The 70,959-nt window shown below is 43.4% G+C and overlaps 5 protein-coding genes across 10 annotated transcripts; 4 read left to right on the top strand and 1 right to left on the bottom strand.

Moving 5' to 3' along the window:
• Nucleotides 1-29,213: 29,213 nt before the first annotated feature.
• Nucleotides 29,214-41,698, top strand: VPS54. Its single transcript, XM_087542991.1, has 19 exons — nt 29,214-30,132; nt 31,007-31,069; nt 31,251-31,330; nt 33,012-33,129; nt 34,364-34,438; nt 34,934-35,090; nt 35,182-35,270; nt 35,362-35,612; nt 35,779-35,950; nt 36,046-36,129; nt 36,641-36,990; nt 37,283-37,436; nt 37,998-38,079; nt 38,795-38,874; nt 38,994-39,155; nt 39,755-39,822; nt 40,524-40,604; nt 40,745-40,992; nt 41,267-41,698. Exons 1-18 carry the CDS (start codon nt 29,356-29,358, stop codon nt 40,881-40,883), a joined length of 2,982 nt encoding a protein of 993 aa, XP_087399117.1. The 5' UTR covers nt 29,214-29,355; the 3' UTR covers nt 40,884-40,992; nt 41,267-41,698.
• An 877-nt stretch (nt 41,699-42,575) lies between these two features.
• On the top strand, nt 42,576-46,020 carry LOC125528658 (thylakoid lumen 15.0 kDa protein). The gene is made up of 6 exons (XM_048693100.2): nt 42,576-42,875; nt 43,579-43,682; nt 44,122-44,212; nt 44,957-45,025; nt 45,599-45,708; nt 45,794-46,020. Exons 1-6 carry the CDS (start codon nt 42,608-42,610, stop codon nt 45,884-45,886), a joined length of 735 nt encoding a protein of 244 aa, XP_048549057.2. The 5' UTR covers nt 42,576-42,607; the 3' UTR covers nt 45,887-46,020.
• Nucleotides 46,021-50,257: 4,237 nt separating this feature from the next.
• On the top strand, nt 50,258-56,690 carry LOC147983497 (protein FAR1-RELATED SEQUENCE 5-like). The gene is made up of 10 exons (XM_087540751.1): nt 50,258-50,284; nt 50,378-51,068; nt 51,170-51,627; nt 51,711-51,998; nt 52,087-52,839; nt 53,586-53,822; nt 54,257-54,537; nt 55,362-55,452; nt 55,549-56,056; nt 56,277-56,690. The coding sequence occupies exons 1-9, from the start codon at nt 50,258-50,260 to the stop codon at nt 55,954-55,956; spliced, it is 3,234 nt and encodes a 1,077-aa protein (XP_087396877.1). The 3' UTR covers nt 55,957-56,056; nt 56,277-56,690.
• Nucleotides 56,691-58,700: 2,010 nt separating this feature from the next.
• LOC125540834 (uncharacterized) lies at nt 58,701-62,700 on the top strand. 6 transcript variants are annotated; one of them, XM_087539518.1, is made up of 13 exons: nt 58,701-58,808; nt 59,594-59,620; nt 59,699-59,782; nt 59,901-60,032; nt 60,124-60,508; nt 60,611-60,745; nt 60,833-60,922; nt 61,019-61,177; nt 61,267-61,524; nt 61,608-61,790; nt 61,860-61,958; nt 62,052-62,120; nt 62,278-62,596. In XM_087539518.1, the coding sequence occupies exons 3-13, from the start codon at nt 59,756-59,758 to the stop codon at nt 62,565-62,567; spliced, it is 1,827 nt and encodes a 608-aa protein (XP_087395644.1). In that variant the 5' UTR covers nt 58,701-58,808; nt 59,594-59,620; nt 59,699-59,755; the 3' UTR covers nt 62,568-62,596. The 6 variants fall into 6 exon arrangements, with proteins under 6 accessions (XP_087395644.1, XP_087395645.1, XP_087395642.1 ...); XM_087539519.1 differs by lacking the exon at nt 59,594-59,620; XM_087539516.1 differs by having other exon boundaries at nt 59,594-59,782.
• Nucleotides 62,701-67,466: 4,766 nt separating this feature from the next.
• Nucleotides 67,467-69,638, bottom strand: LOC125540833 (uncharacterized). Its single transcript, XM_087540750.1, has 5 exons — nt 68,892-69,638; nt 67,964-68,168; nt 67,798-67,875; nt 67,660-67,734; nt 67,467-67,540 (listed from the first exon to the last, which is right to left on the bottom strand). Exons 1-5 carry the CDS (start codon nt 69,636-69,638, stop codon nt 67,467-67,469), a joined length of 1,179 nt encoding a protein of 392 aa, XP_087396876.1.
• Between the last annotated feature and the right edge of the window lie 1,321 nt (nt 69,639-70,959).

Here is a 70,959-nt window from a genome sequence, read left to right as displayed (position 1 = left end):
TAAGCTAATGGAATGGGTCATGTCAATCACATCATTCTCCTAATGATGTGATCCCGTTAATCAAATGACAACACATGTCTATGGTTAGGAAACATAACCATCTTTGATTAATGAGCTAGTCAAGTAGAGGCATACTAGTGACGTTTAGTTTGTCTATGTATTCACACAAGTATTATGTTTTCGGATAATGCAATTCTAGCATGAATAATAAACATTTATCGTGATATAAGGAAATAAAATAATAACATTATTATTGCCTCTAGGGCATATTTCCTTCACCACCACCATCGCGCGGCAGGAGGTTGCCACAGGATGCACGGCCGCGCCGGAGACGCGGCAGAGGGGGTCGGCGTCGCCGCCGTCCAGCCCAACGTGCGTGAGCACACATCCAGGAGGCGGAGAGGGCGCGATTGGGTGCGCTGTACGATGGAGAGGAGCCGCTGGAGACGCGCCAGCGATGGACGCGATGCCGCAGCCGAAACCCTAGCCACGGGCTAGAGGTCGTGGGCGAGCGCTAGAGACCGGGAATGGCAGATCCAGTCGGACTGGAGGACGGAGGGGTCGGAGACTAGCTTGTCGGTGCGCTACGCGGTGGCAGACGTCGCCGGAATCGGCGTGCACTGGTCACGGCGCGAGGGGTCGCAAGGGAGAGAGAGAGTGAGTTGGGTTGCGAGAGGGGGCGTATGACTGGGGAATCAGGCGGATCTGACACCTGCCGGAGCTGCGAGGTGAGGGGACGGTAGGGGGAGGGCCAGCGGCGAGCAGTGGGGGAGGGATGGGAAGAGGTGGGTGGCGGCGATGGGAAATCGGGAGGGGATGTGTGGAGGAGGGAGATAGGAGGGGGCCGAGGAGTGTGTGTGTGTTAGTGCTAGCCTTTTATATGGGGAACGGTTGGGCGGGCTCTAGCGGGCTTAGGCAGGCTTGCAAGGCTGTACCAGATTGTCCATGACATTTTTTGAAATTGTCACAGTAAATCCATCATGAATTAACAAGTTTCTTGTAGTGGTAGGAGTAGGATTGCCCCCCTTGGGTGCGCCCTATAGGGCCGGCCGGCCTCCCCCTTGCTGCTTTATATACGGTGGCAGGGGGCATCCTAGAACACACAAGTTGACAATTGTTTTAGCCGTGTGCGGTGCCCCCCTCCACAGAAACACACCTTGGTCATATTGTCGTAGTGCTAGGGCGAAGACCTGCGTCGGTGACTTCATCATCACCGTCACCACGCCGTTGTGCTGGCGAAACTCTCCCTCGACCTCAGCTGGATCTAGAGTTCGAGGGACGTCACCGAGATGAACGTGTGCAAATCGCGGAGGTGTCGTGCGTTCGGTACTTGATCAGTTGGGTCGCGAAGACATTCGACTATATCAACCATGTTACTTAACGCTTCCGCTTTCGGTCTACGAGGGTACGTAGACACACTCTCCCCACTCGTTGCTATGCATCTCCTAGATAGATCTTGCGTGATCGTAGATTTTTTTTGAAATACTGCGTTCCCCAACAGTGGCATCCGAGCCAGGTCTATGCGTAGATGTTATATGCACGAGTAGAACACAAAGGAGTTGTGGGCGTGGGTATATACATATTGCTTGCCGTCACTAGTTGTTTCTTGATTCGGCGGTATTGTTGGATGAAGCGGCCCGAACCGACATCACATGACCGCGTTCATGAGACTGGTTCTACCGACGTGCTTTGCACACAGCTAGCTGGCGGGTGTCAGTTTCTCCAACTTTAGTTGAATTGGATACAATGAACATGGTTCTTTCTGAAGATCAAAAAGCAATCACTATACCGCATTGTGGTTTTTGATGCGTAGGTAAGAACGGTTCTTGCTAAGCCCGTAGTAGCCACGTAAAACTTGCAACAACAAAGTAGAGGATGTCTAACTTGTTTTTGCAGGGCATGTTGTGATGTGATATGGTCAAGATGTGATTATATAAATTGTTGTATGAGATGATCATGTTCTATAACACAGTTATCGGCAACTGGCAGGAGCCATATGATTGTCGCTTTATTGTATGAAATGCAATCGCCATGTAATTGCTTTACTTTATCACTAAGCGGTAGCGATAGTCGTGGAAGCAATAGTTGGCGAGACGACAACGATGCTACGATGGAGATCAAGGTGTCAAGCTGGTGACGATGGTGATCATGACAGTGCTTTGGAGATGGATATCAAAGGCACAAGATGATGATGGCCATATCATATCACTTATATTGATTGCATGTGATGTTTATCCTTATGCATATTATTTTGCTTAGTACGACGGTAGCATTATAAGATGATCTCTCACTAAATTTCAAGGTATAAGTGTTCTCCCTGAGTATGCAACGTTGCTACAGTTCGTCGTGCCGAGACACCACGTGATGATCGGGTGTGATAAACTCTACGTTCACATACAATGGATGCAAGCCAGTTTTGCACACGCAGAATACTCGGGTTAAACTTGACGAGCCTAGCATATGCAGATATGGCCTCGGAACACTGAGACCGAAAGATCGAGCGTGAATCATATAGTAGATATGATCAACATAGTGATGTTCACCATTGAAAACTACTCCATCTCACATGATGATCAGACATGGTTTAGTTGATATGGATCACGTGATCACTTAGATGATTAGAGGGATGTCTATCTAAGTGGGAGTTCTTAAGTAATATGATTAATTGAACTTTAATTTATCATGAACTTAGTACCTGATAGTATTTTGCATGTCTATGTTATTGTAGATAAATGGCCCGTGTTGTTGTTCCGTTGAATTTTAATGCGTTCCTAGAGAAAGCTAAGTTGAAAGATGATGGTAGCAACTACGCGGACTGGGTCCGTAACTTGAGGATTATCCTCATTGCTGCACAGAAGAATTATGTCCTGGAAGCACCGCTAGGTGCCAAATCCGCTGCAGGAGCAACTCCAGATGTTATGAACACATGGCAAAGCAAAGCTGATGACTACTCGATAGTTCAATGTGCCATGCTTTACGGCTTAGAACCAGGACTTCAACGACGTTTTGAACGTCATGGAGCATATGAGATGTTTCAGGAGTTGAAGTTAATATTTCAAGTAAATGCCCGGATTGAGAGATATGAAGTCTCCAATAAGTTCTACGGCTGCAAAATGGAGGAGAACAGTTCTATCAGTGAGCACATACTCAGAATGTCGGGGTACACGACTCAGTTGGGAGTTAATCTTCCGGTTGATAGTGTCATTGACAGAGTTCTTCAATCACTGCCACCAAGCTACAAAAGCTTTGTGATGAACTATAATATGCAAGGGGTGGATACGACAATTCCCGAGCTCTTCGCGATGCTAAAGGCTGCAGAGGTAGAAATCAAGAAGGAGCATCAAGTGTTGATGGTCAACAAGACCACCAGTTTCAAGAAGAAGGGTAAAGGGAAGAAGGGGAACTTCAAGAAGAACGGCAAACAAGTTGCTGCTCAAGTGAAGAAGCCCAAGTCTGGACCTAAGCCTGATACTCGGTGCTTCTACTGCAAAGGGACTGGTCACTGGAAGCGGAACTGCCCCAAATATTTGGCGGATAAGAAGGATGGCAAAGTGAAAGGTATATTTGATATGCATGTTATTGATGTGTACCTTACTAATGCTCGCAGTACCGCTTGGGTATTTGATACTGGTTCTGTTGCTAATATTTGCAACCCGAAACAGGGGCTACGGATTAAGCGAAGATTGGCTAAGGACAAGGTGACGATGCGCGTGGGAAATGGTTCCAAAGTCAATGTAATCACCGTTGGCACGCTACCTCTACATCTACCTTCGGGATTAGTTTTAGACCTAAATAATTGTTATTTGATGCCAGCGTTAAGCATGAACATTATATCTGAATCTTGTTTGATGCTAGAAGGTTATTCATTTAAATCGGAGAATAATGGTTGTTCTATTTATATGAGTAATATCTTTTATGGTCATGCATCCTTGATGAGTGGTCTATTTTTACTAAATCTTGATAGTAGTGATACACATATTCATATTATTGAAGCCAAAAGATATAAGTTTAATAATGATAGTGCAACTTATTTGTGGCACTGCCGTTTAGGTCATATTGGTGTAAAGCGCATGAAGAAACTCCTTGCTGATGGGCTTTTGGAATCACTTGATTATGAATCATTTGATGCTTGCGAACCATGCCTCATGGGCAATATGACTAAAACTCCATTCTCCGGAACAATGGAACGAGCAACAGACTTATTGGAAATAATACATACTGATGTATGCGGTCCGGTGAGTGTTGATGCTCGTGGCGGGTATCGTTATTTTCTGACCTTCACAGATGATTTGAGCAGATATGAGTATGTCTACTTGATGAAACATAAGTTTGAAACATTTGAAAACTTCAAAGAATTTCAGAGTGAAGTGGAAAATCATCGTAACAAGAAAATAAAGTTTCTACGATCTGATCATGGAGGAGAATATTTGAGTTATGAGTTTGGTCTTCATTTGAAACAATGCGGAATAGTTTTGCAACTCACGCCACCTGGAACACCACAACGTAATGGTATGTCCGAACATCGTAACCGCACTTTATTAGATATGGTGCGATCTATGATGTCTCTTACTGATTTACTGCTGTCGTTTTGGGGTTATGCTTTAGAGACGGCTGCATTCACGTTAAATAGGGCACCATCGAAATCCGTTGAGATGACACCATATAAACCGTGGTTTGGCAAGAAATGCAAGTTGTCGTTTCTTAAAGTTTGGGGCTGCGATACTTATGTGAAAAAGCTTCAACCTGATAAGCTCGAACCCAAATCAGAGAAATGTGTCTTCATAGGATACCCAAAGGAGACTGTTGGGTACACCTTCTATCACAAAGCAAGATATTCATTGCTAAGAATGGATCCTTTATAGAGAAGGAATTTCTCTCGAAAGAAATGAGTGGGAGTGAGGGAGTCCTGGATTAGGGGGTGTCCGGATGGCTGGACTATACCTTCAGTCGGACTCCTGGACTATGAAGATACAAGATTGAAGACTTCGTCCCGTGTCCGGAAGGGACTTTCCTTGGTGTGGAAGGCAAGCTTGGCGATACGGATATGTAGATCTCCTACCATTGTAACCGACTTTGTGTAACCCTAACCCTCTCCGGTGTCTATATAAACCGGAGGGTTTTAGTCCGTAGGACAATGTACACATCAACAATCATACCATAGGCTAGCTTCTAGGGTTTAACCTCCTCGATCTCGTGGTAGATCTACTCTTGTACTACCCATATCATCAATATTAATCAAGCAGGACGTAGGGTTTTACCTCCATCGAGAGGGCCCGAACCTGGGTAAAACTTCGTGTCCCTTGTCTCCTGTTACCATCCGGCCTAGACGCACAGTTCGGGACCCCCTACCCGAGATCCGCCAGTTTTGACACCGACATTGGTGCTTTCATTGAGAGTTCCTCTGTGTCGTCGCCGTCAGGTTCGATGGCTCCAACGATCATTGATAGCGATGCAGTCCAGGGTGAGACCTTCCTCCCCGGACAGATCTTCGTCTTCGGCGGCTTCGCACTGCGGGCCAATTCGCTTGGCCGTCTGGAGCAGATCGAAAGCTACGCCCCTGGCCGTCAGGTCAGATTTGGAAGTTTTAACTACACGGCTGACATCCGCGGGGACTTGATCTTCGACGGATTCGAGCCACTGCCGAGCGCGCCGCACTGTCACGACGAGCATGATCTAGCTCTGCCGCCGAACAGTGCCCTGGAGGCCGCACCCGCATCGGCTCCGACTCTTAATTCGGAGCCAACTACGCCGATCGAGGATGGGCGGTTGGACGCCACCTCGGGGGCTGCGACCCCAACGACGATTGAGCCAAGCACCAGCCCCGTACTCTGCGAGACTCGTGACTCCAAGGAGCCGGACTCCTCTCCGGACTCCGAACCCTCCGTGCCCCTGCCGATCGAATCCGATTGGGCACCGATCATGGAGTTCACTGCCGCGGACATCTTTCAGCACTCGCCTTTCGGCGATATCCTGAAGTCACTGAAGTCTCTCTCTTTATCAGGAGAGCCCTGGCCGGACTACGGTCAGCAAGGTTGGGGTACGGACGATGAAGAAATTCAAATCCCACCCACCACCCACTTTGTAGCCACTGTCGACGACTTAACCGACATGCTCGACTTCGACTCCGAAGATATCGACGGTATGGACGCCGATGAAGGAGATGATGAAGAACCAGCGCCTACTAGGCCCTGGAAAGCCACCTCGTCATATGACATATACATGGTGGACACCCCAAAAGAGGGAGATGGCGATGGAACAGCGGAGGATGACCCCTCCAAGAAACAGCCTAAGCGCCGGCGTCAGCGGCGCCGCTCAAAATCCTGCCAAAACAAACAAGGTGATTCCAGCACGGGAGATAATAATACTCCGGAAAGCGCCGAAGAAAACCCCCTCCAGCAAGATTTAGCACAGGAGGATCGAGAAACCAACCCTCATGAGAGAGCGGCAGACAGAGAGGTCGAGGACGATAATTATATGCCTCCCTCCGAAGACGAGGCAAGCCTCGACGACGACGAATTCGTCGTGCCAGAGGATCCCGCCGAGCAAAAGCGTTTTCAACGCAGGCTTATGGCCACGGCAAGAAGCCTCAAGAAAAAACAGCAACAGCTTAGAGCTGATCAAGATTTACTAGTCGACAGATGGACTGAAGTCCTCGCGGCCGAAGAGCATAAACTCGAACGCCCCTCCAAGAGCTACCCAAAGCGCAGGTTGCTACCCCGATTAGAGGAGGAAGCACTTGATGCGGCCGACTGGCCACCTCGTGGTCGCGACAGAGAGGCCTCTCGGCCCTCCACTCAAGCCGCACCCCGTACCAAGGCACGGGAATATGCGCCGGACTTACGAGACATGTTGGAGGACAAGGCAAGGCAAACAAGATCGATCTACGGATCGCGTGGGCGCCCCACGGCTCGAGACGGTAACCGTCACGCCGGCCACAAATGCGGCGGGGCCGAACACAGTAGACAAGGCTCATTGGAGCTACGTCACGATATAGCCCAGTACAGAGGCGCCGCACACCCACTCTGCTTTACAAACGAAATAATGGATCATCAAATCCCCGAGGGTTTCAAACCCGTAAACATCGAATCATATGATGGCAGAACAGATCCTGTGGTATGGATCGAGGATTATCTCCTTCATATCCACATGGCCCGCGGCGATGATTTCCACACCATCAAATACCTCCCACTCAAGCTTAAAGGACCAGCTCGGCATTGGCTTAACATCTTGCCAACAGGATCAATCAGTTGTTGGGAGGACCTGGAAGCCGCATTCCTCGACAATTTCCAGGGCACTTATGTGCGACCCCCAGACACCGATGACCTAAGTCACGTAATTCAGCAGCCAGAGGAATCGGCCAGGCAATTCTGGACACGGTTCCTAACAAAGAAAAATCAAATAGTCGACCACCCGGACGCTGAGGCCCTAGCAGCCTTCAAACACAATATCCGTGACGAGTGGCTGGCGCGGCACCTTGGACAGGAAAAGCCAAAATCTATGGCAGCACTCACGACACTCATGACCCGCTTTTGCACGGGAGAAGACAGCTGGCTTGCTCATAGCAACAATATGACCAAGAACCCTGGTAATTCGGACACCAGGGACAGTAGTGGCAGGTCGCGTCACAACAAGCAGAAGCGCCACATTAACGGCGACAATGCTGAGGATACAGCAGTTAATGCCGGATTCAGAGGCTCTAAATCCGGTCAGCGGAAAAAGCCATTCAAAAGGAATCCTGGGGGCCCGTCCAGTTTGGATCGAATACTCGACTGCTCGTGCCAGATACATGGCACCCCCGAAAGGCCAGCCAATCACACCAACAGGGATTGTTGGGTGTTCAAGCAGGCAGGCAAGTTAAACGCCGAAAATGAAGACAAGGGGCTGCATAGCGATGACGACGAGGAGCCCCGGCCGCCAAACAATAGTGGACAGAAGGGTTTTCCCCCACAAGTGCGAACGGTGAACATGATATACGCAACCCACGTCCCCAAAAGGGAGCGGAAGTGCGCGTTAAGGGACGTATACGCGGTAGAGCCAGTCGCCCCAAAGTTCAACCCATGGTCCTCTTGCCCGATCACCTTTGATCGAAGGGACCATCCCACTAGCATCCGTCATGGCGGATTCGCCGCATTGGTTCTAGACCCAATTATTGATGGATTTCATCTCACTAGAGTCTTTATGGACGGCGGCAGCAGCCTAAACCTGCTTTACCAGGATACAGTGCGGAAAATGGGCATAAATCCCTCGAGGATTAAGCCCACCAAAACGACCTTTAAAGGCGTAATACCAGGTGTAGAGGCCAACTATACAGGCTCAGTCACACTTGAAGTGGTCTTCGGATCTCCGGATAATTTCCGAAGCGAGGAGTTAATCTTCGACATAGTCCCGTTTCGCAGTGGTTATCACGCACTGCTCGGGCGAACCGCATTCGCTAAGTTCAATGCGGTACCGCACTACGCATACCTTAAGCTCAAGATGCCAGGCCCTCGAGGAGTAATTACGGTCAATGGAAACGCCGAACGCTCCCTCCGAACGGAGGAGCACATGGCAGCCCTTGCAGCGGAAGTACAAAGCAGCCTCTCTAGGCAGTTCTCCAGTCCGGCCACTAAACGATCGGACACCGTCAAGCGCACCCGGAGTAACCTACAACAAGACCGCCTGGCACGATCCGAGCAGGCGTAGCAATGTGGCCCCAACCCCAACCCTCACAAAAAGGCAACGCCAGTACTTCGCGTACATAACTACGCTCTAGAGATACCATGGGCACAGGGGGAGGGGCACCATCACGGCACGCCCAAAACACGGCTTAAACCGTACCAGGGGCTGCCGATTTTTTAATTTTCTCTTACTTCCAGGACTTCATCCTTCGGAAGGCCTGTTCGGCAGTTCAATTGCCGCACAAACGATGCAAGAACCTGGGAAGCAGACAAGCCATGCCGCACTACGGAACTCCCAGGTGGTCTCTATCACGAGCAGTATACCCGTTCCGCATACTATTCCGCAGCTTGCCCCTGGAACGGACATGTTAACTAGTCCAAACTTCCACTTATCGCATTACTTGTATCGTTCTGCCTTGATTGCACACCTTTTTAATAAACAATGAATAGCTTTCGTCTACTTTTGCATTACCTTCTTTCTTTATATATGTTCCCTAACGACATGTTGCACCCGTACACGTTGGTACGGCCAAAATACGCCAGGGGCTTTAGTACCCCTCAATATGGTGTAAGAAGTCCGAACACTTTAACAAGTGCGGCACCCCGAACTTATAGCATTATATGCATCGGCTCCGAATCATGTCTTGGGTCAATAGTTGGGTTTGCCCGGCTCCTATGTTTTGGTGCCTTACGTTCCGCTATATCGGCTAAGGTAGCACTAGGAGAACCACTGCGATTGTGCCCCAGTTGAGCTGGGTCGAGCACCTCAGTGGAGAAAGCTAAAACTGACTGTCTTGATGAAGCAAGAGCTGGTCGCTGTTCGAGAGACTTTTTCGAGTCCCTAAAGACTTATGCCGCTTAGGGCGAGGAGCCGGCTCTGTCCGGCCAAGACGTGGATAGCGCCCCGAACTCGGTCTTCCGAATACCAGGGGCTTCACCGAAATTTAAAATTATAGAATTCTATGGCTAAGTGAGAGTGTTCATGCATTATAGTCCGATTGCCTTGTTCGTTGGGCTGAGCGCCTCCCTCGAAGGACCCAAACATGGGAAAAAGAGCGCTCAGGTTTATCCCCGAACACCCCAGCACTAGCGGCACGGGGGCAGAAGCTGACAACTCGCCGTCTCTCATAATTGATAAACAGCCGCACAGAAGGTAATATTTTAAATTCCAACAGCATTTCTTAGCGCATATAAACAAGTTTTCAGCGCACAGGACAAAACGAGCAAGTTTCACTCAAAAATTACATCCCTAGAACATTCATCCGCCACAAGGCAGGCACCCTTCAGAACATCCTTATAGTAATTCTCGGGCTTGCGATGCTCTTTCCCCGGCGGTGGCCCGTCCTTCACAAGCTTCTCAGCATCCAGCTTGCCCCAGTGCACCTTAGCACAGGCAAGGGCCCTACGGGCACCCTCAATGCAGACGGAGCGCTTGATGACTTCGAGCCTTGGACAGGCCTCCACCAGCCACCGCACCAGCCCGAAATAGCTCCCAGGCAGAGCCCCTCCAGGCCACAGTCGAACAATGAGGCCCTTCATGGCCTGTTTCGGCCGCCTTGTGGAGCTCGACCAGTTGCTTCAGCTGGTCGCTCAGGGGCACGGGGTGTCCGGACTCAGCGTACTGAGACCAGAACACCTTCTCCGTCGAGCTGCCCTCCTCGGCTCGATAGAATGCGGCGGCATCGGACACACTCCGGGGAAGATCTGTGAACGCTCCTGGAGAGCTTCGGATTCGGGTAAGTAACAAGTAACTCATGTTTATGTGTTTGCTTTGCATAAAGAATTCCTTACCCGCCGCTATCCTCTTCACCTCATCCAACTCCTGGAGGGTCTTCTGGGATTCGGCCTTGGCAGACGTGGCATTTTCAATAGCCACCGCGAGCTCAGACGCTCGCGTCTTTGAGTCAAGCTCCAAACTCTCATGTTTTTCCATGAGAGCCTGGAGCTCTTGCCGCACCTTGCCAACCTCGGCCTCACACTTCTCCCGCTCGGTGCGCTCCGTGGCCGCCCTCTTCTCGGCCTCGTCCGGCGCTTGCTTAAGGGTCGCCACCTCAGACGTGGCCCCTACAATAGCCATGATAATCCTGTCATTTTTGCAATTGCACCTTTTATATATATATATATATATATATTTAAACAAGGTATTTCTTACCTTCATTATCCTCGAGCTGCTTCTTGGCACGCTCGAGCTCTTGCTCGGACCGCTCGAGGTTCTGCTTTAGCGTGTCCACTTCCGCAGTCAGTGCGGCGGACGCAAGCAGGGAAGCCTGCATATGCATATTGACTCATTTTTGTTAGACTCCTGCGAATTCTATTTGATCCTCTATTCGGCTTTTCTCCCCGAACGCCAAACAGAGCATCAGGGGCTACTGTCTATGCGGTACTATTATTTACACATTCTTTACTTACCTCAAAGCCTGTCAAAAGGCTAGTACAAGCTTCAGTCAGTCCGCTCTTGGCGAACTGAACCTTCTGGACCACCGCACTCATAATGGCACGGTGCTCCTCGTCGATGGAGGCGCCTTGGAGCGCCTCCAACATATTGTCCGGCGCCTCCGGTTGGACGGGGGCCACCGGCACGGCGGACTTGCTCCTTTTGGAAGGAGGTCCCCCGCCAGACTCTGGAACCTCTGAAGGTTCCGGAGCGGTGTCCGGCCTAAAGCCGGACTTGGAGCCCCAGGGGGTTTCATCCCCTTTACTCCTGGAGTCCGGGAGGTCGCCTTGTGGCGCCTCCAGGGCCACCTCCTCCCGGCTTGGAACCTGTTGGGACAACACTTCGGTGTCGTCCGTAGGGCGGGGGGAGGAAGCCGTCGGAAGAGAGTTCACATCCGACGAGTCCAGTGAGCCGCTCGACGACGCATCGAGCCGGTCTTTGGGTGGGCTGCATAAACATATTCGACGTGAGGGAAAGTTGTGCAATAAACGAATACTATGAATTACTCTGGTATCCGGATACTTACGATTTCGCCAGGGGCTTGGCCCTGGGCGGCCACTCCTCTTCGCCGTCGTCGGCGTCGATGGAGTAGTCCGGAGGAAGGGTTCTCCCCTTCTTGGACCCTTCGGCCTCCCCCGTTGGGGCGGCCTTCCTTTTCTTCCCTTCCCCCGCTGGAGGGGGAGAGGACTCTTCTTCCTCCTTCTCGTCTTCGTGGGAGGAGTGCGTCTTGGATTCGTCGGATGATGAATCCGACACCTCCGGGCGTCGGGCACTCTTTCGAGGCCCCGTGGCCTTCTTCTTGACCTTCTTCTCCGGCACCACATAGGGTGCCAGAACCAACAGCCTCGCCAAGCGAGCGTCCGCTGGGCCTTCGGGCAAAGGAGCCGGACAGTTGATCTGTCCAGACTTTGCCTGCCAATCCTATCAAAGGTAAGGGAGCTTAAATCCCGCACAGAGTTAAACTATGAAAAACTAGTGCCCTGTAAAAGGTACAAAAAACTTACCGCGCTAGCGTGACGCTGCGCGCTGAATCCGCGATCCTCGGTAGCGGATGCGGGAGCCTCGGCACCCTTGAAAAGCACCTTCCAGGCATCTTCATACGTCGTGTCGAAGAGCCTGCTCAGAGTTCGGTGTTGCGCCTGATTGAACTCCCACAGATGGAAGGCCCGTTGTTGACACGGGAGGCTCAAGCGTATGAGCATAACCTGGACTATGTTGACGAGCCTGAGCTGCTTGTTCGCCAGGGATTGGATGCATGTTTGCAGTCCGGTCACCTCCTTTTTGCTGCCCCACGATAGGTCCGTCTCTTTCCAGGACGCGAGCCGCGTTGGGGGTCCGGACGGAACTCGGGGGCTGCGACCCACTTAGGGTCGCGCGGCTCGGTGATGGAAAACCACCCCGATTGCCACCCCTTCAGGGTCTCCACAAAGGAGCCCTCGAGCCATAGGACGTTGGCCATCTTGCCCACCATGGCGCCTCCGCACTCCACCTGGTTGCCGCGCAACACCTTCGGCTTGACATTGAAAGTCTTGAGCCATAGGCCGAAATGGGGGCGGATGCGGAGGAAAGCCTCGCACACGACAATAAACGCCGAGATGTTGAGGACAAAATTCGAGGCCAGATCATGGAAATCCAGGCCATAGTAGAACATGAGCCCCCGAACAAATGGATGGAGAGGGAAACCCAGTCCGCGGAGGAAATGGGGGAGGAACGCCACCCTCTCATGGGGCCTAGGGGTAGGGATGAGTTGCCCCTCTTCGGGAAGCTGGTGCGCAATGTCGTTGGACAAGTATCCGGCCTTCCTTAGTCTTTTGATGTGTCCCTCCATAACGGAGGAGACCATCCACTTGCCTCCCGCTCCGGACATGACTGGAGAAGGTTGAGGTGGGGAGTGCGGACTTGGGCGCTGGAGCTCGAGTGCGCGAAAATGGATAGGCAAAGGAGGAAGAAGGCGTAGGTGAAAAGGTGGATTCTTATCCCCTTATATGGGTGGATGCGACTATGCGTCCCCACCAGCCTGGTAAAACTCGCTTGTCTCCCAAGCGCCGTAATCAATGGCGCGGTTGGGTTACCCACGCCCGTATTGATGAGAATCCCGGAATAAGGGGACACGATCTCTGCTTTAACAAAACTTGACAAGGAAACCACCTCACATAACACACTGAGATGGGACAGTAAAACGGTTCGAATAAAAGCTTGGCCGCGGTGTGATGTCACACTACGGAATACGTCAGCAGATTAGATTTGTGTAAATATTATTCTCTCTATGGCAATATGTGGAAACTTATTTTGTAGAGCCGGACACTATCTTTGTGTTCAAAATCTTCTATGAAGTACTTGGAGGAGGAACCCGCCTTGCAATGCCGAAGACAATACGCGCGCCGGACTCGTCGTCATTGAAGCCTGGTTCAGGGGCTACTGAGGGAGTCCTGGATTAGGAGGTGTCCGGATGGCCGGACTATAGCTTCAGCCGGACTCCTGGACTATGAAGATACAAGATTGAAGACTTCGTCCCGTGTCCGGAAGGGACTTTCCTTGGCGTGGAAGGCAAGCTTGGCGATACGGATATCTAGATCTCCTACCATTGTAATCGACTTTGTGTAACCCTAACCCTCTCCATTGTCTATATAAACCGGAGGGTTTTAGTTCGTAGGATAACGTACACATCAACAATCATACCATAGGCTAGCTTCTAGGGTTTAGCCTCCTCGATCTCGTGGTAGATCTACTCTTGTACTACCCATATCATCAATATTAATCAAGCAGGACGTAGGGTTTTACCTCCATCGAGAGGGCCCGAACATGGGTAAAACTTCGTGTCCCTTGTCTCCTGTTACCATCTGGCCTAGACGCACAGTTCGGGACCCCCTACCCGAGATCCGCCGGTTTTGACACCGACAGGGAGAAAAGTAGAACCTGATGAGGTAACTGTACCTGCTCCCTTATTGAAAAGTAGTTCATCACAGAAATCAGTTCGAGTGATTCCTACACCAATTAGTGAGGAAGCTAATGATGATGATCATGAAACTTCCGATCAAATTACTACAGAACCTTGTAGGTCAACCAGAGTAAGATCCGCACTAGAGTGGTAGGTAATCCTATTCTGGAAGTCATGTTACTTGACCATGACGAACCTACAAACTATGAGGAAGCGATGATGAGCCTAGATTCCGCAAAATGGCTTGAGGCCATGAAATCTGAGATGGGATCCATGTATGAGAACAAAGTATGGACTTTGGTTGACTTGCCCGATGATCGACAAGTCATAGAGAATAAATGGATCTTCAAGAAGAAGACTGACGCAGACGGTAATATTACTGTCTACAAAGCTCGACTTGTTGCGAAAGGTTTTCGACAAGTTCAAGGAGTTGACTATGATGAGACCTTCTCACCCGTAGCGATGCTTAAGTCCGTCCGAATCATGTTAGCAATTGCCGCATTTTATGATTATAAAATTTGGCAAATGGATGTCAAAACTACATTCCTTAATGGATATCTTAAAGAAGAGTTGTATATGATGCAACCAGAAGGTTTTGTCGATCCAAAAGGTGCTAACAAAGTGTGTAAGCTCCAGCGATCCATTTATGGACTAGTGCAAGCATCTCGAAGTTGATATATACGCTTTGATAGTGTGATCAAAGCATATGGTTTTATACAGACTTTTGGAGAATCCTGTATTTACAAGAAAGCGAGTGGGGGCTCTGTAGCATTTCTGATATTATATGTGGATGACATATTGTTGATTGGAAATGATACTGAATTTCTGAATAGCATAAAAGGATACTTGAATAAGAATTTTTCAATGAAAGACCTCGGTGAAGCTGCTTATATATTGGGCATCAGGATCTATAGAGATAGATCAAGACGCCTAATTGGACTTTCACAAAGCACATACCTTGATAAAGTTTTGAAGAAGTTCAAAATGGATCAAGCAAAGAAAGTGTTCTTGCCTATTTTACAAGGTGTGAAGTTGAGTCAGACTCAATGCCCGACCACCGCAAAAGATAGAGAGAAAATGAAAGTCATTCCCTATGCCTCAGCCATAGGTTCTATCATGTATGCAATGCTGTGTACCAGACCTAATGTGTGCCTTGCTATTAGTTTAGCAGGGAGGTACCAAAGTAATCCAGGAGTGGATCACTGGACAACGGTCAAGAACATCCTGAAATACCTGAAAAGGACAAAGGATATGTTTCCCGTTTATGGAGGTGACAAAGAGCTCGTCGTAAACGGTTATGTCGATGCAAACTTTGACACTGATCCGGATGACTCTAAGTCACAAACCGGATATGTATTTTTATTGAATGGTGGAGCTATCAGTTGGTGCAGTTCTAAGCAAAGCGTCGTGGTAGGATCTATGTGTGAAGCGGAATACATAGCTGCTTCAGAAGCAGCAAATGAAGGAGTCTAGATGAAGGAGTTCATATCTGATCTAGCTGTCATGCCTAGTGCATCGGGTCCAATGAAAATCTTTTATGACAATACTGGTGCAATTGCCTTGGAAAAGGAATCCAGATTTCAAAAGAGAACCAAGCACATCAAAAGACGCCTCAATTCCATCCGCGATCAAGTCAAGGAAGGAGACATAGAGATTTGCAAGATACATATGGATCTGAATGTTGCAGACCCGTTGACTAAGCCTCTCTCACGAGCAAAACATGTTCAACACCAAGACTCCATGGGTGTTAGAATCATTACAATGTAATCTAGATTATTGACTCTACTGCAAGTGGGAGCCTGGAGGAAATATGCCCTAGAGGCAATAATAAAGTTGTTATTTATATTTCCTTATATCACGATAAATGTTTATTATTCATGCTAGAATTGTATTAACCAAAAACTTAGTACATGTGTGAAAACATAGACAAACGGAGTGTCACTAGTATGCCTCTACTTGACTAGCTCGTTAATCAAAGATGGTTAAGTTTCCTAACCATAGACATGAGTTGTCATTTGATAAACGGGATCACATCATTAGAGAATGATGTGATTGACATAACCCATCCGTTAGCTTAGCACTATGATCATTTAGTTTACCGCTATTGCTTTCTCCATAACTTATACATGTTCCTATGACTATGTGATTATGCAACTCTCGAATGCCGGAGGAACACTTAGTGTGCTATCAAATGTCACAACGTAACTGGGTGATTATAAAGATGCTCTACAGGTGTCTCCCATGGTGTTTGTTGAGTTGGCATAGATCGAGATTAGGATTTGTCACTCCAATTGTCGGAGAGGTATCTCTGGGCCCTCTCGGTAATGCACATCACTATAAGCCTTGCAAGCAATGTGACTAATGAGTTAGTTGCGAGATGTTGCATTATGGAACGAGTAAAGAGACTTGCCGGTAACGAGATTGAACTAGGTATGATGATACCGACGATCGAATCTCGGGCAAGTAACATACCGATGACAAAGGGAACGACGTATGTTGTTATGTAGTTTGACCGATAAATATCTTTGTAGAATATGTAGGAACCAATATGAGCATCCAGGTTCCGCTATTGGTTATTGACCGGAGATGAGTCCTGGTCATGTCTACATAGTTCTCAAACCCATAGAGTTCGCACGCTTAACGTTCGATGACGATCGGTATTAACGAGTTTATGTGTTTTGATGTACCGAAGGTAGTTTGGAGTCCCGGATGAGATCACGGACATGAAGAGGAGTCTCTAAATGGCTGAGACATAAAGATTGATATATTGGATGGCTATATTCGGACACCGGAATGGTTCCAAGGTGTATCAGGTATTTATCGGAGTGCCGAAAGAGTTATCGGAACCACCGCGCATGGGCCTTATTGGGCCTTAAGGGAGAGAGAGGGAGCAGCCAAGGGCTGGCCGCACCCCCACCCCCATGGGCCTAGTCCGAATTGGACTAGGGGGAGGGGCGGCGCCCCCTCCTTCCTTCTCCTTCCCCTCTCCTTCCTTCTTCTCCTAGTAAGACTAGGAAAAGGGAGGGTCCAACTCCTACTAGGAGTAGGATTGCCCCCCTTGGGCGCGCCCTATAGGGCCGGCCGGCCTCCCCCTTGCTCCTTTATATACAGGGGCAGGGGCACCCTAGAACACACAAGTTGACAATTGTTTTAGCCGTGTGCGGTGCCCCCTTCACAGAAACACACCTCGGTCATATTGTCGTAGTGCTTAGGTGAAGCCCTGCGTCGGTAACTTCATCATCACCGTCACCATGCCGTTGTGCTGGCGAAACTCTCCCTCGACCTCAGCTGGATCTAGAGTTTGAGGGACGTCACCGAGCTGAACGTGTGCAGATCACAGAGGTGTCGTGCGTTCGGTACTTGATCGGTTGGATCTCGAAGACATTCGACTACATCAACTACGTTATTTAACGCTTCCGCTTTTGGTCTACGAGGGTACATAGACACACTCTCCCCTCTCGTTGCTATGCATCTCCTAGATAGATCTTGCGTGATCATAGGAAATTTTTGAAATATTGTGTTCCCAACACACACTTCAATTCATTGTAGCATAATGCTCTTCTCGATGCATACAATTGATGTTCACACATAACCATTGAGGGATTATAACAGGAGAATGGACGGTAACAATAATTTAGTTTCATCAAACATGTCAACTAGGTTTCTCCCATGTCCTGAATAACTTTTTTTTGAATGGCCCAAATAACTAATTAAGCTACTGATATGTCTCCGTCGTATCTACTTTTCCAAACACTTTTGCCCTTGTTTTGGACTCTAACTTGTATGATTTGAATGGAACTAACCCGGACTGACGCTGTTTTTAGCAGAATTGCCATGGTGTTGTTTTATGTGCAGAAAACAAATATTCTCGGAATGACCTGAAACTCCACGGAACATCTTAGAAAAAATAATAAAAAATCCTCGCCAAAGATGAAGACCAGGGGGGCCACACCCTGTCCACGAGGGTGGGGGGCGCGCCCCCCTACCTCGTGGGCCCCCTGGATGCCCTCCGACACCAACTCCAACTCTATATATTTGCTTTCGGAGAGAAAAAAAAATCAAAGAGAAGAAATCATCGCGTTTTACGATACGGAGCCGCCGCCAAGCCCTAAAACCTCTCGGGAGGGCTGATCTGGAGTCCGTTCGGGGCTCCGGAGAGGGGGATTAGTCGCCGTCATCATCATCAACCATCCTCCATCACCAATTTCATGATGCTCACCGCCGTGCGTGAGTAATTCCATCATAGGCTTGTTGGACGGTGATGGGTTGGATGAGATTTATCATGCAATCGAGTTAGTTTTGTTAGGGTTTGATCCCTAGTATCCACTATGTTCTGAGATTGATGTTGCTATGAATTTGCTATGCTTAATGCTTGTCACTAGGGCCCGAGTGCCATGATTTCAGATCTGAACCTATTATGTTTTCATGAATATATGTGAGTTCTTGGTCCTATCTTGCAAGTCTATAGTCACCTACTCTGTGTTATGATCCGGCAACCCCGAAGTGACAATAATCGAGACCACTCCCAGTGATGACCATAGTTTGAGAAGTTCATGTATTCACTATGTGCTAATGCTTTGTTCCGGTTCTCTATTAAAAGGAGGCCTTAATATCCCTTAGTTTCCAATAGGACCCCGCTGCCACGGGAGGGTAGGACAAAAGATGTCATGCAAGTTCTTTTCCATAAGCACGTATGACTATATACGTACATTACATTGATGAATTGGAGCTAGTTCTGTGTCAACCTATGTTATGACTGTTACATGATGAACCGCATCCGGCATAATTATCCATCACTGATCCGGTGCCTACGAGTTTTCCATATACTGGTTCTCGCTTATTTACTTTTCCGCTGAAACTGTTACAATCACTACAAAACACCAAAAACATTACTTTTGCTGTCTTTACTTTTTGTTGCCGCTACCACCACTATCATATTACTTTGCTACTAAACACTTTTGCTGCAGATACTAAGTTTCCAGGTGTGGTTGAATTGACAACTCGACTGCTAATACTTGAGAATATTCTTTGGCTCCCCATGTGTCGAATCAATAAATTTGGGTTGAATACTCTACCCTCGAAAGCTGTTGTGATCCCCTATACTTGTGGGTTATCAAGACAAATTTCTGGCGCCGTTGCCGGGGAGCATAGCTCTATTCTTTGAGTCACTTGGGATTTATATCTGCTTATCACCATGAAGAACTTGAGAGATCCAAAAACCAAGATCTATTCCTCAACTACGAGGGGAGGTAAGGAACTGTCATCTAGCTCTGCACTTGATTCACCTTCTGTTATGGGTAAGTTTGCGACACCTACACCTGCTTCTGCTATTCGTTCTGATATGTCGCATGTTATTGATGATGCCACTTCTGCTATACATGATACTTATGATGAAACTACTTCTATGCCTGATACTACTATGCCCCTTGGTGAATTTCTTGATGAACAAATTGCTAGGGCTAGATAAAAATAAATTATTGAATCTGAATACGACGATGATATTAATGATGAAAATATGCCTGTTATCCCTGAGGGTTATCTTTTTGATATGGAATCTTCTGCCGCTATTTTAGCTTGCAGAGATAGATATGAGCTTAAGAGGTTATTAGTTAAATGGAACAAAGAATCACTTAGAGATAAAATGAAACCCGACCCTGCTTTTGCTACTTCACCTATTTGTGTTCCTGATAAGGATTATGAATTCTCTGTTGATCCTGATATAATTACTTTGGTGGGATCTGATCCGTTTTATGGCTATGAATCTGAAACTGTTGTGGCACATCTTACTAAGTTAAATGATATAGCTGCCTTGTTCACTAATGATGAGAGATCACGTTACTTTTATATACTCAAAATATTTCCGTTCTCATTAAAGGGTGATGCTAAGATATGGTTTAATTCTCTTGATCCTGGTTGTGTGCGTAGTCCCCAGGATATGATTTATTACTTCTCTGCTAAATATTTCCCTGCTCATAAGAAACAACCTGCTTTGAGGGAAATATACAACTTCGTGCAAATTAAAGAAGAGAGTCTCCCACAAGCTTGGGGGAGGCTTCTCAAGTTACTTAATGCTTTGCCTGATCATCCTCTTAAGAAACCTGAAATCCTTGATATCTTTTATAATGGACTAACCGATGCTTCCAGAGATTACCTGGATAGTTGTGCTGGTTCTCTTTTTAGGGAAAGAACACCGGATGAAGCTGAAATTCTATTGAATAATATGTTGACAAATGAAAATAATTGGGCACCTCCCGAGCCAGCTCCTGAGCCAACTCCTGCTCCAATTACTGAGCCTATTCTTAAACCAACTCCGAAGAAGAGAGGTGTTCTATTCCTCAGTCCCGAAGATATGCAAGAGGCAAAGAAATCTATGAAAGAAAAAGGTATTAAAGCTGAAGATGTTAAGAATTTACCTCCTATTAAAAAAATACATGGTCTTAATATACCGCCTGTTGAAGAAACATATGATCTCAATTCTTTATTTATTGAAGAACCTCCTGATCTCGATATCCCGACACAGGTAGTAAAGGTAAATTCTCTCTATAGGTATGATAAAGCTGAAGTCCCTCCTACTAAAATTGCTAGCCAATGCTTGGATGAGTTTGATAATTTTATGTTTAAGCAAGACGACTTCAATGCTTATTTTGGTAGACAATTAAAAGAAAATGCTTATATGATTAGACGCTTGGGTGATTATATGGCTAATATTAAAGGTGAACTTAAACTTGTTGGCAAACATGCTTCTATGGTTACCACTCAAGTAGAACAAGTACTTAAGGCTCAAAAAAAAGTTCTTGATGAAATGAATAGTAAGAAAAATGATTATGCTGTTAGAGTGGCTACTAGAACTGGTAGAATGACTCAGGAACCTTTGTATCCTGAAGGCCACCCTAAGAGAATCGAGCAAGATTCTCAGAGAAATAATATTGATGTTCCTAGTTCTTCTAAAAATAAGAAAAATAAAAATAATAGAACTGTGCAAACTTCTAGTGAACCTATTGCTGAACCACCTGATAATCCAAATAATATCTCTGTGTCTGATGCTGAAACACAATCTGGTAATGAACATGAACCTAATGAAAATATTAATGATGATGTTCATGATGATGCTCAACCTAGTAATGATAATGATGTAGAAATTGAACCTACTGTTGATCTTGATAACCCACAATCAAAGAATCGACATTATGATAAAAGAGACTTTGTTTCTAGGAAACATGGTAAAGAAAGGGAATCTTGGGTTCAGAAACCCATGCCTTTTCCTCCAAAACCATCCAAGAAAAAGGATGATGAGGATTTTGAGCGCTTTGCTGAAATGATTAGGCCTATCTTTTTGCGTATGCGATTAACTGATGTGCTCAAAACAAATCCTTATGCTAACTATATGAAGGATATCATTACTAATAAAAGAAAGATACCGAAAGCTGAGATTTCCACCATGCTTGCTAATTATACTTTTAAGAGTGGAATACCAAAGAAACTTGGAGATCCCGGAGTACCTACTATACCTTGCTCCATTAAAAGAAATTATATTAAAACTGCTTTATGTGATCTTGGAGCCGGTGTTAGTGTTATGCCTCTCTCTTTATATCGTAGACTTGACTTGAATAAGCTGACACCTACTGAAATATCTTTGCAAATGGCTGATAAATCAACTGCTATACCTGTCGGTATCTGTGAGGATGTGCCTGTTGTGGTTGCAAACGTTACTATTTTAACGGACTTTGTTATTCTTGATATTCCCGAGGATGATAGTATGTCTATTATTCTTGGAAGACCTTTTCTTAATACTGCAGGGGCTGTTATTGATTGCAACAAAGGCAATGTCACTTTTCATGTTAATGGTAATGAGCATACGGTACACTTCCCGAGGAAACAACCTCAAGTTCATAGTATCAACTCCATTGGAAAAATTCCATCGATTATAATTGGAGGTTTTGAATTTCCTCTTCCTACTGTCAAAAAGAAATATGATATACTTATTATTGGGGATGTGCATATCCCTGTTGAGGTAACTTAGTGTTATTCAAAATTTCTCCGGTTTCATGATTATCGGAATGAGTTTGTTAACAAGACTTGATCAACCTTGTTAGTGGATTCTTTTTGATGAGCATGAGATGGATGAAACTAGAAGCACAACCTTTTGTACCCTCTCTATATTTTCTGTTAATTAGTAGAAATAAAGTAAAAATAGTATTTTTCTGTCTGTTTCCTGACTTATCCGTGCAATATAAAAATATCCCGAAAATAAAAGTCCTCAGAATGCCATGCCAATTTAATATGATTTTTCGGGAATATTTGAGGATTTACTGTGCAAAAATTACCGCGGGAGGAGCTGCCACCTGGCCACGAGGGTGGTGGCCCCCCCCTAGGGCGCGCCCCCCTGCCTCGTGGGCCCACGGTGGCCCTCCTCCACTTATCCCAGCACCCATCTTCTTCCTCTGTCTCACACAAACCCAAAAAACCAACTCAAGCACGAGTTCCAGCCACTTTTGTTGTGATTTTCGATCTCCTTGCTCAAAGCACCTCTCGCAAAACTGCTTGGGGAGATTGTTCCTTGGTATGTGACTCCTCCATTGGTCCAATTAGTTTTTGTTCTAGTGCTTTATTCTTTGCAAATTTTTGCTGCTTAGGTGACCCTGTTCTTGAGCTTGCATGTCAAATTTATATGGTTAAAGGTAGTTTTGATGCATGATATAGGCCCTAGGCACTTGTAGGAGTAGTTGCTATCAATATTATTGAGTTTGGTTTACTTTTATTTTGAAGTTACTAAATTTTTTAGAATTTTTCAGAAAATGATGAGGAGATTATAGAGGGGCTCATCGAGCCAAAGCTCGAAGGAAAAGGCACCGAAGCCTAAGTATAATTTGCCGCGCACCGCGGAGATTCGGGCGTGTGAATGGCCTTCTGATGATTTCTTGAGAGCAGCCGGTATCTATGAAGATTTTCATGAATTGGCTCACAATGCAGGCATCACCGCTTTCCTCCACGACCAATGCGATCAGTATCTCTTACTCACAAATACCTTTGTGCAAAACTTTCATTTTCATTCTAGAAACTCACCACCTACGGTGGAGTTTCATTTATATGATGAGCATAAGGAGATGTCACTTTATGATTTTTGTCGGATTTGTTTAGTCCCTTTTGAGGGCAAGACAGAATAACCACATAGGAGAAACTATCACTATAGGAGAAACTAGGAAGGTTTCCGATGCACGAATCACTAGCATACATTTTCCTGTTTTACGTTACTTTGCATTATTTGCTAGTCGTTGTTTAATTGGACGCGGAAACTGTGGAAACCTTAGTATCCCTGATATAATTATTCTGCTCCACGATTTATACAGTGATAACACTTTTAGTATGGGCGGTATTATTGCTAGACGGTTAAGTATGAACCGTACCAAAGGCCCCATCTTTGGAGGCATCTATGCTACATGCCTAGCCGTACATTTTAACATACCTATTAGGCATGCTGAGAAGGAAGAAAAGGTGCTGCCCCGTGTTTATCTAGATCATAAAAGTATGGTGGCACATGATTTTATTGTTAAGAATAGGGCAGGAGAGCTTAAATATCAATTGTTCTTTAACAAACATCATCCTGAGACTATTATCCTGCCTGCTCCTTCTTTGTTTGATTTGACTGTAGGCACGTACCTTATTCCGTTGACGGCTATTCACGCCTACCGGAACCCTGCACCAGCCGAGGAGCTAGAACCGGAACCACAATTTGATCCTTCACGGCAGTCTAACTATCAGTGGGATCCGGAGATGATTGCCAGCCAGTGGCAATCGGAGCCTTCTTCTTCCTCATCACAGTACGACCCCAACAACTATTATTATGGATATCAGCCAGGTCAGCCATGGCCATAGACCAACTTAGGCCAAAAGCCTAAGCTTGGGGAGTACGTATTTCTCGCCGACATTACATTTATGTTCACACGCACTCGTTGCTAGATGTCGGTGCTCATACTCTTTCACTGTAATATCCATGCTAGTTTATTTTCTTTTTTCTGCTTTCTTCTTGTGTGTTTGTTAAACCTTAAGAAAAACCAAAAAAATAGTAGTAGTTTATTTTTCTGCCGTAGTAGTAATAATTAAAAAGAAAATCCAAAAATATTTCCCGTTCTTCTTTTGCTTGTTGGGAGCTTTCCCGTGTAAATAGTTTTATTTCTTTTCTTTTCTTTGGGGGTCAGTAGGAGAAGACCATAATTAAATTGTTGAAGTGGCTCTTATATGCATTATTGTTGATTTAACCAAGAGCCCATATTGCCTTGTCTTCTTTTGTTTATTGAATGCTCGCAGATTCCAGCTTAGTCCAATGCACGTGCACTCTTATTATTATTCACACCATTCGGTCATGCAAGTGAAAGGCAATTATGATGAACCGACTGAGATGAGAAAAACTGGTATGAACTCGACCTCTTTTGTTTTTGTAAATATGATGAGTCCCTCGTTTTTGATTCAGCTTATTATGAATAAACATGTTTGCAATGACAATTAGAGATCGTAGTTGCTTGTGTCATGCTTGATTAGCTATGAGTTATAATGATTTACCTTGTGTGACCAACATGTTATTGCGATGATTATGATGTGGTATGATGGGGTGGTATCCTCCTTTGAATGATTTAAGTGACTTGACTTGGCGCATGTTCACGCATGTAGTTGAAACAAAATCAACATAGCCTTCACGATATTTATGTTCATGGTGGATTATATCCTACTCATGCTTGCATCCAATGTTTATTAATTTTAATGCATGTACATGGCTGTTGTCGCTCTCTAGTTGGTCGCTTCCTAGTCTTTTGCTAGCCTTCACTTGTACTAAGCGGGAATACTGCTTGTGCATCCAATCCCTTAAACCCCAAAGTTATTCCAGATGAGTCCACCATACCTTCCTATATGCGGTATCTACCTGCCGTTCCAAGTAAATTTATATGTGCCAAACTCTAAACCTTCAAATAAACATTATGTTTTGTATGATCGAATAGCTCATGTATCAACCAAGGCTGTCCTTATCTTCCGTGTTAGGCGGGTTATTCTCAAGAGGAGTGGATTCCGCTCCTCACTCACGAGAAAATGGCTGGTCATCGGGATGCCCAGTCCCATGCTTTATGCAAACTAAATCAAAATTAATTGCAAACAAAACTCCCCCTGAGACCTAATGTATGTTGGAGGCACTCGTTGTTTCGAGCAAGCCATGGATTGATGCTTGTTGATGGAGGGGGAGTATAAACTTTACCATTCTGTTTGGGAACCGCCTATAATGTGTTTAGCATGGAAGATATCGCCATCTCTTAGTTGTTACATTGACAATGAAAGTATACCACTCAAAATACAATTTATCTCTATTTCAAAACTGAGCTCTGGCACCTCTACAAATCCCTGCTTCCCTCTGCGAAGGGCCTATCCATTTACTTTTATGTTGAGTCATCATCCTCTTATTAAAAAGTACTAGCTTGAGAGCACAACTGTCATTTGCATTCATCACTATTAATCTATGTTGGGTGTGACTATGATTGGATCTCTTTTACCATGAATTACAATGTCTAGTCAGTCCTTGATCTTTAAAGGTGCTCTGCATTTATGTTTTGCGGTCTCAGAAAGGGCTAGCGAGATACCATCTTGTTATATCATATTATGATTGTTTTGAAAAAGTGTTGTCATCCGAGATTTATTATTATGGCTTGCTAGTTGACCATGTTATTGATATGAGTAATTATGAGACCTGAGAATTATTGCAAATGTGGTTAGTTATGATCTATGCTGAAAACTTGAATGCTGGCTTGACATAGTTACAACAACAAGAGCAAACAGAGTTTGTAACAGTTTTTCTTTCTTTCTTTCAGTTTGTCAACTGAATTGCTTGAGGACAAGTAAGGGTTTAAACTTGGGGGAGTTGATACGTCTCCGTCGTATCTATTTTTCCAAACACTTTTGCCCTTGTTTTGGACTCTAACTTGTATGATTTGAATGGAACTAACCCGGACTGATGCTGTTTTCAGCAGAATTGCCATGGTGTTGTTTTATGTGTAGAAAACAAATATTCTCGGAATGACCTGAAACTCCACGGAACATCTTAAAAAAATAATAAAAAAAATCCTCGCCAAAGATGAAGACCAGGGGGCCCACACCCTGTCCACGAGGGTGGGGGGCGCGCCCCCCCTAGGGCGCGCCCCCTACCTCGTGGCCCCCCTGGATGCCCTCCGACGCCAATTCCAACTCTATATATTTGCTTTCGGAGAGAAAAAAAATCATGGAGAAGAAATCATCGCGTTTTACGATACGGAGCCGCCGCCAAGCCCTAAAACCTCTCGGGAGGGCTGATCTGGAGTCCGTTCGGGGCTCCGGAGAGGGGGATTCATCGCCGTCGTCATCATCAACCATCCTCCATCACCAATTTCATGATGCTCACCGCCGTGCGTGAGTAATTCCATCGTAGGCTTGCTGGACGGTGATGGGTTGGGTGAGATTTATCATGTAATCGAGTTAGTTTTGTTAGGGTTTGATCCCTAGTATCCACTATGTTCTGAGATTGATGTTGCTATGACTTTGCTATGCTTAATGCTTGTCACTAGGGCCCGAGTGCCATGATTTCAGATCTGAACCTATTATGTTTTCATGAATATATGTGAGTTCTTGATCCTATCTTGTAAGTCTATAATCACCTACTATGTGTTATGATCCGGCAACCCCGAAGTGACAATAATCGGGACCACCCCGGTGATGACCATAGTTTGAGGAGTTCATGTATTCACTATGTGCTAATGCTTTGTTCCAGTTCTCTATTAAAAGGAGACCTTAATATCCCTTAGTTTCCAATAGGACCCCGCTGCCACGGGAGGGTAGGACAAAAAATGTCATGCAAGTTCTTTTCCATAAGCACGTATGACTATATACGGAATACATGCCTACATTACATTGATGAATTGGAGCTAGTTCTGTGTCACCCTATGTTATGACTGTTACATGATGAACCGCATCCGGCATAATTATCCATCACTGATCCGGTGCCTACGAGTTTTCCATATACTGGTTCTCGCTTATTTACTTTTCCGCTGCTACTGTTACAATCACTACAAAACACCAAAAACATTACTTTTGCTGACTTTACTTTTTGTTGCCGCTACCACCACTATCATATTACTTTGCTACTAAACACTTTTGCTGTAGATACTAAGTTTTCAGGTGTGGTTGAATTGACAACTCAACTGCTAATACTTGAGAATATATTTTGGCTCCCCTTGTGTCGAATCAATAAATTTGGGTTGAATACTCTATTCTCGAAAGCTGTTGCGATCCCCTATACTTGTGGGTTATCAGCTACTCATAGATCACATGACATAGGCATGAGCATTAGCATAATGTTACTGTCTACGTCTTAAATTATATAATACCCCACTAATAAATCACACGACGCTAATCATCAATTAAAAAATAAACATCAGGACCTAGCTTTGACCATGGAGGGCGTCGAGGATGGATATGGAAATGGCGTTGTGGATGAAGATGATGCTCCTGTTGTCTTGGTGCTGGCAGAGAGTTCCTCCGGTGAAAACGACGAGGGAGGGAGTGATCCATTCTGCCCCTAAAACAAGGGTCAGCGAAAGTGGTGGATCTTTGACAATTTAGGAAAGTGGCCAAAAAACATGTTTTTTCGGACGTTGGGAGATATATGCTAAATATTTTTTTTGGCACATTATTTTTATAATACAATGGTGATACAATCAGATAACTATTTTTTATTGAAAAGCTTCCATGACAAAAGATCCACATTGTTTCCATGGGCATGACCAAAAAGTTCAAGATCGACCCCACTTCTACAATGCTCACCTTTTCTCAATCACTTCTCTTTTCGATAAGTTCTTAATTCACAACTTTCATTTTATTTATTATTTACTGGATATAGGAAGTGAGCACAAAGTAACATAATGATATAACAATACAGTCTAACCCTCTTCATGTGCATTGGCATTGCACACAAAAAGAAAGCGTTAACATAGAGGGAAGACCAATGCATGGTAAAAGTAGTTTTTTTTCCTTTTTCAATTTTAGTATTTTTGAGACATTGAGAGGGCTCTTATTCCTTCCTCTCTCGTAGTTATGGCAAGTAGCAGCAACAAACTTAACAGTATAAGTTTCATTAGAGTTCTTATGAGCACTAGCTAAATGCATATCACAAACATAATCCTTAATGTAAGCAAATTTCTCCTCTAAAGTATAGTTTCGAGAGCTAGAGAACAACATAGGATTACCATATGTGAGAGCAAGATTATCATTCATATTTTATCATCCATAATAGTAGCATAATAATCTTCAAGTAATTCACATATATGGTCACCATAAGGTTTGTTCCAATATTGATCATAGGCATCACAAAAAGAATGTTCATCCAAATAGCTTTGTTTGTCATCAGTATTATTTCCATCATCCTTAAGCCACTAATAATTGTTTCACATGGAGGGGAATTAATCATAGTGTGATCATTATCTATATGATTCATCTTTATGTACTCTCTTAAAAATTTCATGCAGAAGATCATGGCCCCCCTAGGCCTGGGCCCTAGGTCGTCGCCTCGTCGACCATACACCAGGGGCGGCCCTGCGAAGCATAACTGTGTGGTTACATCGAGAAATTTTTGCCTCTCGACTGCAACTCTATAAGCATCAAATAAAACTCCCTTTTCTGCATAAACACACATACAGAGAAAGATATAGTTGTCATTCAAAACTAGGCAAAAGAGGATTGTGATGATACTAGAACAATGCCCGTGCGTTGCAACGGAATATAAATATGTAAGTACGGTAGCTTGTGATTTACTTGTTAATAATAATGCGATTGTGTAAATAAATGTTCATCAAATTCTGACCGTGATTACCTTATATTTTGATTAAAAGTTTGGTAAGTAAACTAAACTGAAATTGGTTCAGAAGATAAGTAAATTAAGGTAATTGATTATCATATACATGAAAGGTTGGATGAATGGATGGTTGAAAGAAAGATGAAATGAGAACCCTTAAGTTTTTTTTAAGTAAGTAGAGATAGAGATAGAGATAGCACAAACCAAAAGGCTGAAAAAGAAGATTATTATTGAGAGAAACCAAAGGCGAGAGAGAAGGAAAAAACCGGGAGAAATCAGGGAAGCAAACCACCACACTCCCTCCCTCTCTTCTCCCCTTCCTCCATCCCTCCCTCCCACCTGACCAGCGACAGATCTGACCAGCCAAGCTCTCCCCCCCACCCCTGCGGTTGGCTCCGCTCCCCGGCCCTCCCAGATCCCGATCTCCCATGCCGCCGCCTCCCCTCCCCTAGCCCCCCGCGCAGCGATGGCCTCGCGCCCGCCCCTCCGCACCGCCTCCGCCTCCTCCTCGGCCTACTCCACCGACTCCCCCACCGCCGCCGCGGGGCCCCCGGGCGGCGCCCCGCAGTCCATCACCTCGCTCCTCAACAACCCGCTCCCCTCGGCCTCCGCGGGCTCCTACTGGCTCCCGTGGCCCCCGCCGGCCGCGCTCCCGGAGGCCCCGCCCCCGCCCTCCCACCCCTGCGAGGTCTCCCGCGCCGACTTCGCGCCCTACCTCGCCCGCGTCGCCGATCCCTTCGCGCGCTTCGCCGACGTCCGCCTCCACGCCACCGCCGAGCTCGCCCTCGCCGCCTCCGACGACGGCGCCCCGGCCGCCACCTCCCCGTCCTCGGGCCTCGCCGCCTGCCTCCGCGAGGTCCCCGCGCTCTTCTTCAAGGAGGACTTTGCGCTCGAGGAGGGGGCCACCTTCGAGGCCGCCTGCCCGCTCGCCGAGCCCGCCCTGCAGGAGCGCCTCGGCCAGCACCTGGACGTCGTCGAGGCGCACCTCGTCCAGGAGATCGCGCGCCGCTCCGAGTCCTTCTACGAGGCCCAGGGACGGCTCCGCGGCCTCGATGGGGAGATCGTCGCCGCCGTCGGGAGGATCCGGGAGCTCAGGGAGGTGGTCCGGGTGCTCACGGGCGACCTCGTCGGGGACGCCCAGCAGGTGCAGGAGCTCAATGCCACCCGAGGGAACCTCGTCGCCTTGCAGGAGAAGCTCACCATCATCCTCTATGTCAGTCAGGCGCTCGCAGCCCTCAAGCTGGTGAGTGGTCTTACCGAGCATTGCGTTTTGTTTGCTTGTGGATCAGCAATGTTGCTCCCAGAAATGGTCCGGACATGTACTGCACATTGTTTATTGATGTGGTGTATTACCATTTCTCTCATTGTTTCGTGAGTCGGTTGATAGTCAGGTTAGGTGCGAAGTATGCAAAGCCACAAAACGAACATTGCTCTGGGGGTTAGTGAACTGATTGATTAGCTGACAACCATCGCTGCGGATGGAACACCATGAATTGCTACGCTATATGCATGACTGTTTTTCATGGAATGACCTTGCATATTTTCCATATGCTACTGGTACGGTGGTACCTTGGAAGTCACAAGTGTTAAGTGCCAACTGTAGGTCGACATGGAGACATGCTGTCCATTCTCGAGTCGTTACACCAGAAAATGGATGATTGGGAAATGCAACCTAACGATGTCTTTGGATCCATCTTCTTGCCTTATTGGGGGCAATGGTCTTTATTTGATTGCAGAGAAATTATGACCGGTCTTTCTTTGAGAGGATATGAGTTCGTGTAAATGCCCCATAAGCACATACTACTGTTCTAATTTCTAAATAGTGGCTGCGTATGACATTCCTTGTCCAACTGCAAACACAACCACATTTTTCATATTTTGTTGCTAGTCCATAATTATCATTATTCTCTGCCAGATCAATGCTGTGCTATTTATGTTGTCCAATGATCTATTGTGTCTGATTTGACAGCCTGACCTGAACTGTTCATACTTAAGCAACAACTGGATTTTTGTTTTGCTTCTGTACTTTGAATCGTAGTAACATATTGCTTAAAGGTCCCTCCTGCCTTCAAATCTCCGCTGTGCGCTGGGTTTATAAGCTTGTTCTACATGTGCAGCTTGTGCTAGCGGCAGATTGTGCTGGTGCGCTTGATGTCATTGATGACTTGCAAAATCTCATAGTAAGTTACCTAAACATTACCTTCTACATGATCTGATGCCAGTGTTATTGTAACTTTCCTACGTAATGCCGTTACTCTTTGCCATCACACGCCACCTAGCAAATTTCCAATAAATGACTGCAATCAGCCGACATGTGCAGTATGTAACTTATGTTTATGGTACATAAATTCTTTCACCCAGGACACTGATGAACTTGCTGGGCTTTATTGCTTTCGACATATTCGTGATCAGTTGGGAACATCATTAGATTCAGTGAACAGGTATTTTCATACAAGCTAAACGTATGTCCTATCAATATGATGTGCTCTTATTTATAGGGGCAATACTTATCACAGGAATGACAGCTCTGATGTGAAAAATAAATACCTTTACATTGCTTAGAAATGCATTATGAATTCTGACGGAAAGCTTGAGACATAATCTCTATCAGTGTAGGTAGGCTGATTTATGAGATCAGGAACCATGTAGTGTTTTAACTTCAATTGCAATTTCATCTGAGTATCTGAAACAAAAGTGATACTGCAGTCATTTGTTGGTATCTTGTCGTAGCAGTATGATCTATCAGAATACACATCAATGCTACAAATACGCCAAAGTCACCCCTAGGTGGTCTGTCTAGGTGCAGCAAGGCAAAAGTACCCGAGGCTACGCCTTTGTGATGCAAGGTGCATGCCTGGTCAAACTGCGTGTTAACAAGATTAAGAGAGGGCATTGAATCCTAATGTGAAGGCCCTAAAGTCAAAATAAAGCCAATGTAATGCCCCAGTTTTCATCATTGACACCTGACTTCCTGTTGATTTACCGATGTAGCACCTCAAGTGTGCCTTGTGCCTAATACTGCCTTCGTAGCCATCCATATGATTGGCAATTGAATAGTTCTGGGCCATCGTTTTTCTTTGTCACATGTTTACTACATGAGCCAAAGCATTTTGTTGGCTTCTCAATATACTCATACATATGGATCCCAATAAGATACTTTAAGGGCGTGCTCGGAAGTCCTCCACGCTCCGCGCTCCACGAACTCTGTGCGAGAAATTAGGCTGAACGGTCTAAGCTTCCTGAGGTCAGCTTCGAGAAGCTGTACCGAGCCGTAGTGCAATTTGAACGAGTCAAAGGAGCTGGGTTTTCGCAGCTTCGTGGAATCCTCAGAAACGTGTAGTTCGCCTAATTACTTGTGATGCCACCGCCAAGTGATTTCCCGTACCGGTTCGTGCCCCCGTTTTCTTTTGTCGCGTGCAGTCCTCTCGATCGTTGGATTTGGCAACGTGAAGACATCGTGACGCTCACATCGTTCCTCCAAACTGGGCCAAGCCCAGTCTCTCTCCTCCTCTCGCCGAGAAGGCCTAAGGCCTCTTTTCCTTTTCAGTTAGATGGGCTTTAGACAATCCAAGCAGGCTGCCAGCCCGCCTAGCGTGGAGAGGAGCTGGCGCACGTACAGAACGGTGCTGTCTTCTCGCTAGAGTTGGAGCCCAGAGCGCAGCTGAGAAGCTGTGGAGTTGAACAACGCGGAGGACTTCAGAACACGCCCTAAGTGAAATACATTTGTTGATTCTTAATTTTTGTGCAAGCCAATGTCAAATGCAATGATTCTGTTCCAATGATACTCAAATGTCAACTAGGCTTTAGTCAGCATAATGTTTCAGTTGTTTTGGGCGATATTAAGGCCTAAATCAGTACATCCATTAAGTGGCATTTTAGTGAAAAATGTACCCTAGATCCACCTATATCCTTTAAATTTAGCTTCTATATTGTTTCATTGCTAATTGTACGTTATCGCCATCTAGAATATAAAGGTCAATTTTTTTTGTCATTAATCGGAAGCTACCTTAAAATCGTGTAATTTTATTTTCTTTATATTTGCCCCCTAGAATAGTAATGTTGTTTGCAGCCTTTTCTGTCCCATCAGCAACTTGCTGTTTAACTTATTATTCATTCTTGTAGCATTCTTTCAGCAGAGTTTGTACGGGCTGCTGTTCCTGATGGAAAAACTGTTGATGCGATGGTTTTATCAACTGTGAAAAGGAAGACTTCTACTCCCCTCAATGGGACCGAGCATGAAGTATGTGCGCTTTCTGTTTTGCAATTCTCCATCTCATAATTGGCCTGTCTTTACCTGATTTTAACGCAATGTGTTCATGCTGAGTTTTTTGTGTACCTTCCATGCCAACTTTAAATAATATTAATTAGTTAACTGAAACTGAATGAGCATGACTAATGAAGTGTGACTGAGAGATCTAGAGAGGCTAAGAACTGGTAGGGAGTGAATACCTATCATTCACGCTGAGTTAGTGGTACCTGCAGCGCCTGTTTCCACTTGCAACCATTGGCTCTGTAAATGAATCAATGCCAAGAAGGCAAGGACATTGCTATTTTTGATTTCTTTGTAGCCTCATCACATTATTACATTATTATTTCTGTCATTGTATCGTTGTTTTGGGAAACTTTTGTGTTGTGGAGTCGCATCCATGATCCATATAGCGTACCCAAGCAATGTAGTTTCTTTTTTTCAAGAAAACGCAGAGGACGGAAAAGAAAGAGTTTGGTTACAATCCTCCTAAGAGGCCAAGTTCAAAACAGCAATATAGTTTCTTGATGACTAAAATAATTTTACCAAAATTTCTGTTTGATGTATGTCGAGTGTCAACATAGGATCCTCACGTCACAAAACGATTTGGCCAGGCGACCGATCGAAGGGCAGTAGATGATTGCCGCTGGAGTCTGCCTCATTCTACTTTTGGTTTTCTTGCTGCATTAGAGCTGGCTTTTAGACTGCGTGATGATCCTTTTGGACTACTGCTGTTTGGTTTGTAATAGGACTAGTTGTTGCTAGCTGGTGCTGCCAGTTTTTCGCCCCATGGCATCCGTTTCGACAGCGGACGGATGCAGTGTGTTTCCTGGCAGTGCTTGAACTCGCTGTACCTCTTTCCACTCTCCCTGACAATGTTTCTGGAACTGTTGTATTTCCGTTCATTTGCAATGAAAGGGGTTTCCCGGTTCAAAAAAAAAAAGGATCCTCACGTCACAAAACGTGATCCTGAAATAATTACAGTTTTCAGATCATAAACTATGTTACCACACTGTTACCATATATACCACGACTGTGGTCCAATCAGTTCTTGCTCTTCTCCAATTTGCCGAAAGGTGAAATACTAATTTGTTTTTTTCAACAATTGTTTGATGTGACTCCTTTGGTTTAGATTATGGTTTCATTTTTAAGCTACACTGTTGTTGTTCTAGTAAAATGTTTTCAGCTCTGTTCCTTCTATTGACCGACATTCATCATCTCAATGCAGGTAAACGTTGATGAGGAGGATGGCTTCATCCTCAGAGATCGTCTTCTCCCCCTCATTATTTGCCTGCTGAGAACGGTTAGTTCTGTCAGATATTTCCATTAAGTTGATATATTCAAATGGAGGGTGGATGTGCAGAAAAATAGGGTGTCCTGTGGCTGCTTTTCTATTCAATATTACAGGGCTTTAGTGTAACAGTGTAACTGTGTAAGACGACATATAGATTTAGTTCCAGAGAAGCACTTATTCACATTTGTATGCGCTATTTAGCCACACAATGAGCACAATAATATTTGTGATTATTCAATAAGTTTCTCACTCATATAAGCTGGGTTTATGGGGCCTTATAAGAGACTACCCTCACTAACAGGGCACTTGTAAATAAAATGCCCTCTAAAATATCATGCATACAGAAAACCAAGTTCAGTATTTTTTTTGAAAGGTCAATCACCTATGAGCTTAAAAAGCTAAGTGGTGGAAGGATCATGCTTATTTATTTCTGGATATTTGGTATATTCAGTGAGTCATTAGTCTGGGATACAGAATAATAAGGTTCACATTTATATCTCGCAGGACAAAGTTCCCGCAGTGCTCAGAATGTACCGGGATACCCTTATTACTGTTATGAAAGCTTCAATCAAATCCACAGTTGCAGAGATGCTTCCAGTATTGATTTCCAAACCAATAGATTCTGATTCAGTAACTGGAGACAGAGCTGCCGATTCTGATGGTCTTACTTTTTTTCTTAATTCAATATCTGTCTTCATAGCTTGCTACTATGCATGCTAACTTCCTACTTGTTTTGAACTGCAATTGTGCAGCTGGAGGCCAGTCTTTAGCAAATAAACTGCGTAGTCTATCATCTGAAGGTTTTGTTCAGCTTTTATCGGCTATTTTTAGTATAGTTCAGGTAAATTAGTTTCTCAATACAGTATCATTTTGTTTTCCTTTAAATGAAGATGGTCTACCAAATTAAATCTTTATGTGTACCTCCTTTCCAGGTACATCTCCAGCAAGCAGCTGAAGTTAAAAAAATAGTTCAGTGGATCATGCGGAACCTTGATGGGAACATAAGTCCTGATGACACAAATCCTGTCGTACAACACGGTGGCTCAGTTGATCTTTCCCAAGAGAAAGACTATGATGTTACTTCACGGGTCTCTAATACTGTTACACGCACTCCTACTAAGCTTCCGTTGTTTCAAGGAAAGACAAATGATATGTCCAGTATAAATTCAATAAAAAATATTCGGTAAGTTAAGTTATAATTTGCTCTTTGTTCTGTAAAAACCAATTTAATTGCTGGTATCATGGTGATACTGTGGTCAGTTTTGGCAAATATAGTATTTCATTGCTTGCAAACCTTTATATGTGATGATGCAAACACAGATTTGCTTGAGCACTTGCATTTTCTGCAGAGCTGACGTGTTGAGAGAAAGCACAGAAGCAGTGTTTGCTGCATGTGATGCTGCACATGGACGATGGGCTAAGCTGCTAGGTGTTCGTGCTGCTCTACATCCCAAGTTAAGGCTTCAGGAGTTCCTGATCATCTATAATATAACAGAAGAATTTATAGCTGCTACAGAAAAGGTTATTATTTTCTCTGTTTAAATTATATGCACATATATCGATGTTAATTGCGTAAAAGCAAGTTATGATATTATTTTCACCTCTTGTCCCCATAGGTTGGAGGCAGGTTAGGTTACAACATTCGCGGAATTCTACAGCAACAGTCAAAGCAATTTGTTGAGTATCAGCATAGTGTTCGGGTGAGTTATGTATTACTTTGCTGAAGTTTACGAAAGCTAGATTTACAGTTTTACAATCAGATAATGGAACAAAGTCAGAAGCTTGTTTTAAATTTTGTTAGTACGAGCAACAGCTTATAGGATAATTACAACACCATTGTGCCTGAAACATGAATTGGTAATGGTGCTATTTCTGAAGTATAAAGCCTTCAGCCTTCTCGCTCAGTTATAGCCTATGGATGTACAATAGCTTGTATACAATGCGGTTCCTTTCTAGTTCTGTTTTGCAAACAATATTACCAATAGTATTGGCATTCACCATCATCAAATAACTTCAGGTTGAAATGATAGTGGAACTGAGGACACAAAGGCCTAAGCTGCTCGTCAAAATTATTTGAATTATCTTAAAAAATTATAACACTACGGTTTATTAAAAAATTGATATAGATTTTGGATTGATACCAATCTTATTTTATAGTTGATGCATGATTTATAGTTTTTTGTGCTCTGAACGTTTAATATTCCTTTGAAGATGGCAAAAATTAAGGCAGTTCTTGACCAAGAGACGTGGATCGCTGTTGATGTTCCTGAAGAGTTCCAAGCGATTGTTCTGTCACTGTCATCAACTGACTTTCCTGTTAATGGCATGGAGATGCCTAGCAATGATAACAACTCAAAGCTCAGTGAGGATGGGGTTTCAACAAGTCAAGAATCAGCACATTCAACTGAAAATAATGTTGAAAATAGCAATGGAACATCTACGACAAGCAATGAAAACAAGGTTGAATCCACTTCTCAGACTGAAAATAGTGTTGCTGGCCATGTTAGGCCAGTCTCGCAAACCATTGTGCTTGGAGGTGTTGGCTATCATATGGTGAACTGGTTAGTCATCTAAAATTTTCATTTAATTCTTCAAAACAAGTTACTGTTTCTTCTTTCTAAAACTTGCCATGTTGAGGACAAATTAGATCAGTTGCCACACTTTACTAACCCAGAAGTGTGGCAAAGAATTCATCCAGTAGCAGTTCCTGTATTCATCTGCTATTCTTCTATAGTGATATATGCTGTCTTTTTTCTGTTTCTTTTGTCATCTTATGTACTCATTTAATCATCTGTGTTTCTGTGAGATGTATCCTTGCCTTTTCTCAATAACGCTTCAATTTTTGTTTGGCAGCGGTTTGATATTGTTGAAAATGCTATCAGAATATGTTGACATCAGTAAATGTTTGCCATCGTTATCTTTTGAGGTGGTCCAACGTGTTGTTGAGATATTAAAGCATTTCAATACCAGGACTTGCCAACTGGTTCTTGGCGCAGGTGCCATGCAGGTATCATTGTTTACCATTGGTAACAATAATTCCTCATTGTTTAAATATGTAAACACAGCTCGTAATTTGCTATTAGCATTTTCTCATAATTTACCATTTAATGCGGATTGTTTTAATAAATCTTTGAATAAATATATGTCTCTGCTGAGAACCACCTCTTGGTGTGGTGGTGGAGCTGTGGGGGCATGACTCCACCCACCAGGGTTATAATTCTGGTGCTCACATGTATGCTGTATCTGTATGGGTCTCCTGTACACTCTTTCTATTAAAAAAGTAGATGTCTGCTAAATGAACTTGCTATCAATTTATCATTGTTCATCATCGTATAGGACACTATTTGCACAATAGTGTTTTAGTTATATGGAAACACAACAATTTTTAAGAAAAGACGAAAATCTTCTCTGTTTTTTTTGAACAATAGTACTTCAATGCACCAGTAGTTTCCTCAAATCTTAATCAAGCTAAATAGCTATTTAATGTAGGCATGTGCTGCCACACTTCTTTTTTTATATATCAAGAAGTCTGGACTGCTTGGTTTATTTTCCTTTGGTTCCTTTTCAGGTATCTGGTCTGAAATCAATTACTTCTAAGCATTTAGCTTTAGCAAGTCAAATTATCAGTTTCATACATTCTTTGATTCCAGGTAAGCATTTTTCCCTACCTTCTGTCTTTTTGCTGCACTGTTATTTATTGTATCCATACTTTCTGTTAATTTTGCCAAAACATAAAGTTCTGAAGGCTGACTATCCTGTCACTTCAAGTGATTGTGGGTTGCATTATCTTATCTTATTATATGTTTTTAGTTGATTATTTTTGTGTCTTGATTTGTTGGTGGGATGAAGGTTTGGAAAACTGGAAACCAGGATCCTTAAAAGATATCTACAGAAATATAAACTGAAGCGCTTTTGTCTCTCCCTAGAACTGTTGGTATTTGAGTAGCTATATGATGTAGAAGGGTAGGGAACAACACAAACTAAGTAGAAGCAATAGCTAGTTTCCAGCTTAGGGACCAGTACCAGGTGTGCTGTTCCCCTTTGTTTATCTAGAGCCTGTTTCATGTACTCTAGTAACTTTCATGTTATGGTGATAGCCAGATAGGCAATAGATTTATTTCACTACAAGTAAACTGCCTTACAGCCAACCAGAACTAACATTGCATTTAATTAATAAATTCACCAAATATGCAACATATATCCCAAGAGCCATCCTGTTCTTGCTGCACCCAATATTTACGTAGGGAAAAGAAAATGCAAATGGCCATGTTGAATCAATTTTTTCAGGATGAACTATTTGGGAATCCTTGAAGTATCTGTGATTTTGATCACTGCTTGGCCAAACCTTTTTTTTTGAAATTGCAGATATTCGTCGAGTACTTTTCCTGAAAATACCGGAAGTACGCAAACATCTGTTGATGTCTGAACTGGATAGAGTTACTCAGGTATGATTTCTATTTTATTTATTTGACATTTCATGGGTTAGGGTAACTCTTGACTGGCACCAACCTGTTTTATGTGCTTGCATGAATTTCATTTCTTACAAGTTTCTCGGAAATGACAGGACTATAAGGTTCATCGAGATGAAATTCACACCAAGCTAGTCCAGATAATGAGAGAGAGATTGCTAGCAAATCTTAGAAAATTACCGCAAATCGTGGAAAGTTGGAATGGACCAGATGATAATGATTCGCAGCCAAGTCTATTCGCCAAAGCTGTTACAAAGGTAGTTATGGTTTAGCACATTACTCCTTCCGTTTCTTTTTACTCCGCATATAAGATTTGTCTGAAGTCAAACTTTGTTTGACCAAATTTATATTTAAAAATATCAACATCTACAATATTAGAGTTATATAATACGAACATGAATTCCATGATGTATCTAACAATATTGATTTGGTATTGTGAATGTTGATATATTTTCCTATAAACATGCTCAAACACCTGAACTTAAGAGAAATCATGTATGCGAAGTAAAAAGAAATGGAGGGAGTATCAATGGGAATCACTCTGTTACTATCTCTGTTCCTAAATGTTAAGACATTTGAACTGCAAAAACGTCTTACATTTAGGAACAGAGGGTGTATCATTTTATTATGATTTGTACCTACACTCATTGTTATTGTTCAATGGAAATGCAAATTCATCTATTGCTACTTGGAAACAACATCTTAACTCATTTATTGACCCCCATTTACTGTCCTTTATTCTCCTGGAATCTTGTTCAGGTGTTTTCACTTATTTATGTTATTTGAATTCTGACTCAGTCTTTCCTTTCAGTTTAGTTAATTGTTGCTGAAGTTTTTGTACATAAACATTTTGCAGGAAGTCACTTACTTGCATCGCATCCTTTCTCAAATACTGCTTGAGGTAGATCTGCAAGCGATATTCAGGTAAAGAAGTATCCTGTGTATCTTTAGAATCTTTGGACCATATCTTTTTTTTTTCTAGAATGGTGAGGTTATCAGCTTCGGCTCTTATTCAGTGTATGTAGCTGGTTAACTTATTCATGATATGTAGAAAACCCTCAGTGGAACACCAAACCTACATCACTTTAAAACAATTGGAGCACTGAAGTTTTGAAAACAATCTGTAAGGTGTTACTGTTCTCTAAGATGAAGCTCGGTTCATTGGGGTAGCAACCATACGATGGCCATTCAGCATAGCTGAAGGCTAGAGATCATAGGGGAAGTTGCTTAACTGAGCATGATGATAGCGCCTCCTTATTTGTAAGGAGTTCCTAACATATTAGGCCTAGAGATAAACCAATTAAAGCCATCTAAACATAAGTCAAACTATTTGTCTCTAACTAAATAATTTTAATGATTTACCCCCTGGGTAATGCAACTTTGGCAAACCGAGTTAAAAACAGCATCTGGTGGTAGTGACGCTGCTCAAGCTGAAGTAACCACGTGAACAATACTCTAATGGGCTTCATGTAATGCAAGTAGCACCATTATTTGTAATTTTGTTTTTTATGTTCAATATTGATTTTGCTGGAAATATTATCCATAGCATGACAATTCGTTATTATTTGTTTCCTTGCAAGATCTTATTGACTCTTAATTTCGTTTGACCCTTCTATGCAATGCAGGCAAGTAGTCCAGATATTCCATTCCCATATTACAGAAGCATTTTCAAAGTTGGAAGTCAGTAGTCCTCAGGCAAAGAATAGGTACAGTACCAATAAATCGTACTGCCATTTTTCCCCACATGCAAAAAAAAAGAAGAATCGATTAATTTTCCGTATGTGTTGTATGTATTCTATACATATACTTTTTTAACACTGCTGTTTTAATGATTGATTGAACCCAGATTATGTCGAGATGTTCAACATATTCTTGTATGTATTCGAAAGTTGCCTGCTCAGAACTTCAGCTCAGAACCTGTTCGAAATTATGGTCTTCTTGACAAGTTCTTGGCTGAGAAGTTCGGGACAAAAGTTGACGAGTGATTGACATGTACATTAGGAACTGACTCCTGTCTGCAAATGTTCAGTGGTGGTACATATGGTAAATGTGAAGTTATGAAAGACACCACTGTTGGCATAAAATCCTATGCAGGTATAATTTGGATTCATACCTTTGTGACTTGTTTGCTTTCTCACGTCCAATGAAAAGTCAATCCTGGTTTGTCTCTCACGGCCTTCCGGAGCAACTTATGTAGATTGGTCTTCCCTAAGAGATATTTGAGTTGTACGCAAGTCTGATCCTTTATCTTATATTACCTCCGTCCCAAAATTCTTGTCTTAGATTTGTCTACATATGGATGTATCTAACACGTGTATTTGACAACTAAATGTCCTGACAACTAATTTGCAATGCTGCAACGATGCAGGTATTGCTGCGGAGGGTATCGGAAACAGAGCGCTCTTGATGGCAATGAATTACCATGTCAATACATCCAATAGCGCTTTGTGGGATCACATGCCAATGGTTTTCCACATCTGACCTGAGCCGAAATTTTTGCACCGTACTTCCGCCATGTTAGGCCGCGTTTCATCTTTTGCTTGTTATGATAGTATTTCAACCCTTTTTGTGGGAAAAGCTGATATTGGTTAGATGTTGGGTATAGAAGAGCCATAGAGGGAACCTAACAACGACATTTTTGGCAGCACGGCCCATTCTTTGCATATTGCCCTGCTGTTTGGTGCAGTGTGTTATTAATTGGATATTGTGTCATTGATGCAGCCGAGTGTATCTTGTTCCTGTAAGGTTTGTATAACTATTCTTGTCAGTGCAATAATAAGTAATTGTGAAATGTTTAGTACATGCAGATATTCATACTATACATGGTTATTTTACAGGAATTTGGGGGCTTAGTCGTGCCCATTTTTTATTTATTATTGGTTGTACATGTTGTAGAACTCTTGAGTTATTTTTTTTTCTGAAAGCCTGAAAGATTATTAAACATGGCGATCTTTTTATCTGGGTGGAAATTTGAAATTTGTGGTAAAAATATTTGGCAGAATAAATTAACGGGTTTGAAATTTATGAAAGCAACAGAATTCGTGAGCAAAAACCATGGTCTGTGCTAATTGGTTTTGTTTTAATATTAAAATATTTTATCAGAAGATTACCGAGGTTTGTATTAAGTTGGGATGTGTTTGCCGTGTTTCAAAAGGAATCGGACAATTCTTCACTTTTGGAGTGAATAATTTATGCGATCCAAATTGTACAGAATCTAAATGTCTTCTTTTTAATGATTATCACAACAAAGATTATTTTGTGGGTGATTTATCACAACAAAGTTGAATAGAAGTCCTGTTCAAGCAAATAATAATGAGAAAACAAAGTCCAAACACTATCCAATGGGTCTACTCCATTCGGATCATTTTCCTACTCAACAGAAAAAAAACCAGTGCATTTTGTTGGGACGTGTATTAAGTTGGGACCTGACTCAAAGGAATCGGGTAATTCCTCACTTTGGGTGTGTGAATAATTTACACCATCCAAAGTGTACCAAATCTAACTGTCTTTTCTTTTTGATGATTTTATCACAACAAATTTGAACATGAATACAAATCCAATTTCAAACAGTAACAATAAGGAAATCAAAGTCCAAACACTATCCCAAGTGTACTCACGGCTCCAATCCATTTGGGCCATTTTCCTTCGGCTCAGCAAATAAAATCACCAGCGCCTATTTTTCAGAATCAGAACAAAAACAACAGAAAAAATGGTTCTCCTCGTCCTATCCACCCTCCCACGGGCACCCTACGGAGCAGCCGCGTCCACATCGTCGCCGACGCCGTTATCCATTCACCCGCGGCCAAGGCGGCATCCTCTCGCCGTCGCGCGCTGCTCCGCTCGTCTGACTCCGCCGCCCACCGCCGCAGCCACCGGCAGGGAGGCCGCTGCTTCTTGGGCCGGCAAGCTAGCCGGCGCCGTGCCATGGAAGGCCGCCGTCTCCGGCGCGCTCGCGCTCACCTTATCCTTCTCCTGCTGTAAGCCATCAGTCTCATTCTTCATCTTCCTTCCATCGAAGCAGTTGCCAGGAGCTGCTCGCTGTTAACTGGAGGTCTAGAACAGTTCCACGTTTAGGTTTTCTGATGCCCTTATCTAATAACGAAATGATGCGCGACTCGTTGGTGAATCAACAAATCTTTCATCTGAATTTTGTTGGTGTGCTGCATGGTAACGCTATGCGAATCAATGCACCATCAACACGAGACCGAAGCTCGAGTCTGAACCCGAAAGGCGAAGCTCAGTTCAGTTCATTCAGAGTGTGCAGCGTGTTTGGACGCTCTTTATCCATAGTCCATGTTACCAGAAAGAGCGATTCTCACCGCCGGTGCCTGCTGTACAGAAATTATCCATTTTCTATTTCAGCAATTGTCCCCCCTGTGTTGTAGCAGTAGCGCCAGCGGCAGAGGCAGAGGCGGCAGATGAGCTGCATCCACGCGGAACTGAAAATCTTTTGCATCCTCGATCGTGGTTGTGCAACGGAGAAAAAACAAATCTAATCTCTTGGTGAAGTGGTGAAAATTGTGTGCTGTGGCATAAATAGAAGATGTGTTGTTGTTTTGGAGTGGCATTTTGCAAGTTTGTTTTCCCCATTACCATATTTTCGTTGGCACACTTGAATGAAAAAGGATCATATGTGTGCTTTCTTAGTGGAAACTTCCCCTTGATGCTACGTGCTTGCAGTTGTTGGTTTGGCCAATGCCAAGGCTGGGGTCAACAAACCTGAGTTGCTCCCCAAGGAGTTCACCACCGTCATTGACGTCGCCGGTTTTCTCTCTTCAGGCCAGGTAAATTCAGACCTTAGATCTTGTACTATGAGCTGTCCGATGATTCACAACTACTGGCAAATTTGGTGTCCGCGAGAAACAGAGTGACGCTAAAAGCAAATTTGCAAATTCCCTTGTGCCTAATTTTCTTTAACATGTCGTATTGACTTCCATAAGGGTGCAACTACAAATAGTTCTTATCTTCAGAGGGTGGTCTTAGTCTCTCCACCTTTTACTTTTGGTGTTGATAATTGGAGTACATATGTTTTTTTCTTTTGACAGAAAGACTGTAAGGGAACCCCCTACAGTATAATTGGTGCAACGAACCCAAATTGCAATTACCATGCCTTGAACCTGAGTGGGTGGGAAGGCATCAGCCCCTTCCCACCACTAGGCTATGCCTTAGTCTGCTTGGAGTACATATGTTAGATAGCTGCTGACTATTTTGATTTGTTCTTAGGAAAATCGTTTGCGCCAAGAGATTGAAGACCTAGAGAAGGACACTGGGTATAAGTTGAGAGTTCTCGCACAAAATTATCCGGATACACCAGGTGATTTTTGCTTTTTCTTTTTCACATTTGTATGAGTCGCATTGTGTTTTCTTTTATTATTTTTCTTCAGTTCATGTGCATAAATACATGCAAGGATGGTATGTCTGGTCAAATATTGCTGACGATGAATATCGCTATAGCTAGTAAAAACTTCCTGACTGGCCACATAAAAAAGATACATATTATCTTGTTGAAATTATTTCCAGTACGCAATTGTTTTCAGTTTTGTCACATACTGTCAGAAATTTAATTGTTAAAATCATTATAGAAATCGCACACTTATTAGATATATTGCTGATCCTAAGATAGCACCTTTTGACCATGTGGAATACAAGTCTGGCCCACGAGGGCAGCTGCGTATGTATTCAATTGGATCGGGAATGCTGAGTCCTGAGTTTGCTGGACTAATGCAGATTAATTTGTGAATCTATGCTGATTCTTTTTACTCGACAATCTGTATATATTTTTTGATTAATGCACATAAACCTCGTGTAATATGGAGTGGGATTATTCTCTCCTTATGTGGCAGTTATTTACTCTCAAAACCAATGTAGAGCATGTACTTGCGATTATCATTGGCCAACATGACATGTATAAGCTATTATCATATAATCATTCATTAATCTATTATTCATATAATCTTTTATTCTTCTCTGTTATAGCTAACAGGAGGCATTAATTCGTGTTCTCATGACTGTGCACATGTATCGTAGCACATACAAATTGATTAATGCTGTCTTACAGGATTGGCTATCAAGGATTTTTGGCAAGTTGATGACCGAACTATTGTCTTTGTTGCAGATCCCACCTTCGGTATGATACTAAAGATAATATTCACACTACACTTGGTTTTTCCTTTGCCATGGCTATTTTGTTATCTGAATAACGAAACTGATAGCAAATTTTAGTATATTACTCTAATAAAGTTCAGATATGGATCATTTGTAAAGTGCAATTCCTGAATTAAGAAAAATGAACACTGCTGGGGAGAAGTATGATGCAGGAATGATCATGACAACCATATGGTTCACTTATCCATGCAGCTGATGTGTCATTTAAGCCTAAGAGCATACTCAATGATGTTAATTCCTGGTGTATATATTTTGTGTCTGCATAATATTATCCTGCAACAACACACGCTTCTTGATGTAGGCTGCACTATTGCACACACAAATGCATGCACCAGGGTGTGTACGATGCCATGCACATGATCCTGATCCAGAATTCCAGATTTGTTACATCAGAGTGCCTTCAATTTTGCAATAAAACTCACTTTACAGTATTTTTTTTCTGCTAGATAAGTTTTGAAACACAAGTGTTGTCACTATCACGCACTCATGCTTACTGGCAGGACAGAAATGCTCAAGCGTGGCTCTGTTTTTGTAGGTAACATTATAAATTTCAACATTGGTTCATTGATTGATCTAGACATTCCTCAGAGCTTCTGGAGTCGTGTTGCAGGGAAGTATGGAAACATGTTCTATTGGAAAGAAAAGGTTAATACGGCATATCCTTCGTAATGGTGCGTGGTTTTCCTGTAGTTTTTCCTGATCTTGCCTTTGTTTATGACACATGGAACAGGGAGAGGATGCGTCAATTGAAGGCGCTGTGATGGCAATATCGCGCTGCCTGAGAGAGCCCACAGGGGCAAGTAATTGTTCCGAGGTGTTTTAGAGTTGGAAGTTCATCGCGGCTAGACATGCCGAAGATAAGACCAGCGAATACTATATGTACATAATCAAAATGTCAGTTACATTAACTGAACATATTTTCGCCTTAATTTTTTAAAGTCAAAGGACATTCGTTTATCCTCGGTAGAATGCTGCAAAGATACAAAATCATCACCACCTAGCATCTGATAATCTAGGCAGAGTCAGCCAGGACATAGTCAGGACCACTCTCATGGCTTCCGTGCATCACATAGGCTACAGCCAAATACACCAGTAGTTGTTCTATTAACTCAGTAAGTTATTCAACTAGGTTAAACTTCTATGCTACTCACCGGTTTTTCGTACTTTGCTGCCCATTTTTAAAAACTAATATTGCGCCGTGTGTTCTTGCACATTTAGTGTTCCAAAATTATTATATAGGGTCACTTTAACATCTAGCAATTCCGAGGATCTCTATTTGGGCCGATCATTGCTCTATGGAATAATAACTTAACCTAAATTGCAAGGCACGTATAACATATCCCTTGGCAATAGCCCAAGGTTACACATTGGTCGACTCACTACGGATTTGCCATGCCACTATTTTTTATACCTTATCTAACATGTTTTCTCTTTTCCACCCATCTCTATCTCCTTATTTTCTTCTCTAAACCTAATTTACGGCTACCATAGCCTCCCCGGCCGAACTCTAGCCCCTCCTCTGTGATAATATATATCCTTCATCTTGATATTTTTGTCAATAGCCAGTTAGCATATAGCACCTCTACAACGCGATAAACCATATCCTTCAACGGAATTGCACCTATATGCTGAAATAATGCACTACCTGTATGGGAATCGCCCTTGCCGTCATGTAGTCAACAACTTGATCTATGCCTACTTGTCATTATTTTCCAGTTCGGTCTTGCCATTGATCATTACTCACTACCACATGTAGGTCTAACAATTTCATCTCTCGTGAAGACCTTTGCTCAATAATTTTTTAGATCTAAAAAAAGGGGGATAGTCGGAACCCTTGGATTTGGTGCTCAATTAGTACTAGTATCTATGAAATACAATGATGTATGTGTTCATTTTGTTTAAAGTATATATTTTCGTCGATCCCGTCTTTCCTGGCTAGATAAGACCATAACAACTGGCGCCTAAAAGGAGGCAGCGGAGGCGACCTGTGGGGCCCATTTGACCCAACGGTAGGCCACACTAAATTCCTAAGGAAATTGTGTGGAAAAAATTGTAGTCCTCCCGTTTCTAAATATAAGTCTTTTTAGAGATTTTAATATGGACTACATACGGATGTATATAGATATAATTTAAAGTGTAGATTCATTCATTTTACTCCGTATGTAATCCATATTAGAATATCTAAAAATACTTATATTTAGGTACTGCTATTCACCTAACACAGCCATGGTGGGCTATCCAACCCCAGTCAGATCCTTAAAAAAAGGATCGCTCCTAGACCTCGCTCCCCAGGCAATGCCAGGAGCGAAACTCTAGCGCCGTTTACAGCCGTCCACTGCGGCCTCCCCTTCCGCCGCTGCCAAAGGCCTCTGCGGCTGTGGCGGCGGCCCCCATCTCCGAAGGAGGTGGGGGTTCCCTGGTTGTGGTGCAGGAGGTGGAGGACGGCCCATGTGGAGCGGCGCTGACGGGGAAAAGGATGGTAGCGCGGCGATCCTAGTGGTCTTCGATCTCCTGCCCAACTCGCCGCTCTTCCAGCCGCCGGCCGTCCTGGACCTCTGTATGGATGGGTGCATGACACTCCCGGACCTCTGTATCGGATGGGACCCGGTCGCGCGCGTCCTGAAACATCAGCCCGTGCGGCTTCAAGGAGTCGCATTCTGAAGCTTCGCATTCCGTCCACTCCATAGGGTATATCGACATGGTCTTCTATGCCACTATCCATGGTGTTGATAGTGGCGGGGAATGTCAAGGTGGCCGTCCAACGGCACTATCGTCCATGGTTTGGTGGTGGTGAACTAGTGATTCAGATCAGACGGCCGAATGGTGGTGACTGTAAACTGTTCTGCCGTCATTTCCTACGGCTCCATGACGGTGATGGTCATCGAAATGTCTCTGGGAGGGTTCATCTCTCCTGATCTCATTGTTGACTTCGGCGGTGAGATACAAATAATGGACGATGTCTTGACACAGAGGGATGGTGTGCAGTGGCGGCGTCACATCACATGTTGCTGCTAGGTTCATGGAAAAGTGGTGGCTACAACACATGAGTGACGTCAAAGATGGTGCTATTTGAGCACCCGGTCTTCAGCCCCGGGGCGAAAGCCTAGGTCACACCCGAGTGGTGATACCTGGCAATGACGATGCTTTCTTATGTCGTTACCTTGTTTAAGACATTGCTCAGATATGCTTAGACTGTTCTTCAGGGTGAAAACCTAGATTCTAGCCTTGGTTGTTGGATCCGGTGACCGCGACACTTGAGTGTCGCACCCTTCCCGAAGGCGTTGTTGTTGAAAAACCTCGCCGTCCATGTGGTGCCATGAGATGTTGGTGTGGATATGTTCATTGTTGTAGTTTGCCGATCATGGATCTTATTGCTTTGAGGCTTTTTTCTTTTTTTCCTTACCTACACATAGCATTGGTTTTATATGACTTTGCTAGTTGCCACATGTTTTTTCTTGTGTGTGAGTTGGTGTTGGTTGTGTGCATCCTAATTACGCAGAGACCGGGTGTGTGCTCTTTGTGTTATGTATTTTCTTGATACTCTATTTTGAGCCAATAAAACCGACCATTTTTCAAAATAATAACATTGTAATGCTGTTTGTAAAACTTACACGTCGACGTCATATACTAGGAACTGGAACTCTCACAACAAAACAATCATTTCAGTTTTGAATTTTCATTTGTAGCGGTTTATATTCATTTTTTGTGTGAAATGCAACTTAATTTTTCTTTATGCATCAACAAAATTAGACTTATTCTTGGATCAAACTAGTTCTTGTTTGAAGCCTCAGTCGCAGTACATATATAATTTGGTCTAATTGCTCTTGTATTTGGTTCACTTTCAGCCAGCTAGATTGATATATTGGGCGCATGCACACATACGGTACCCAATTAGTGATAGAAGAAAAAAAAACTGATCTGGGGAATTCCCACGCTCTGTCTGTTATCGATCTGGAATGTGTTCCCTGCCATAACTAAGTAATTGCCACAATATATGAGGCGATCTCCAGATTAATTGCCAGCCGCTCAGACAAATATAGAAGCGTGATCTTCTGTGATGCAGTAACATTTGACACCAAAAAGAGAGCGGCGATGGCGCGGACGGGCTCGCGCGCTCCTGCTATCCGGCAAGGACGGAGTGGCGACGCGTGGCGTATAGTATTAAATGCAATCGTATGTACAAAGCATCGTTACGTACGTTCGCAAGCGAGTTGACGAAGACGGTGACGGCGAATCTAACGAGGGAGAATCGGTACGGGATATTATTGTTCCGTTGGTACAGATGGGTTGTGACTGCTCACGTTACAATTCCGTCTCGTGATTCCGTTGCATAAACGCTGCGTGCGGGATGCCTAGGTGAATACTATAATGTAGGGCACCGTCATCTGTCCGGGGCTAGAAAGTAAAAGCAGATCTGTCTTCTACCCCTGGGGCGGTGGCGATAGCGAGGAGCTCATGGCTATGGAGGTCGCGACCGCCGGAGAGGAGGAAATCGATTTCTTGTCCGATCCGGTCGACAGGTAAACCTTGCCGCTCCCACTTTATGTTCTATGTGGTAGGATAGAACAGTTCCTTACTTTCATACTCGTTCCGCTTGAAAAATAGATTTCCACTGCTGGATCTGGACGGAGCAGAGCCGCTGTTGAAACATGGTGCGAACCAAGCGCCAGTGTGCGGGCCTGCTGAATCCAGCATTGCTGAAGCGGGAGATGCCATAGTAGCCATGGAAACTGATCTGAACAGCACTTGCGAAGCAGTAGTGTTGTCTGCAGCAGCTTCAGAGCAGTCTACAGGGAAAGACAACCCTGAAGCCCCTGGCTGGACGAAGAGGTACATCTGCACGGCATTAGCTTTACTGTGTTTGATTTGTGCACTAATTGTTCCTCCATGTGCATGCCGTGTGCTAAAACACCTAAGTGAAAAAAAATTCTGAAAATATACATCTCTATACATGCAGAATCTGGGTTGGGCATGTACCTGAGGAAAGACCCCCATGTGCTTCTAGGATGAGTGCGCTGGAACTAACACTGTGAAGCTATGCAGAAAACAAAACTGAAACTGTCATAGTTCCTGCTGTGAGAAGGAACTTTGATACACTCGGTGAAGCTTATGATTACTACAATCTATATTCATGGGAGGTTGGGTTTGGAGTAAGATATGGCAAAGCCGGCTAAATGTCGAAAGAACCAAATGCATGCAGGAGATAGTTTGTGGATGTTCGGTGAGTAGTCATTTACTGTGATATGTATCGCTGCCTATGAGTGAAGATGTTATTGACAAATACTGTGATGTTCGTTTTTTTGTACATTTTCAGGGAATACCAAAGAAGGATAACAAACGTACATGCCGATGTAGATGCCCTGCTATGATACGGCTGCTGCGTTCAGCCGATAATGGCTGGTATATAAATGAGTACAGGACAGATCACAACCATGCTCTCACTGAAAAATGTGGTGAGAAAGTTTACTGGCCTTCACACAAGCATATTGATATATACACATGTGATGTGATTATACAACTCCGTGAAAACAACATTAGCGTTGGCAAAGTTTACAATATAATCGGAAGTTTCTTCGGTTCAATGAGCAATGTACCATTCACCAAAAGAGCTCTCCAAGGCTTGTGTGGCAAGATCAGTCGTGAACAAGCTGATAATGATGTGAAGAAGACAATGGATGTTTTTGCAGAATTAGGAGCAAAAGATTCCGGGTTGTACTACAGAGTACAGCCTGACGAAGAAAGCCGCATACGCAATCTGTTATGGTCAACTGGTGCCAGCAGAGCACAATACTACTACTTTGGAGATGCAATAACCTTTGATACAACTTACCGCACAAACATGTATGACATGCCATTTGGACTGTTCGTTGGAGTCAACAATCACTTCCAGAGTGTGATATTTGGTGGTGTGCTCATCAGGGATGAGACAGAGGAAAGTTTCAAGTGGGTCTTTAGTGAATTCATCCGCATGATGGGTGGGAAGCATCCACAAACAATAATAACTGGTGAGGAATGCAATAAGATATTTTGCTTAATCCCTCGTATTGTCGAACACTGTGTTGTCAGAGTACTGACATAATATGATGACTTTCGATTTTTCTTGTAGACCAATGCAAAGCAATGGAATTAGCTACTGAGAAAGTTATGCCTGACACAACACATCGATGGTGCAAATGGCATGTGCTCAAAAAAGCAAAGGAATATCTTGGATCGTATTACACGAAACGCAGAAAATTCAAGTCAGATTTCCACAAAATAGTACAGCACATGTTGACAGTAGACGAATTTGAATCAGCATGGGAGCAGATGATTGAAACATATGGTCTGCAAAAGAACAATGACCTCACCCAGATATATGAGACAAGAGAGAAATGGGCGAAGCCATATTTCCATGGAAAGTTTTGTGCTAAGATGACCAGTACGCAGCGCAGTGAAAGTGCCAACCACATGTTGAAGACTTATGTTCCAGCTAGTTGTCCAATGCATCTATTTGTTCGTCAGTACATGCGGCTTCTTTTTGATAGAGAGGCAAGTGAGAACTATGAAGAGAGGAGAACCAAAATAGTAAGTTTTTCAGAAATTGTTATTCGGATTTTGTTAGTGTGTGATGTCATGTCATCTTATAAATATAATGTCTGCTTTTTCAGGTGTCCCCTGTAATGAGAATGAACACACCCTTGGAGCATCATGCTAGCAAGGTGTACACTCGAGCTATATTTGACATGTTTGGCCAAATCACATATGAAGCATCACAGTACAGAGTTGAAGAAGTTGAAAAAGGTAAAACATACTTTGTCAGACGACACCATCCAGAAAAACATGAAATGTGGTGTAGGGTTCTATATAAGGTAGAACTTGTTGATGATGGACCACAAGTGTTCTGTGAATGTGGCAATTTCGAGCACACTGGCCTGCTCTGTTGCCATGCTGTCAAGGTAATGCACTGCCACATCCTGCTGCTAAAAAATCTAAAAAGTTCTCTTTTGAATGCCTGTATGATGAAACACCACCTATGTGTGACAGGTACTGGATTTCATTGGCATAGATCACATACCAGAGAAGCATATTCTCAAACGTTGGACGAAAGATGCACGAGATATACTGCCAGCCCATCTGTCATACCTTCAGAAGGATAGCATTTCTGTAAAGTCAGTAACATTCAGACATTCAAATCTCTACAGCCATGCACTTGAAGTTGTGAGGTTAGGGGATGCAAATCCAGAGGCATATGGGATTGCAATGGAAATTCTCAAGATAACAATGGATAAGCTAACACCTGTAGCTGCTGCCCGTGATGGCATGGGATTGGAGGACAGAACTCATCGGATGCAACTTAAAGACAAGGAACCTGTTCCAGCAATCGCATACACCAGCGGCAATGCAAGTGATGCAGAAGGCAGCGCTATCGGTGATTTTGTAGGGCTGAAAGCACCAGAGCGGAAAAGGAAAGCTGGGCGACCTACCAACAGCAGAGATAAACCTCCATACGATGATCGGGGTGCAAAAAGCAAGAGGTTAAAACAATGCATACCTACTGAAGATGGTGACAAGTGCGGCACGAGCAAGCGCACTCGTTTCTGCATCATATGCCGCGAACCTGGACACAAGAGCACAACTTGTCCGCAAAGAGGTGATCTTCCTCAGAAGGAAAGGAAGGAGGCAAAATGCTCAAATTGTGGAGTCAGTGGCCATAGGAGAAACACCTGCAACAAGCCAAGAGTTGTTCTCCATATTGCTGCCAACACTGATATAGACGCAAATAGAATTAGTGCTTTGGTTTGAACTTATGTGATACACGATGTTGAGGGCTTTGCAGCCAGTAGATGATAACTCTCTGTAATAAGACATGGCATTTGTTGCTGTGCGGCACAAATCTTGTAACTTATTGTGGTCTGAACAATTTTTCTGCTCTGTATTTTCAAAATGGAAGTTTATTTTTCTGTAAATTCATTCCCCCGAGTGTATATATTCACTTCTACCTTAGTCCTCGCATGCAGCATTAAAATCCTATCACGGGTGTGGATGACAGCTGTGAACACAAGCCATGATGTGTGCGCTGAGCGCGAACCGCCCGCCGTTTGAATTTTGTACTGATCGAGCGCGCTCGGGGCACCACGCTGTGCTTAAATACCGATACCTTGCCTCTCGTACAGCACCCCTGACTCTCACACCAACCTCCACCACTTGCCACCCCAATCCCCCCAAGCCCTCTACATCCTGCTGCCTACGAGCAAGGTGTGCAAAAAGCAAATCGGTGTGTGCATACCGCATACAAGTTTAGATATGTCTGCGGCTCTATCCATCGCACAATCTGATGGGCATGTGTCATCAAGATCTGCTTCGGTCGGCATTCGATTCGCCGACAATTGAGGTCAGCCGACCGGCAGTGATCCGCATCATGATGTTCTCTCCCGCAGCTCCTCTTTGATCACGGTATGTACATATGATCTTTGTTGTTTTTGATCTGTTCTTCGCCTGTCACATGTCCTAGCAGTAATAACGCAGATGGCGTCTGCATGTAGGAATCAGTTCATGGCAGGGCTGATGGCGTCTCAATGGCGGATGGAGATCAGAAAGATGAGCCTGAAGTCGAATCTCGTCTTTCAGCGGTCGAGGGGATGGCTACATATGATCCAGAAGAACATATTTTAGCTGGCGGTGACGACACCACAAGCACAAGCAGCTACTGCGAGTCAACTACCAGACTCATCCGTGGATCCAGTACGGACGACGACGATGGCGCTACACCAGCTAAGCGGGCACGCATGCACGAATGAAAAACCTATGAGTTTTCTTAACATCTGCTAAGATGGGGCTACCGCTCCATAAGTAGAAAGCCTAGATGAGATTAGCGAGTCAACTAAAATAAGAATCTTTCCATTCCCCCTTTACCGCTGTATTTGGAAAATCCGAGCATGGGGGGTGGTATTGAGTTAGGTTTGTATTGAAAGCTAACTGTAGGTCCCACCACGGCTAGGTGGATTGTATGGTATCTACACGACGAAGTTGACCGTCTGTGCAACTTTGGATCTAGATTATGTTTCGCTTTGTCGTAAATTATGAGTAATTTGTTTATATGTGCATAACTATTCTGTTTGATAATAGCTATGGCACATGTAAATGCATATCCATTGGATTTTGATTTTTGTCTTTTCTTTGATATGCTCGCTTAGAAGTTTTTCTTCCGGCTTAGTGCACGCTCGCGACGCTGCTGCATCGGCTGTCTCGCGGCCCATTTTCCCAATGGATTTTGCGTAGCGGGCCGTTGTTTGTTGGGCCGGCGGACCGTTGGTTGTCCCCAAGAGAGCAGTTTCGTGGATTAGAGGGCGCTGGTTCAGATTTCTCCCTGTTCATCTCCTCTCCTTCCCAGGTCATTCATTTCGCCCGTTCCCCATTCTCCTCTTCCTCAATTGCTTCTGGAGGCGACGACGGCTTCCGGAGGGCGATTAGTGCAAGGAGACGAGTTGATCTGAGGTTGTTCTCTCCTTTGCTTCTCTTCCACTCTTCGTGTATGTGGCTTACTCACAGATCTAGAATCTAGTTATGGCGTTTGTGTGTTACTCGATCTAGGTTTCGTGGTTTCAATGCCTACATGAGCTTCTTTTCTTTTTGTTTGCGTGGCAAATGATTCTGTTAGGAATGTTTTTTTGCCTCGTTCCCGATCCCCCTGATTGTTAGAAGCAGGAGGCTTTGTTTTTCGATCTATCTAGTAGTTGGGGTGGAGAGTGGCTCTGTAGATGTGGATATTGAGTATAGTTAAAGATTGATAGATGTTCAATGTGGCTGCGCTGCTCACTTCCTCTTCGTTGGTGCACGTGTTTTCTTCGGTATTCAATGTTTGATCTATGGAGCAGATATTTTTGATTCAAATCTATCTGAATATATTGACATATGATTCAGAACGAGAATTAATCAATACCATCCGGTGTGTAGTTTTTGTTTGATGTATGTGATATTGTCCTCTAGTAATTTTGCAATAGGTTTGTACAAGTGTCATAGGTTTTTAGCAGTCCCTGGTTGATATTCTGTGTCAGTTTTAGTATATATGTTTTGACAGGAGGCAGAACAATCCATGGCAGATTTGAACACATGTCTTATGTTTTTTGCGCAACAATCATGTTTTTTTTGAAATTCAGTATTCCATGAGTAATTAATCTGTAAGCCTAGTCTCTGAACCAAAAGGTGTGATTTTTTCATTTAACATATTTTCTGGTTTCAGTGCTGTGAAATCAGTTTTTGTCGGTGAGCAGTACTGTCAGATAACAGATTTTTAATGCATATACAGCTTTTGCAACCAGGATGTTGTGCCAAGTTTGCTTCTCTCATTGCGCGGCGTACAACGACACGACCTTCGGCATGTTTTTCCGGGATCCAAACGAAAAAATTGTGGTAATGTCTGCCGACATGTGCTCTGTGTGTTTTTGGTAGGCTCTCTATTTTTTTAGTTGTTTAACTTTACTGATGCTTTCATTCTTTTATTTTCAGCTGCTGCCCTGCTCTGTGACAGAACGTTTCCCACGGCACTTTGCTGGTGACTTTCTGAACTTCCGAGCTCATGGCCAACGGTACGTTGTGTATGTGTACACAGGGGCTGACAACAAGAAAAGAATTGGTGGTGATGACTTGTGGAAGTTCATGAAGGACTTCAACTTGGGACTTGGACAGCTTGTTGTTTTTGTGATGACTGGGCGCATTGCAAAAGCATATGTGTGTTCCTTTGGTTCTGGCTTTGTTGATGGAGGTGGATCTGAAGTAGTACAACAAGAGGAAGAGAAAATAAGCACGGATGAAGAGGGACGGGTAGATGAGGATGAGAATGATGGAAAGGTCATGGGAGAAGCAACCATATATAGGCATCATATACAACACGGGTGTGATTTTGGATTTGGATGAGGAAGACCAGCTTGCCAGGATCATCGACATTGAGCAGGGAAACATTGGTTCACGGTTTGTTCATCGGTTCACACGCACCAACACCAGGAAGAAGTCAATGGTATGTTTCTTTTCTAACATTTTTTTACATTATTGAGCCTAAACGTCTAGGCTTTGCAATCAGATACGTGTTATTTTATAATGGTATAGGTCAAATTTTAAACCTCCAATCATCAGCACAGCCATTTAGCAGCATAAAAAAACAATGATAGATCACATCTACATTTTTTATTGCTCTAATCTGTGTCTCTTTTTTTGTTTATTCTTTCTTTTTTACCCAGAAAATCCCCAACAAAGTGCGTGTGCTCCTGAATATTGGAGCTGAAGGTTTTATTGGTGTTCGTTTGGGAGAAGGCCCGGTCTCCAGGGTTGGATTCAAAACATCCAAGGATGGACGCATGGTTTTCAGTAAGGAGTGGGGAATTTTCGTGTCAACTCACAACTTGGAGGCAGGGAGTGCTGCTGTTTTCACCTTTCGTAGGAGCAATACGGCCACCTTTGACGTGGTTTGTGTTGTTGACATCCTGAGCATATGAGCTTAGTTTCTACTTCCATGCTAGCCATCTACATTTTGCTGGTCTATGTGCCATGCGTGATTTCCATGAAACTTGTTAAAGTTTGCTATTTCTTATGTTGAATGCACTTTTATGGCGGGGGATTTGAACCTCGCTCCTCAAGGGATTATGCTACCCGCTGCTGGCCCATGTGACTTTTATTATTTGGAATGTGTGGCCTTCGGTTGTTTAGTATGCAATATCAGCAATATTGTCGGAGTTTCAGGAAGAATCTCAACTTTTTTAGGTGGAGTTTGGAGGGTGAATGTAGTTTCCTTTTTTTAGTTGCAATTTTTTATTTTATATTGTATTTATAAAAATAAAGCAATTAGGAGTATATGCTCATGTGTATCAACAAGGTGCAAACCGCCTTGTTTTTTAGTATATTTTACAGTTATAAAATTTATACAGATAAATATAAATGAAATAAAAGTGCATAGATTTTTTCAAATTTTATTTTGTAGTCTGATGTAGATGTACAAAATTTATTTTTTTAATTGGAATTTGTCTCGTGTGATTTATTTTTGTAGACATATAGTATACATGCATGGAAAACACCTTGGCTAGTACACGCATTTTGTGTGAATTTTTTAAGATGAAAAATGCCAAGATTTTTTGTAATACTCCTATTTATAGAAATAAAAACATAGCCGACAAAAGGCATATTTGAAGGGTAAACTTGGTTCGCGTCCGACTGCGTCAGACACTCCTATTTTATGTAAAGGTTGTGTGGTTTTTCATTAGCCTTTGTTTTTGTTTTATATGTGGACTTTTGTTTTTTCATGCACAAAACAAGGTGGTCGCAAAAAAAACACCACTATTTGAAGGAGAACCACATAAAAGAGAGCCGTCTCTCTTGCATAGTACACACTATAAATTGAACACCGAGCTTCAATTCATTTTTTAATCAAAGTTTTGTGCTAGTTCTTCAGGGGGCGGAGGGGAGTCACCAATTCTGGTCTTGCAAGTCTTCAAACTATAAGAAAAATTATCTCAAAACCTGGTTTGGTTGGTAATCATCTAAATGGATTTTGGCATATATCCGATAGAAGCTCAACAATTTTCAGAACAAAGATGGTTGATGATTTTCAGCATTCAATTATAATCATATGGTGGTCGGAGCACTTTTTATTTCCTATAGTTGTCTTTTATTTCCAGGATATTTATTTCACAAACTTGCATGGTCTAAACAATGATGCGATCAGAGGGATTGTTGACAAATAAAGAACGCCAGGATGACAAAATGTTCCTAATATTGGATATACTATAAAAGTGATATACATTTGTTCTAATAGTAACTTCTTCATCATTTTTTTGTAGTATGCAAATTTTTTTTGATGTAATATGCATGTTTTTGTAATAAATATTTTTTTATGTGTTTTTGTTGTAATAACAATGTTTTGTAATAAAAGACATTTTTATGAATTTTTTATGCAACAGTATATCTCTCCTTAGGTGATGAATGATTTTCAGTTATAATCAGTTCTTTGTCCAGCGCCCACACACGAATCACGAGGTTTGTGTGTTCAGGCACAAACAATAGTTTAATGAGCTGCGCTGACAGCCAAGTACACATTAGGCAAGGCAGCACGCACCAGATGGTGGACCGTGTGCATTATTAATCTCAACTGATCCCGCGGACAACCAGACCATGGAATTGTCTATGCATGCGTCCGTGCTGCCCGCGAGGGAGCCAGTTGGCACAGTCCAGGACTGATGCATCCGGCCAAACCTAGACCACTGAGCTACAGTACACAGAAAGGGCACTTTTGGGAAGCGGACAACATTATTTCAGCCGACCAACCCACAACTGCAATTCATCTGGCTTGGCCCAGCCCGGGATGCGTGTCCGACGCACGCGCTTCTTCTCAGATACACTTCGCCACGTGCCCACCTTTCCCTTATTTGCCCCTGTCTCTAGCTCGCGTCGTTGATACAAATGAGGTAAGGCAACAAAAAACGGGTGCGTTGAATTTGGTCCGAACCCATGTGACTGTGCAGTGGGTACGTCGCTGATCCTGGGCCCAAACAGACTGAACACTGTACATACGGCCGTGCCTCGCCTCCGGAATCCAGCCCTTGCCTTATCTACACGCTCTGCTGCGAGCATCTAGCAATCCAGGCCACATCTTCTTTCTTCTTCCTCAATAGCCCCTCCGCGCTCCTCACCGCCCCTGAGTACAACGGCGGCAGTTAACTCACTCGACGCCGCTGACCGAATCGGAAAGCTCAGCGGAGCGTGAAGCTGCATCGGGCGAGGTACATGTGTTCGCTTCTGCATTCTTCTTCCCTGTCTCTAAGACGAATCTTGCACTGTAGCTACTGTAGCTTGCATCTAATCTCGCATCTAATGGCATTTTTACGGCGTGTTTGCATGCAGCTGCTAGCTCGTCCGTACGTGGCTGCAACACGATGGCCCCGGTGGAAGAGGGCGACGGCGCCGACCCAGATCGAGCCAGATCGGACGCATTGGTGGGCGAGGTTCCAAGGAGGAAGGGGAGCGGCCCGCATAAGCCGACGGGCTTGCAAGGCTCTGACGCGGATGACATCCCCAATGTTCGCTGCGGCTTCACGACTGCGTACGTCGGCAGCCTCTCGCCCCTGATGTACGAACAGGTGAAACCAAATGGCCTAGCATCCCTGTTAACGACTCGTGCATCTGGTGGAGGAGACAACAAGATCTACTGGAGTTTGCTTATGAACATAGATACAGATAAAAAACCATGACATTTCCAAATCGCCAGGTTAGACCCATAAATGAAGCAGCTATAGAGTTTGTTACCGGGATAAAGTCAGGATCTACTCCCATCCCATTAGTATCACAAACCCTGCAAAGCGAGATCAGTACAAATCGGGCTGCTGTTCTAGAACTACTTGGGATAAATCGGGTGGCAGAGGGAAGGGCCAAAAGAGGGAAAATCCAGGTTAAGGAGGTGCTGACAGTACTTAGGAACATAGATCTGCGTTCCACAACTAAAAAGGACTTGGACGCAACAAATGTCAGCTACACCCTCCTTGTGTGTGCAACGACGATTGCGCCGCAGGCCAGCTATGGATTAGTGCCTGACGAGGTGCTTCACTGTGTCATTAAGCCAGATAAAATCGGTTCATTTAACTAGGGGAAATTCATCATTGACCACATGATGCAGAACGCAAAAGATGTGCAGCTTCACTACAAAAACAAAAGCAAAATAGGATCGTGCCCAATGGGAGGATTCCAACTTTGTCTTCAGGTATGGAATAATGAAAAAAGCTCTTTATGATTGTGTGCTTTTCATCTTTGTGCATGATTACCAAAAAGTAGATGCAAAAGCTAAAGCAAAAGCTACTTCTTGTCCTCATCTTCTTCAGGTGTTCTTTGCGGAATGGATTGATTTTGAAAGCAACATGACAGCCAATATCTGGCCACGCATATCTGCGTATAGCGGTGACACCCTGAAGGACATATTTACTCTAGCAAGGGATCCAGAAAAAAGATTGAAGGTGAGCATCGTTTCAAAACTATTCAATCTATTACATTCGGAAACTAACTAACGAGCTCTAACTAAAATTGCTCATGGACATGCAAGAACAGACAAAACCTTTAACAAGGGCCTGTGAAGGGTCGTGGTATATCCATTCAATCTTGCTCCAGGGGTCCATGATTCCAATTCAGACAGTCAAGACTGCTGCCCATCACTACATCACTTCTAGAGTATGCACTCGGATGCGGAGCGCTGTGTTGCATTTTGCTGAAAATCACTGCCCTCCTGATGAAGTGTTGTCTGCTGAACACCAAGAGCGTTGCAAAACTCTCATTAATCGTATTTGTGGCGATCTCGAGGAAGCTGCTTCTCTGATGTATGATGAGTTCATGGCCTTGGTTGCCGCTACAGAAAAATCACGGTTGAGCACACAACGTGTCCGGCTAACTCCAAGCCCCTTGGTCGGCGCTACAAAAGCTCTTGTGGTTACTCAATGTTTGTTCCTGACAAAACCTCACTCCTTTTTCCTCCATTTCATTGGCACCGCTCAAAAATTACTAACCACTTGATTATATATGCCTTCCTTGCTTCTTCCAGCTACATCAGCAGGGCAGTTGGTGCAAGCTTCAACACACACCCATGAAGAACAATTAGCAAAGGCACGCATGGAGAAAAAGGACTGCATTGGCTCTGAATTACAAAAAACAAATTCCACCCCAAGATTCGTAACACGTGAGTCATGGAAAATTTGCTCTGCTCAACTTTGACATTTTAGCAAACAGCAGCAGAGTATCTAAAACTTCATGCTTGTTGATACAGCTCTGCAGACAGAGCTCTCTCAAGGATCGCCATTTGTAAATGCATGCGCACGCACTCTTGTACAGATGGCCAAATCAGTCTCTCAAACATGTAATTAACATAACATACCTTTCATCCATCCACTGCCTTTTTAAAATGACAACTCACCACTGGCATTATGTCTACTGTTTGCCATCCCATCAACAGATCAACAACCTCCATGTGTTGAGAAGACTCCTGAAGCTAGATTGCCAGCACCTACCATTCCTGGAGAAGCAGAAACTCTCATTGTAACAAAGGTGCCCCTTGCGCCTCGTGCGCTTCGTTTCACTGATATATCTCCCGACAATGAGCCAAGCAAAAAAGGTACCAATCTACAGTTCAGACTAACCATTCTGTGCTACAAGTCACAGTTCAGACTAAGCATTCTGTCCACACTCTTCATATATCTGCAGGTGTGCCAATGTCAGCTCGTTTACCGCGGACACCTTATCATTTACGGAGCCAGAGGTATATCACTGAAGTCACTCAAAATCCCACGTGGACAATGAAACGTCCAAGATCGAATATTGTAATGATGGTAGACCCTAAGAGGCATAGAACATCAGAAGCAACTTCTGTTGATCAACGCCCTGACTATAAAACAGAGAAAGGTGCACCTGAGACAAAGCAGGCTGTTGGTGAAAAGGAAGTTGCCGGCACTTCTATAGAAGGTAGCAGAGTACACATTTTTTGTTGCTTGCTTACCTCAGCCTGCAATCATATAACTCAATTTGCATAAATCTACTTCTTACAGGGCAAGACCAGACTATGTGTAGTACACCATCAGCTAAAATTTGGTCTAATAAGAAAAAGCAATCAGATCCTGCTGTCGTGATTGCTTACAAAAGACGACAACGCACACCACGTACCATTTCTGGTGCAGCTGATCAGCAAGCTATACAAAATGCAACAACAGGAGGTGCATCCATGGACACAGGTACATGTCGCCTGCCTTCTCATTCATTCTATGTTCCGAAATGCTAAACTACACTGATCCTTCTTCCAGTTCCAGCAAGCACTTTGGCAGTGAATCAACCATTGTGGGATCTGAGCCCAGCAACTTCCGTACAAAAATCAACATATGGCATAGACTTGTTGTCACAAGGTAAAACTCTACGCTGTACCATTGATGTACCAACTGATCAAACAAAAAAAAAACTCCAGCTGCAAAAAATAATATGTCCTGCTCACCATACAGTTGCCGGGGGGACTGGAGACATTACTAATGTTGAAGTGACTCCTACTCACACACTGCTCCGCAGTGAAGGTACGTTGTCGCTACTGTCCACTAACCATTCTGTCCTGTATGCACACACAACAAATCAATTATGTTTAGAAACCTATAAACAACTGTTCTCTGAGCATATCATGATTTCATATACATCATTGCTTTGACGCTCTTGCATAAAAATTCAAACTTGCAGCTATCAGAGATGATGTACACGCAGCAGAGTCAGAAACTCCAACAGAGACAAACAAAAACTCATCAGACCCAAGGCGGATTGCACATGAAAGCACTGTTCCAGCTGCACCTGTTGAAAAGCTAAAAGGAGCAGAGGTGCAAGCAAATGCATGGCAACTTGTATCTAATCACATAACTTTCAATAAAAAAAATTTTAGAACCATAAATGTGATGAAGCAAGGCTACCTGTATCTAACTTGTCGAGTTTTAAAATCTCCTTTTGCTCGCCCTGTACATATGTTATGCAATTAGTCAATGATTATAAAATTGTTCATACACCTGTGCAGATCACGTAAAGGTGAGGCCTCCTAAAATGAAATCTCTGGAAGCTATTGATGCTGACACATCTCTGGTAATCACTGGTATTCACCTTGAACCGGCGCATAAAGGTACATTCCATCCATCACCATGTCCTTCGTATTCCCATCTCCACTTCTTTGCTTTCCAAATGATTATCCCATGCAAACAAAATTCTTGTTTCTCAAAACCAATGTACCATGTCATCCAGAATGTTTTTGCTGTACTATTGCTAACGAGAAGCGAGCTGTTATTCTTTGTGTACTATCATTGTCTAACTCACGTTTACTCCTGACATATATTGCAGACAATTCATCAGCTCCAAAAATAGAGCCAGAGATTCACGTAGCAAAATTTCTGAGGATAACAACAGATCCCCCCATTGATGTGGACAAGTGGTACAAGAAGATAAGAAAATGCACCATGAGTGAACGTTCCATGTGAGCATTACTCCTTGGCATACATTCATAACTTTTCAGCAAATAAGCTCTCCCGTCAACTACTCAGCTCAACATCACATCTGAACCTTTTGAAAAAGTATTCTAACCTGATAAACATCTTTATCATTAACAAATAACCCACAAGTGCACATGAAAAAATGTTATTCTGGTTCCAGGCTACCAAACAACTTAATCTCTTTATATCTTGCATCTTGATATGTACCTGCGAACTTTGAGCCTGTGCTTCCAATTGTATTATAAATATAACTGAAACTGATGGTGTGCTAACAACAGGAAATGGCTTTCAATTGACGACCCTTGCCACTTGGAGATGACTGGCCACTCGATCCTGCGGAACTATGGTGAAAATCAAAGCCTCAAACCAAACGGGATGTCAGCAGGTGTTTTGGCGCTAGACATGAAGGACAGCATACTATACAAATACAGAACTCCACGGTGGAGGAAGCTATTTCCCCCAAGCTTTGCGGTGAGTCTCAGCACAACACACTTCTCATATATGACACTTCCATCCTCGTCCATACCTCATAATGTTATTCATCTGTTAAAATCTATCCTACAGGAACAAGCCATCAACTGCCAGGACCAGCACAATACAGACACGCTCTTCTGGATGTTCAATGCAACAAACCTCCCCTACAAGATGGAAGAATGCAAAAAGGTAAGCAATAAAAACCAATACATTGCTTGTTACGAACTGAATGTTACACAATAAAACAATCTAAAAACATGAAAGACTGATATAACTCATCCATGATCCTTGTTCAGTTCATCGTGGTACACATTGTCGACGATTCATGGTGCCTCTATCAAATTGACATAGCTGAAAAAACTATGTTCATAATGGACCCCACTATGACCATGTCAGAAAAGGGAAGTATGGAGATCAAACATATGCGTACAGCTGAACTTATACTCAATTCCCTTTTCAATCGTCTTCGTGAATGGTATCCCAACTGGCATTTTTCAACATTTCCATGGAGTTACAAGTTCAACTATGGCATGCACCCCGGCTGCAGCAAGTACAGTCCACTATGCAATACCCCCATCATTCCTATATGTGTGCTCCTAATCCTAGTAACCTAATAAAGATGCAAAAACAAATGCAGAGCTGATAGTGGATTCTATGTGCTACACTACATAAAGGAGTTTGATGGAGATATCCTGCAAATAATTCCTACTGAGGTATGCAAAGTACATATTCAATAACTTTTTATGTTTCACTCCTCTCTACATCATCTTCAAGCATTTTCCGTCTATGTTTCCTAGGAAATCATTGCACAACTGAGGAAACAAATGGCTTATGAAGTCCTGATGATGAAAGGCAACAAGGCTGAATTGGCCAGCTACCTCTGCGGTGCGAAGCAGGACTAGGAAGAGTTGCTTGCTTCGAAAAGACAAACCAATATCAAACCTATGACCAATGGAAAAGGGTTGCATCTACTCCCTCTGTGCTGAAAAGCTTGCCCCTCAAATTGATGTTACATCCGTTTGAGTTACAAGCTTTGGACAAGCTTTCCTGTGCAGAGGGATTAATAATATCACCATGACTAAGTCACTCTACGCTTGCTCTCTGCTTTAAGACTTATCTCTATCTATTTATGCACTACGACTACCAGTACAAGTATTTCTATCTGGCCTTGCTGCCATGTAATCGACTACTATGCTGCATTGAACTGATATGCTATTATCTGGTTGACACTTCCAGTACAATGAATTTGCCTTATCTTATCTATACCAAAAAATTGTTACGCTAAATGTTATCTCAGCTATAACCCAGTATAATCAATTTGCCTTCTTGCTTAAACTTATCAAAATGCGCGATATGATAATATAACCAGACATATTACCTATGGCCTGTTGACACATCTGCTATTGTGCATCTTTATATTTTTCTCAAAAGTCCATTTAAAAATGATGGAATGTAGTGCAAAACCACTGGGTCCGCGTTCACATACATGCCCATGCCCATTTCACCCTCATGCATAATCACGCGCAACATTGGCAACTACCTACGAATCATGAATTTGTACATCTGAGCAAAACTACAAACTTCCACGATGGCACCTTGGAACGGTTTTATATGCGATCTCTTTCATATGCTCCTAAGTTGAAATAACACATCTATCAACAGTGACTCCGCATCATATTGAATTACCATCATAATCAAAACAAAACAAACGCAGGAAACTAAATCTCTTTTGGAAAACGGGAAGGACAATTACTCATTCATCAAATCATGAACCGTGAAAAATTCATGAGTGTACACCACCGAAAAGTTAAATAAAAAAAGAAACAAATCAAATTTGACTTTCTCGTATCCATCTAGACGCATCGTGTCTTTTTTAATTGTGTGGGAAACGTCGGGAAGCGACGAGGGGGACTGGTAGCAATCAACAGGAGACTGTGAAAAAAATGGTCAAACACACGGAAAGGGTTCTTTTGTTATAAATTCATCACTTCAATTTTTGTAGATATTTAATACAGATGCATCTGGAACAAAATGTTGCATGTTTTCATTCGTCACACAATTAGCGCATGCAGGAGATATTGCCATTTCAGAGGGGATCTTCCATGTAAGATATTTAAAATAATATTGAAACACTACCAACCAACAAGTCATAATAGTATCCTCTCCCTTGATACACATAAAATAAATCAAAGACAAGCAAATAATCAGACAGACCCAAGACAACCAAGTCCACACAAACTACTGCACCAGACTCGATACATGTCATACGTCCACACATTTTAAAACTAACATACCACACGAGAATTAAACCTAAGTTCATTTATTCAAGATAACTAGATATCCTCTGCCCACGACACCACATCAAAGCAATCCACCATTTTAAAGCAAATTGCGTGCAACCCACACAAATACACATGTCGTCATCCCTTGCCTCCTTCCAGAGCAGCACGCAAGACATCATCACCCACAATATTCCCCTGCTCACCCCGCAGACGGAAAAGCTCAAAAATAGTTGTCTTTCGGAAAGTGGCCAAATTTTTCTGCACATTTTATTGTCACGTGCAATCACACAAACAACTATCTTGAGATAAAACAAAAAGGAACGTCATATGAGAAGACCAAGAAAAATGACAGATTCTCTTACCTTCGTCAGAGGCCACATCATCTTTTCACCATCGTACTGCCTGATCGCATGCAGCATGCACATACCAGACTCATCCCTGTCACCTATACAGACGTGTGCATACATCACCTCTCTGCCGAGCATGTAAAAAATATGCAAAAAAATATCTCCGGCACAAAGTGTCATTTACCTTGTAAATACTTCCCGGGTTATGTTTGGGAACTTCCGGTTCCATCTGTCAGGTGTGTAGTGTCATTGTGCAAAGAACTTGTTAAGGCAACTAAATAGCACGTTGTGAATCTGTGACACCACCTCGTGATGGGTTGTATGTCGCTGCTCTGCTCCCACTATTTGAGCACACAAAGGATCCAGTATGTGAATCTCCTTCCTGATCATATCTCACATGTATGCTGCCCAGCCATGGTCAAGAATGGCTGGCACAAAGAACTGCAACAAACAACAAACGCTTGCATGAATAATACTTCTCCACATTGATGAAATTGCAAACTAGTTGACATAGACTGACCCAAAACTTACCGTCTGATATGCTGTGACATCATGATGAGACTGCGAAATTTGCAACTGAATAGCTTTTATATGCACAACTTTCTCCCCAGCAAGAGCGTGCGTCTGTTATAGACACAGTAAACAAACAAACATATTCCATGACCAATTGCAACCTGGCAAACATTTACAAGATATCTACCCAAAACCAGTAAAAAGGGTGTACTGACCGAGAAATCTGGTTCAAGTACTTCCCTCCATAGCATATACTGATTCACAGCGTGTGCACCAACATCAAGCTGATTAAACCTCCTGATTGCAAGCACAACTACCTCGTGATCAAGAGGATGTCCCCCAATTAATTGTTGCTGAACACACGTAGCATTTAGCCGAAGCATCCGCAGGGTTTTATGCTCAATCCACATGCTGCAAAAATCACACAAACATAAGTGCGATTTATAAAATTGCTTTAACCGACTAACTGGCGACGTGAACTTTAAAAAAAGAACACCAGCATTATACCTGTCAAGGTCAAAATTGTTGTTTCCAGACACCCAGTTATAGAACTTATCCACCAAGGGGACTGGTGAGGGCTGAGCTAGACACCCACTCACCCATGGGTTGCGTGCAAAGCTTGCAGAAGTGGCATACTTCCTCTTTGGCAACGTAGCTACCATGGTCCCAAAATAAAAAACATTGGGCTCTCCCTCTCCAATGTCGTACAAACAGTTAACCGTGTCCGTAATTACCCGAGCATATAATATAATCCTGTCTAATACTACATTCTTCTCTTCCATTTATCGGTCCTCAACAACTGGGTTATCATACACAGGGGCGTCGTTTGGCTGCTGTGATGACACCGGCCTCGTATCTGAGACAACAAACAAAACATACTGAATTAAACCATGTTGACAACAAGAACAAACATAATTAAAAGTCGACGACAGCATTTTGATGAGGTTAATATGACACATAAAAAAATTTGATCACCTTGCACATCGCAGGAATCAACCCGAGTCTTCTTCCCTGAATTACGTTCAAAATGGGCCTTGCTTGAACTACCACCTGCATGAACGAATTAAAGTTGACATACATCCTAAAAGGCTGACCTACACAATGTATGCACACCTACGGCACCTTCATCATCCGACATTTCGAGCCGCCGAGCAACCGTTGGGATCACCCTTGAATGCATGGCCTGAGCATCTGCACCCATAAAAACAATAACCATAACCAATCCTATCCTGATTGTTTTCAATGACGTCATATACTCATATCTAGTGGACAAAAATACCATCAGAGCACTTGGAAGATCCATCCAGTGTGACACACTTTGACAACCCGCGCGCTTGACAGCACCTACAACGATCCTGCACAAGTGATACAATTCTATCAGCAAAGCTAAGCATGTCAGACTGCATCCTACTCCGCAGCAACGACATGCTTAGCGTGCACTTTGCATTCTGCTGCTTCAGCATCAGGCTCAGCTCTTCAAGGACCTGCAGATTGCACAATGCTTGTCTTAAAAACCGATATCCATCAACATTTCAACAATAAAAAGTCATTGCATTACCCACCCAGAACCCCACCTAATTAGATGAACAAAACTTATCGGATCACCGTAGCAAGTCTGGCGCAAATGATTTGCAAAATCCCTTGGCCCACGTGAATGATATGCCGACCTCACATCACCCAAATAGTCAGCTGGTGCCGTCGTTGCATGCACACCCAAATCCGAAGTCCATTGGTCCACTCTATTAGGCACCCTTGGAACTGATTGCTTCACTGAACCTGATGATACATGGTAGTCAATGCATCCTTGGCGCGTCGTGTCTGGCCGCGTGTACATATCTAGCTCCGCAGGCCGCACCTAGAAGCATGGAACAAAAAAACTTAGACAAACACAATCACTTCTCAACCTCGATCGAAATGAATTTTTAGACCAACAACTACAAAAAACATACCCCTGCAGGTACATAACCCCACTTCCCGTGCTTCATGCCATAAGCCATTATGATCATCTGCCGAAACCTTTTGTGTTCGAAGCACTGCACGCGGGGCAATTCAGATGGCGGCATATTGAACAATCCAAGGTCAATGTTGTCCAGCAAGAAAAGCTGCCATGGATTATAATCAAGTAAGCAACAAGAATTCAATAGTACACACACATCGCTTCCTGAAAATCCACACCCAAACTATGAAAACCTAAAAAATGTGTTCACCTGGAAAAAAAGGTGGCACGCAAACATATGAACCGTTGCTGCTTTGCTTTGATAATCATTCTGTAACTTCACAACAGCTGACATCAATTTCTGCATAGCATACTCACACCAATTGAACTGCGGGATCAATTCTGGATTGGCCAGAGCACCCCAGAAATCAATGGTCATGGTGTCATGCTTGGTACACGGTGCTATCAAATAGCCCATGACAAAGATGACGAATGCAATTTGAAAACAATCCTTTTCAATTTTACTCGAATCCTCTGAAATATCTCTACTTATAAAACCTTCAGCCGCCTTCAGATTATGAGCAACTGTACTGTCCATCCCAATTGACTGCTTGATGAAATTGATTGCAGATTGAGAAATTTGTGCATCCCTGCCACCCACATCTCGATTCCCGCATGGGATGCCAAAAACCTTGTGGAAATCTTCTGCTGTGAAACCAATCGTATTGTCATTATCAATGACGATTGCACGACACCGAGCATTCACCTTCCTCATAACCCAAGCACTCATCCTTAGGTCCAACTTGACAAGCATTGGGAGCTTCAGAATTGCACCAAAACCAATTTCGGTTACAAGCCATCTCTTGTATTCGTCAAATTTTGCAACCATCTCTACAACACGCTTAACTGACAACCGAGAAGTAATAACTGGCTGATGTTCTTCTGTCGGATCAAGTGCAGGCTCTCCCTCACCCACCGCTCCATCAGAAAAATCATGTTCCTCAAACTCTTCGTCCATCTACAATATTGCAACTGAATCACTACATGGATCTACTCCTCAATTCCAAGCTACAAAATCTATATGCAAAACTACATGCCACGGCCGAAATTAGATCTGACGCCATGAAAAACGTACCAGCGAATACCCGGGCAACGAGGCGCCAAGCGCCGCACCCGAGCAGCTACTGCAAACCTCTCTTCAGAGCCGACGGAGAAGATACCTGCTTCACGAGATCCAGATCCAGCGACCTTTCTTTGAACTAAAGCTCCGGCTGTGATGTCTCTGACTGGATAGCCATTCAGATGCGGATAAGGGGGTAGGTGGTCGAGCACATCGGACAAGGCTCCGGGCGATTTAGATACCAAGGGATGCACGGGCCAGGCCAGTCTACGCACGACGGGCCAGCCCACCAGAACGGACAGCCCAATCACTTTGAGGGACGAGGAGTACTACTGTTACACGCTTGTTTCACCTCCTATGCGTTAATATTACTGACCGGATATTAAAAATAAAAAAAACTTGTGCTTGAAGAATGTTAAACAAGCATCTGACAGTACAACAATTTTGTATAGAAAATCTTAATAATGTATATGAAATTAAGCAGCGTGTGCAAAAAAATTAAGCAGCATGTGCAAAAAAATGTTCAAATGTGTATAAATAAAATGTTTCTCTTGCCTAAGAGTGTATACCAATTATATACAGCATGTGTGAAAGGAGTTAATCATTACTTATAAAAATTATCAAGCATTTGAATAATGGTGAAAACAAGTATTAAAAAATATATTATTGGCCAATTTAAAAAATGTAAATGCATAAAAAAAAGAACGGCCACCCATGAAAAAGCAACACTTCTGTTTAAAATATTTATATGTGTTTATAGAAAATGTTGCAATAATAAAAGATGTAATTCTTTTATTTTCAAAAAAAAATCATTATCAGTCAATTCAAAAACATACTAAAAAAATATGCATCTAAAAAAATATGGACATATATAAAAAAATATAAACTTGTATTTTAACAAATATATCTTTGCCGTACAGGAATAAATGTAAAAACTAAATCTAAGTAACACAAAAGGAATAAAAAAAATTATGCCTGAATATCTGCATACAAACAATGGTTAACCATGTTGGTGACCATCCGTTTCATACATGCACGCCAGCTCCTAAAAATCACGGCTTAAAATGCAAAAAAGAAAAATGACATTCATGCTGAAAAGCCTTCTCTCAAAACTCCCATTCTGACAGGATAAAAAAAGACATATTTCACACACCGTAGGCATCATCATTCATAGTATCACACAGGACATTACATCTGCAGCTCGTTCACACTTAGCACT

The sequence above is a fragment of the Triticum urartu genome, chromosome 2A (genome assembly GCF_056163025.1).
Source record: "Triticum urartu cultivar PI428250 chromosome 2A, HENAU_Tu73, whole genome shotgun sequence".
Lineage (NCBI taxonomy): Eukaryota > Viridiplantae > Streptophyta > Magnoliopsida > Poales > Poaceae > Triticum > Triticum urartu.
The sequence above is the reverse complement of the archived record's forward strand: the minus strand, read 5'-3'. Positions and strand labels throughout refer to the sequence as shown.

What these genes read in the sequence shown, in the direction of transcription:
- VPS54 (XM_087542991.1), top strand. Translation starts at nt 29,356, where the DNA reads ATGGCCTCGCGCCCGCCCCTCCGCACCGCCTCCGCCTCCTCCTCGGCC. An exon ending in TTATTTGCCTGCTGAGAACG is followed by an intron (nt 34,439 to 34,933) that starts GTTAGTTCTGTC and finishes TATATCTCGCAG; the next exon opens with GACAAAGTTCCCGCAGTGCT. An exon ending in CATACATTCTTTGATTCCAG is followed by an intron (nt 38,080 to 38,794) that starts GTAAGCATTTTT and finishes TTGAAATTGCAG; the next exon opens with ATATTCGTCGAGTACTTTTC.
- LOC125528658 (XM_048693100.2), top strand. Translation starts at nt 42,608, where the DNA reads ATGGTTCTCCTCGTCCTATCCACCCTCCCACGGGCACCCTACGGAGCA. An exon ending in TGTTGCAGATCCCACCTTCG is followed by an intron (nt 45,026 to 45,598) that starts GTATGATACTAA and finishes CTGTTTTTGTAG; the next exon opens with GTAACATTATAAATTTCAAC. An exon ending in TGTTCTATTGGAAAGAAAAG is followed by an intron (nt 45,709 to 45,793) that starts GTTAATACGGCA and finishes CACATGGAACAG; the next exon opens with GGAGAGGATGCGTCAATTGA.
- LOC147983497 (XM_087540751.1), top strand. Translation starts at nt 50,258, where the DNA reads ATGCAGGAGATAGTTTGTGGATGTTCG. An exon ending in AAGAGAGGAGAACCAAAATA is followed by an intron (nt 51,628 to 51,710) that starts GTAAGTTTTTCA and finishes CTGCTTTTTCAG; the next exon opens with GTGTCCCCTGTAATGAGAAT. An exon ending in GCGCTACACCAGCTAAGCGG is followed by an intron (nt 53,823 to 54,256) that starts GCACGCATGCAC and finishes CTTCCGGCTTAG; the next exon opens with TGCACGCTCGCGACGCTGCT.
- LOC125540834 (XM_087539516.1), top strand. Translation starts at nt 59,690, where the DNA reads ATGATGCAGAACGCAAAAGATGTGCAGCTTCACTACAAAAACAAAAGC. An exon ending in AGCTCTTGTGGTTACTCAAT is followed by an intron (nt 60,509 to 60,610) that starts GTTTGTTCCTGA and finishes TGCTTCTTCCAG; the next exon opens with CTACATCAGCAGGGCAGTTG. An exon ending in CATAGACTTGTTGTCACAAG is followed by an intron (nt 61,959 to 62,051) that starts GTAAAACTCTAC and finishes CTCACCATACAG; the next exon opens with TTGCCGGGGGGACTGGAGAC.
- LOC125540833 (XM_087540750.1), bottom strand. Translation starts at nt 69,638, where the DNA reads ATGGACGAAGAGTTTGAGGAACATGATTTTTCTGATGGAGCGGTGGGT. An exon ending in CGTGCCACCTTTTTTTCCAG is followed by an intron (nt 68,169 to 68,891) that starts GTGAACACATTT and finishes TGCAATCTGCAG; the next exon opens with GTCCTTGAAGAGCTGAGCCT. An exon ending in TGATTCCTGCGATGTGCAAG is followed by an intron (nt 67,541 to 67,659) that starts GTGATCAAATTT and finishes TTGTTGTCTCAG; the next exon opens with ATACGAGGCCGGTGTCATCA.